The 60,948-nt window shown below is 31.2% G+C and overlaps 1 protein-coding gene, 1 long non-coding RNA gene and 2 other non-coding genes across 5 annotated transcripts; all 4 read right to left on the reverse strand.

Moving 5' to 3' along the window:
• Positions 1-18,544: 18,544 nt before the first annotated feature.
• On the reverse strand, positions 18,545-19,923 carry LOC129874513 (uncharacterized). Its single transcript, XR_008762910.1, has 2 exons — positions 19,765-19,923; positions 18,545-19,330 (listed from the first exon to the last, which is right to left on the reverse strand). It is a non-coding gene; the product is annotated as an uncharacterized LOC129874513 (long non-coding RNA).
• On the reverse strand, positions 19,223-19,302 carry LOC129881345 (small nucleolar RNA R160). Its single transcript, XR_008765569.1, has one exon. It is a non-coding gene; the product is annotated as a small nucleolar RNA R160 (small nucleolar RNA).
• On the reverse strand, positions 19,425-19,500 carry LOC129881344 (small nucleolar RNA R160). Its single transcript, XR_008765568.1, has one exon. It is a non-coding gene; the product is annotated as a small nucleolar RNA R160 (small nucleolar RNA).
• A 5,728-nt stretch (positions 19,924-25,651) lies between the features above and the next one.
• On the reverse strand, positions 25,652-48,868 carry LOC129880037 (WPP domain-interacting tail-anchored protein 2). Of its 2 annotated transcripts, XM_055953858.1 has the most exons (6): positions 48,547-48,868; positions 46,030-46,594; positions 44,798-45,930; positions 44,513-44,707; positions 43,548-43,684; positions 25,652-25,925 (listed from the first exon to the last, which is right to left on the reverse strand). In XM_055953858.1, exons 2-6 carry the CDS (start codon positions 46,568-46,570, stop codon positions 25,913-25,915), a joined length of 2,019 nt encoding a protein of 672 aa, XP_055809833.1. In that variant the 5' UTR covers positions 46,571-46,594; positions 48,547-48,868; the 3' UTR covers positions 25,652-25,912. The 2 variants fall into 2 exon arrangements, with proteins under 2 accessions (XP_055809833.1, XP_055809832.1); XM_055953857.1 differs by lacking the exon at positions 25,652-25,925 and having other exon boundaries at positions 43,273-43,684.
• Between the last annotated feature and the right edge of the window lie 12,080 nt (positions 48,869-60,948).

The following is a 60,948-nucleotide window of genomic DNA, read 5'->3' on the forward strand; positions in this document are numbered from 1 at the left end:
ATATTATCTTATATATTGATGCATCATAAAAAAATATTTAAAACCTCTGTATATGATGAATGGAGTATATATTGTTTTTTTCAAAAAATTAAATACATTCGCAAGTTCCTTCTACACAAGATAGCATCCCAACAAGACAAGTCATATGACAATCTGTGATCTTCTTACACGTCTTTTTTTCCTGTCATCACATTAATATGAAAGATCAGAAAATTTGCTAGTATACACAGATACATATTGAAGAATTTAATCATATAAATTATCAACATATATATAGCAAAAATAACTATTTAATTTTGTCGACTAATTAAATACATTCCTCTTATTATATGAATTGTTGCGTACCTTTATGATCAGTGGAGTATATCTTGGGGGTATTGATGAACATATACATATCCCATTAATTCAATATGGAGTTCCTGATGTGCAATTTACACAATCTGCGTCTTTTTTACACGTTTTTTGTTGTCCTAAAATTATATCTGAACATTATTAAAGTCGTTAGTATTAATATATTTTATATATTGATAAATTTTTGAAGATTGGCTAGCTAGTTATGTAAATTCCAACATAGAGAGAGATGGAGAGAGATATAATTACCACACGAAATGATCAAGAAGGTGAAGATAAAAATACAGTCCTTGAAGCCTTGTTCATATTGCCTAAGAGAAAGTCTTTTTGTTTTGTTTTTGTTTTTGTTATTCTAATGTGCTTCTTATTGCAACATTATATAGTATCTAATTCATAAATAACTTGCTAATTTTTTACCTATTAAGAGATTTAAATATTCATGTTATTTCTAATTTCTTTCCAAATCTGGTTGGTTGGTCAAAAAGAGTTTTTTGGTCTATAAAAGATGGTCATCAAAGAATAATGTAGGGGATAAGACATGGTAGCAATATCTCGATTATGAAAAAATTATTAATAACACACCTAATATACGGGATCTTATGTCCAAATTAGTATAGTGTCTTCATTCATGCTACAATTCATTCAACCAATAAGATCTTTTTATTATTATCTGGTTGGTTTATTACTTATTCATTCCAATTTATAACCAAAAAAAAAAAATCTTCCAATAAACACATTTTTTCACGAAGAGTCACAATATTTTAAGTAACACTATTTCATGAAGATAATATTTTTAAGGCACAAATATATGTAGGGGATAAGACATAGGAACATCATCGAAATTATGTGAGGTCTGATTACTTATTTTCTTGTATTTATCCCTTACTAATTGTCTTGTAAAAAAAAAGTTAAAACATATCATGTGCATAAATACGTCTATATTAGACGGAAGAAATTTTCGTGACTTGTTTTATTTAATTCTTTCAGATCTTGTCACGTCCAACCTATCGGGCTGTGCGAGAACCTACTCTAACATCTAAGTAGAGAACCCTCAATCCCCTAAATGGAAATAATAAGCGGAAATTTAACAAAATATAAATAACAGCCCTAAGAATCAGGAATACACCATAATTGAATTATCAAAACTCTAAGGTTTCTTCTCGAAATGTTGATTTGGTTGGCCCAATTGAATGTCTTTTAAATTCATCTTGAATCTTCCACTGGGTGATTGAATGTGTGATCGGACCAAGTGGTTCACTTGGGGACCAACAATGGTCTTCGAGTGCTAGGCAATTGCTCTTCGAATGCTGGCCACGCCTAAGATACCCTCTCGGAACGTGACAGTATAATAGATACGGGCTGAATTATCTCAAGGAATTTATTATTATTTTTTTTAAAAAAATGTCTCAATAACATACGCTATACGTGTTACAAATAAATATATATTTTGAACTCAATAAGTTGAATGAGGTTATTGTAGAAATCAAACTTAAACCTATAATGTTCGAATTTTGAATTCTCTCTTGTTGGATTTAATTCAGAATAATACAAAATTGTTACACAACTTATTTGGTTGAAATCAGACCTGCAACATGGGTACTATAACTAAAACAAAATCCCTTAAAAAGTGAGAATTTAATATTTTTTAATGATATAGTATATTCTGTTTTAAAATTTTGGATTAAAAATTTTAATATGATCAATGGTTAGAAATTTAAATACATCATTCTCATATTGTATTAACCGACTTTCCCTTATATTACGGGTATATTTCTTAAATATAAATTGCATTTTTTTTAAAAAATAGAGATTCATAAGAAAATGCATAAAATCTCGTTTCTTTGACTAACATTTCATAGTCCAAATAATTTCATTGACCCATCTACCAAATTTAAAAATTTGGCAAAAAAAATCAATGAAAAGTCTAAAATAAGACTATTGTAATAACTTTGTTTTTAGCAAGTTCTCAATGAGTATATACTATATAAGGTTGCATACAATAACAAATTAATTAGAAGCAGTAGCTCTAAAATTGTTATAAGTTTTATTTTACATAAAGATGGACAAGGCTTCGATTATTGCGGTTTTTGTAGTTGCTTTCTTGATCGTTTCTTGTGGTTAGTCTATTTCGTTTCCTCTTTATCATTTACTATGTCTGTATTATAAAATACTAATGAATTTTGTAATTTTCAGATGTGGCGACAGGCTTCAGAAAATGTAAGACAACAGAAGATTGTACGAGTCACGAAAATATGTTCCCAACATGTGTTTGTGTTGATGGAACATGTGTATGTAGTTCACTCAACACACACTTTAGTGGTTCAAATGGCAAGTATTAACCTTGAAAAAAAAATTCATATAGTTTATACATATGGTTGTTTTAGCATTATCAACTTTTTTTTGTCACAACAATATATTATAATTAAATCCTCTTAGAATTATATGATTACGACGCTAATGAGTTTTGTAATCTTCAAATATGGTGATAAATGAGTCCATGTGTTATACCTTATCAGACTGTCTTCATATGATATGTCATACTGGATATCCAATGTGTCTACGTGGTGTATGCAGATGTAATTCTAAAGGTTTCTCTTTCTCTCTTAATCACTTGTTTGACGCAAATTATATATATCACGTGTGGTTACACCTATTTTATTTTTTTTCCAATTATACCATATATGTGTACATATAAATTTAGACTATGTGTGTGTATAACTAAATCCTCTCAAAATGCTAACGAGTTTTGTAATTAATTTTCAGACGTGGTGGCAAGTGAGAAAGGACTACATCAAAATGTGTTGATGTAATATATATATATATATATATATAGTTGAGGATCCAATTTGTGTTGAAAGGGTATGCATATGTGGTGATTAATTCAAGACAATACTACATTTTCAAGAGTTGTCGTAGTTATTAAATATATGAAGTGCCTCATTGGCTGATGAATTTTATGTTTAATCCAATGATGTTTACTTATAAATTTGCATTACTTTGGTTGCATCTTGACCAAAATGTTTTATTTCTTTTATGTTTTAGATTTTAAGCATTCTTTATGAATATTTATTACTTCCTCTGATTTATATTAGGTGTTTACTTAGCTTTTTTATTTTGATTCTTTTTTTTGGCTTAAAAATGGGAGAATGTTATTTAATATTAAGATTTAAAAATTAATCATACAAAAAGGAACTGATCTAAGTGATGCAGTTTCCATGACATCTCTCGAATGCATTAGATACAAAAGGAGGAGATACTTTAAAAACGTATAATTGATTTAAGGTTATATTTATATCTTTTTGATAGTTGGTTTATTTTGATTCAAAATAAGTGTCCATTTACATGATAAAGAAAAAAATTAACTTTGTTTTTTCCTCTAGATTTGCCCTTATTCAAATTACTCTAACTTCCTATGATATCATTAATTAAGGATAATTTAGGCAAAATACCTATTTTTTTATGAGATAGTATTTTTTTAAGTGATGTGCTAAAGACCAAACGGACACTTATTTTGAATCAGAAGAAATTTCAAAATACCTATGTTTGAAAAAGAAAATTGATTTTTTTATAAATTAAAAATATCATCTCAATTGTTCGGGATGGTTATACATTTAAATAAAAATCCACGATTTTATTAAACAATAATATAAATCGATTCGGTACGATTAGATTCGGTCGGTTTCATAATCTTTTGACACCCTACTTTTCTCCCATGCTACTCTTAGTATTAAATAACTATATAAAGTAGTAATACACAATAGTCAAATTTAGAGTACAAATTATCATTGATAAAATTAGTTTAGTAAATTACGTCTCTAATCAAAACTTTCTTAAATGACGTATCAGGTCAATCTGACTAAGTAATATAAAATGGATAAAGCAATTCTGAACTCACATAATTCATTTTATGGCTTTAAGGAATTTAATATTCAAAATGATGGTATTCAATGTTAGTGATTCTTACATCGTGAGTAATCATGTAACGATCTCAATTTTTAACTATTGCATTATACGAGATTGGGAAAAAGATTTACCAAATCTCTATACAAAAATTTGTACTTAATTGACTAATTATTTTCCATAAACCAAAAAATTTCAATTCTAGAAATAACACAAGTAGCAAGATGGCTCTAGATAAAAAGAATATTTTATGAAGCAAAACGAGGTTTTGAAAAATCAAAAGAAGAACTATAGAAAAAAAATACAGAGTTATGAAAATTTATAATTAAATACAAATACAAACAATACAATTACTTAAAATATTAATTATTGGAAAAATTACATGTTATAATCCATGTTAAATGCTAATTGAGGTCTATTTTGTACAATTTAATATCAATAGTGTTCATTTTCCTTTTCAATAAGTGAAAAGGCCAGAATATTGTTTTTCAAAGCCAAAAAAGTAAAGGGGTAAAATAAAATTTACTCAATTATTACTATTTAATATTTTGGTAGTAAATGTTAATGATTCTTACACCATGAGTATCATGTAAAGATTTGATTACGAAAGATATTCCAAAAAATATCGCTTGTATTTATAGAAAGAAAAATAGATTTTAATGAACTTGCTATTATATATAATGTGGTAAACATAAGCACTTTTTAAAGTAAAAAAACAATTCTTTTATACAATATGGCTAAGACTTTGGTGACTTTGCTTTTGGTAGTCTCATTCTTGATTGTTTCACAAGGTTAGTATATGACTCTATGTTCCTCTCTTTTTTTCCATCTCTATATGTATTATACAATTACTTATATATACACAATTTATACATAAAGTATACCTTATTAAAGTTTAATTAAAATGTGATTTTGGGTAAAATTAAAAGTTTAAATAAGTTTCTTCCAAGTGATGATGATTTTTCCTCAAATAACGTGGTTGATCTAGGCTATAATAACATGTGTGGTCACATGTAATGACATATTATGTTGTTCATGTTACGACTCTTTTTCTTTTCATATATGTTTTACAATATTTTTTTAAAATATCATGTTTTTTTATTTTTTTCGTTTTGTTTTATTTAAATCGAGAGTTTTTCTAAAATATTTTTTTTTCATGTTTAGATGTGGTGACTGGACGAATGTGTGATTGTCAGACTAGTCAAGATTGTCATGCCTTGAAATGTCAAGACGCACTTGGAACTTGTGTTGGTGGGTTTTGTGTATGTTTAGAGCATTCAAACACATATTCCAGCAATCATGAAGGTCCCTCCTTTCTCTTACTCTTTTTTATCATAGCTTTTGTCTTGAAAAGCGTTTGCACTGCAGTGGTGAAATTATTTCGCTTTTATCTAAAGGTTTTGAGTTTGAATTTGGATATTTTGAAAATGTCACCCCTTTAATGAGATTTACAATACATGATTCAAATTTAATCGAAACTTCAATGCAGATTGCGAATCAAATGAAAAATCAAAAAAATTATAATTAACAATGGTGATACTTACTTAGTCTGAACCACAAATTGTTGAAAGTTTAGGCTACACTTTTCGAGTATAGTTAAAAGACATAAAATATTATACACACACTCTAATTAGTTGTGGTTTGTTGTACTTAGTAATGAACTATATATAGTGGTTTATTAATTAGTTCTATTTAAGGAGGTACTTGAAAAAAAACTTTTTTCTATTTCAATATATATGTATGATTCACTATTTCACTATTAAAATAAATAAGATTTAGCAGTGAATAAATTATGAAATCATAGTAAAATTCATTATTAATTCTAAATAATAATAAATTATTAAAAAAAGAAAAAAATAATTTTTCTTTTTGTAGGGATTGTTATTATTACTCATACCCTCTAGAACACTAGATCATGACATATATTAAACATGAATATAAATTTGAATATTTATACTCATTTTCAACACACATATTCGATTCGATCCGTCTATTTATCACTCCTAACTATATTCTTATGAATCTTTTCATCTTCAGAAGGAAGGATGCAGGAAACATGCACAAATTCATGCCAGAGTAGAGAAGATTGTAGTGATTTTTTGAAATGTGAAAGTGGTTTGCCAACTTGTGCTAGTGGAAGTTGTGTATGTTTATGAATGACTAATTACATGTTTATTTCATTCAAGAATAAGTTAAATGCAATTTTTAATTGCATTACTTGGTTGCATCAGGATCATTAACTTTTTTTTCTATTTTTAGAAGATCTTAAGTATTTGATGATTTTTTTTAATAGTGGAGGAGCAACCGTTGTTGAGTTCTTATATAATGTTGCAATAAAGAGGATTCCCAATTTAGATTTATAAAAGCTTTCTTTTACACAATATTTCAATGTGTGTATTCTCTAGAGTTATTTTTGAATTTTTGTGAGTAATTTAGAGTGAAGAATCACTTTATTTTTTAGTGAGTTAAATTTTGAAATTTTCTGAATTTTACTTTCAAACATGATTTATGTAGTGTACCTTTAAAAAACAAATCTCAAACAAATTGACTTAATTAACACAACATATATGCAAAAGGATAAAGATGACCAATTTTAAAACATAACATTCTATTATTCAATTTCTTACGTACGACATATATAAAATTCTCTCTGTAATAAACATAGGTATTTTGATGCAACTATTTGGGAAATATTAAAATATCTACATTGATTTTAAATTTTTAAATGTTTGTATATTAGATGTTGTGACCTATATTTTCGTATATATTCATAAATGGTGATCGATATATTGAAAAATGTGCACTATTATTTGTTCAATTCAGTTCATCTAATTAAAGTAAGTTTATTTATACTAAAGACCAAATTGTTTGATGATGAGAAATCTTGTTAAGTAAATAATACATAAGTAAATATAAAAAGCAAAACTTTATTGCCATTTATTTCATCAAGTAAATATTATCTTATATATTGATGCATCATAAAAAAAAATTCAAAACCTCCGTATATGATGAATGAAGTATATATTGTTTTTTCAAAAAATTAAATACATTCGCAAGTTCCTTCTACGCAAGATAGCACCCCAACAAGACAAGTTATATGACAATCTGTGATCTTCTTACACGTCTTTTTTTCCTGTCATCACATTAATATGAAAGATCAGAAAATTTGCTAGTATACACAGATACATATTGAAGAATTTAATCATATAAATTATCAACATATATATAGCAAAAATAACTATTAAATTTTGTCGACTAATTAAATACATTACTCTTATTATATGAATTTTGCGTACCTTCATGATCAGTGGAGTATATCTTGGGGGTATTGATGAACATATGCATATCTCATTAATACAATATGGAGTTCCTGATGCGCAATTTACACAATCTGCGTCTTTTTTACACGTTTCTTGTTGTCCTAATATCATATCTAAATATTATAAAAGTCGTTAGTATTTATATACTTTATATATTGATAATATTTTGAAGATTGGCTAGCTAGTTATGTAAATTCCAACATAAAGAGAGATGGAGAGAGATATAATTACCACACGAAATGATCAATAAAGTGAAGATAAAAAATACAGTCCTTGAAGCCTTGTTCATATTGCCTAAGAGAAAGTCTTTTTTTCTTGTTTTTGTTTTTGTTGTTCTAATGTGCTTCTTATTGCAACATTATATAGTATCTAATTCATAAATAACTTTCAATGTTTTTACTTATTAAGAGATTTAAATATTCATGTTATTTCTAATTTCTTTCCAAATCTGGCTGGTTGGTCAAAAAGGACTTTTTTGGTCTATAAAAGGTGGTCATCAAAGAATAATGTAGGGGATAAGACATAGTAGCAATATCTCGATTATGAAAAAATTATTAATTACACACCTAATATGTGGGATCTTATGTCCAAATTAGTATAGTGTCTTCATTCATGCTACAATTCATTCAACTTGTAAGATCTTTTTATTATTATCTGTTGGTTTATTACTTATTCATTCCAATTTACAGTTTTATAGTGCAAATCTCAAATACCATAGTCAACATAGTAGCATTTGGATATTCGATCCTTTCATATCAATTATTTCACATGATGGGCATGCTTTATTATATTTGGATCAGTTTTTCTATCAACATATATATAGTCAAGATCATTTCACATATGATAATCACACAATAGTTCTCTCATAGAACACATACCCAAACTGTTAGTGTATCGACGTGACACCTAATCTAATATTTAGTATGTATCGGAATATGACATCGATTCCATGGTTAGTATATGTCGGAATGTGACATCCAATCTAATATATGTGTCAGAATGTAACACCCGATTTAATATATGTGTCGGAACGTGACAATCGATCTAATATCACAATCACAAACACAATCATAATCCACAACGAATAGTTCACATATTTGTATAATCAAGTAATAGGTTCATTGCATGCAATTGTTCACCATAATTAGTTATTTTATTAGTTTCATTCTATCTTTTCCTTCATCAACAATATTTTTTATCAAGCCTTGTTTATTCAAGGCATCACTTTTTGTAGAGCAAGTTCAAGATTATGAATTTTACGGTTTTAGAATTGTAGACCAATCACAATAACTTGTAATTCACTCAACCACAATAATTAAATGCATAAAAAACTTTGCAACATTAGTCACTTACTATCAATCATTATTAAGAGTCTCTTTATGATATAGAGTAAACTATAACCTACAACCACAGGTAATCTAATAGGTGCATGATATGAAATTTATCAACACTAAGTCATTCACTGTAATATCCCCTAAAAACGTTGTATATGATGTTTCAATTTTTGCCTAAACATGATACAGCCTCTGTATTTTGGTCATAACTTTTCATAGAAATATCCAAATTGAGTGATTCAAATTTCTGAGTAACCACAAGATCATTACCTACAACTTTTATGAAGACCATAGTTTAAGATTCGGAGGTTAAGTAGGTCAAATAAATTAAGTTTTGTAATGTAGGATGCTGTTACGGAAATGAGTGTTTATAGAAGAAAAATCATATCTCACTGTAGGTTTATCTAAATTGGTTGATTCTTGAACGATATGAAACTAGACTTCCATATCTACAATTCTTATGAAGACACCAAATCCTAATAAGGAATTTATCTTATTCAAACGCAGCTCCCAAAAAGAGTATTCTGTCAAAGATAACTCATTTCATCTACCATAGAAAGATCTAGATATATTTGACATCACTCATGATATAAATTATCCTCCATTTAACATCATCCATGACATCAATATATTCCACTAAATTTTCAGATTTTTATTTATAATTATTTTATTTATTGTTAGGTCATCTTTCCCACCTATAAATACCCACCTTATTTCCTCATTTTATTCATCAAGCTTTCTCAAGCAAATCTTCTCTCTATACACATTCTCAAATATAGTTTTAGTTCTTAGTAGTGAAGAAATACTATTCCGGTGATTCATATATTCCAGGTAGTACACAAAACGTTCCGGCAAGGAGAGAAGCTAGGACTCAAGAGTGTTCATTAAGTCTTCCGGTACCAACTAAAGCTTCGGTTTCCAAGTATGTAAGGTTTCAATGAGAGTATTCCTTCCACTCTCATGTCTAAATTATTTTGATTATATGATAAATTATAGTTATTTTCTTTAAGCTTTACTCTAAGTTATGTTGGTGTTTATCCATGAGTTATTCCATTCATATAGTCCAAAAACTCTTTCAATTAAGTCTCTTGATCTCAAGTAATATTTTCTTATAGTAATTCTTATTTTTACTTATTAATATGAATTATGGTTAAATTAATGATTATTGATCTATTTTGATGCAACATAATTTCATATATATGAATTGATAGTTTGCAAGTAATTCCTCTATTTATCTATTTAAAGGTTCTTGAAATTCATGGTGGGTTGTTTAAAGCATGATTTTTAATTAATGAATTTTAAAGTATTTATATACATATTTGCAAGTTGAAGTAATTTGATCCCACCTAGTTTTACTATGTTTTTAATAAAGTTTGACTTGAAAGCTTTGACTCCAAATAAATGTTTATGAAAGCAATATCTATGATCAAAAAGGAAGTCTTATGAAATGAAAGAATGATGAAATGATATGAATGATGGATTCTTTATGCAATAAGGACAATTCTTGCATATTTGAATTATCTAATATTTTAATGAGCTATTCTACCAAATATGATGTTTGAATTATCAAGTTATATGCTATGAATATTTTGAAGTATTAAACTATTCCGTGGGATTGACTTAGCACCGAATGAGGCATTGAGGTGGGATTCGGTAAGGGAATCCTAGTAGCAACCCCTTGTCTCATTAACTATGTGCCAACATAGGAGCCCTTGTAGGTTTAGGCTAATGGATCCATAAATAGCCCTTAAAGTTAAAGTTAAAGAAATGAATGAAGTTGACGGAGTTCTACCTGGCAAGTAGTCTCCCCGGCCAACGTAGGGGGTTATGTTGGATTCCATGTAATAGCTCGCATGGTCTTAAATGTCGGTTATGGTTATTTTCCCACAAAATGAATGTTTTAAAGGATATCTATATGATTTATTATGCATGCATTACATTATGTTCCATATTACATAAATGTTATAATGTTTCCTCAATGTTCATGCATCCTTACATACTTAGTACATTCAAAGTACTAACGCATACTCTTTTGCCTACATGATATCACCATGTAGGGATCGGTGCTCCTCCTCGTTCTTCTCCACGTGGCTAGTTGATATTCCATTGAAGACTACTTTTGGTGAGTTCCCATGTTCCGGGAACAATACTCCTTTGTCTTTCTAGCTTATGATATGTTAAGATATTTTATTATGGCATTTCTTCTATTATGATTGAGGGTGAGCTAGGAACTTGTCTTAGCCCCATTAAATCTAATAGTTAGAGGTATTGTTGGACATATGTAAGTTGAAGATTTATTATTATGATTTCCGCTTGTCTATTTATCATCATTACCTATGAAAGGCTAAAAAAATGCTAAGAGGCTTGTTTGAGGTACTTTCGGGTTCCTCATTCGCCATGTCACGTCTAGGCCCTAGGCTTGGGTCGTGACATTCACATTCGCCCTTTATTTCATGATACGCTTCGCTCAAATGTTTCACAGGGAATGGCCAGGATGAACACACACAATTATTTGTATAAACACATCCCTCTTTATTTCATGATACGCTTCGCTCAAGTGTTTCACAGAGAATAGTCAGCATGAACACACACAATTATTTGTATAAACACATCCCTCTATATACAGCAATAGCCTATAACACAGAGTCTCAAGATCTCCTAGTAACCTAATAATTGTCTACATTTAATCCCGCATGGATCATTGGCCTTCTAAATTATTTTCACCAAGGTTAACATTCAAATATTGGACCTTTATCACTAGTCACATAATAATAATGCCACATAGCATACATTCTCACTCTAAACAATAACTGACAATCATTTAACCATCTAGACTCCGTGTCCAAAGGCGTAGGCATGAAAGCTCCCATCAATCTACATTATATTAAGCGATGGACACAAGTTTATAACTACTCAATTAAGAAAATGTTACATTCCGTATTTTTGCATTTTGGATTATTCGTAAGCTAACGATTATAAATTCAAGGATTTTTTAATTTTGAATTTTAAAAGGACATGATTTGTTGTAGATACCAAATTATATGAATAATTTATGTGTAGTAAAATACATCTCAAGAAGGACCCTTAAGCCAAATCAAAATAGAAACCATCAAATATGTTTTTCTTAAAGTCACGTTTCGGGTAAGCTGACTTTGGGAGGCCATAACCTCTTTATAATTTGGGAATTTGGGAAGACTATCAAAATGAAAGTTGTAGGTAATTGAAATATATTTCCAACCATAGGTTGTGGGATGAAATGTGATATCGGAGTAATAAGATATAGATGTTTTAAGTCTGACAGGCCAAACTAAATAGTGAATTCGGCCCAACCCAATTCTAATTCGGGTCAGGCCCAATACCCATGAAATTAATCTAATTTTTATCTCTTTCTTCATACTTTAGACTAAGAAAATATCCAGAAAAATTTCCAGAGAGAGAGAGGGGAAGTTCTTGAGAGAAAAACCAAATCCGACCAAAATTAAAGCCCCGAATCTCAAAGCTCTTGAAGAGAAAATTGTTGTACGTCGCATTGACTTCAATTTGAGCTAGATATCATCCAATAAGGAGAAGATTTTATGTGGTGCTGCAAATTTAAGGTAATATTAAAGTCTCTTTTTCATTGTTAACAAGTTTAGTTAGAGTTTTAACGGATTAGAACGGAGAAAATAGTGTTATAAACTAGTTTGGTGATTTGTTGAGATTTATAGGTTACAGGGTTGTTTTAGGTAGATTAAATGGATGGAATTAGCTTAGTGATGATGTATAATAATGGTTGATATTGTTTTGATGTTGTTGATGAGTTGTTGTTCTTGAATTTGGAGGAAAAAGGTGTATGAAGATTGTGAATGTTCAAACTCATTTTTGGAATTGAGTAGCTGGTAGTAATTCTGGAATATCTCATTGTGTAGACCTTCGATTTTAGATATTAAATATGTTTTGGAAAGATAATACACGTACCTACAACTCTTATGTTTATGTATTAGTCTATATCTGTTGTTATTATCTCGAAAACTGAGGATGAATCATAAGACAAATTCTGTCCAGATTCTGGATTGAAAAATCCTTCATTATAGCTGTTCGTATTTTGATGATATTTCTTTGTAGAAAATGATTTTTGAGTTGATTTCTTTTGCATTGGAAACTTAAGACAGAGATCTAAATGTTTCATGAAGGTCATAAAGTCCAGTTTTGCCGTTTTCATTTTCAAACTTTAGATACAACGTGAGGTACTTGACTTTCCGAATTTACTGCTTTGGTAACATGAGTCGGGTGGAAATATTCTAGGCTTATTGTCAATAATAAATCTTATTTTGTGTCAATATTTTGGATTGTTGATGTTGATTGATGATTATATGGCTGGTTTGAAAGTGAGAAAAGTGAGCGGTATAGGGGAGGTGCTGTCCAATTTTTTTTAGAAATAACCTACTAACGATAGACTACGTTTTATTCTTGTCAATAGCTTAACCATAGTGCTTAACGTTTTAATATAGGTTGAGACAATATTGGACAACATATACGTATAAACGCTAAAGGTATGTAAAGTTAACATTTTCTTCTTTTGGCATGATCCATATGAAACGAACGAATGACGTATGCTTAAATTCCAAAGAAACTCTTATTCGTAGATATACTCAGATGGCTACCGTTCTTGATTTTCAAAATTTATATTGTTATGTCTTGACTCATGTGTATGATTCCAGCCATCCTAGTTGGTATAACTCATGTTGTGGTATAATTCATATTTTAGTATAATCCATAATTGGTGTGATTCATAATGACTATTATCTTAGTTTTCAAATGATGGACTGTTTTGCTTATTCTATTAAGTCTCCGATAATGATCAAATTTCACAAGGTTGCTAATGATACCTTATTCGTGCATATTGTTATGGTATTATTCATCGAGTCCTACGATAGGCCGGGTATGTTATCATGTATGGATTCCACTACATTATTCACCGAGTCCCTTACTAGAGGGTCGGGTACGTGATATGATAATATGATATTATGATGATATGACGATATGATTATGGCACCGAGTCCCATAATGGGTCGGGTACGGTATCAGTGTACACTACTCTATTCACCGAGTCCCTTGCTAGAGGGTCGGGTATATATATATATATACATATGACGATATATTGATATAATTGTGACACTGAGTCCCATAACGGGCCAGGTACGATATATGATGATGATATGCATGTCTTCATTTTATAAGATACAGGTACAGTGATTTATTGATTATGATACTTGACTCCTGAATCTTTATTTCAGATGTGATCTCCTTTACGATATTTTATGTTTTATATACTCGGTACATATTTCGTACTGACCCCCTTCTTTGGGGGGCTACGTTTCGTGTCCGTAGGTACACATACTTATTTTGGAGAGCCGCCACCTTAGGATTCTACTCAACGGGTTGAAGTGCTCCATTGTCTCGGAGCCTAAACTTTTGGTACTAATCCTTATAATGTATATATTTGTGTATTTAGAAGTACGGCGGAGCCCTGTCCCGTCATATGCTATTGTTAATCCTCTTAGAGGTCTGTAGACACATGAGTGGGTTGTATATAGATATTGTCCGGTGTACTAGTATGACTTATGTTTTTGGACGTTTACATTCGGAGTGGAAGCCTTGTCGGTTTACATATTCTGTTATCTTATTTTTGACAATTAAGACTCCCCAAGAAATAGCTAATTTTGGTATATATATAAGTGACCGTTTGAGACGACGTGCTACCCATATAAATTCTATATCGTATTTAATTGTCGATTGATAATAGATAATATGTGTGTATACGAGTGTCCAATTCAAACACTATTCACGTCCAACGGGGCTAGGTCGTGACAGAAAATCTAGCCTACGCAGGCGACAAGCTGTTGTAGAAGGATTATAGCACGACTCCTAATTTTTGGAAGGAGAAACTAGGGAGACAGTTCTGAAATCCGTGGGTTGTAGCCTTCCTTGAGCTAGAATTTCCTTCTTCCCTTCTCTCCAAGTCTAGAGCAACTATTTGGGGGATTGTAGGGTAACCCTCATCTCTTTTGGCCTTTAAGAAAAGAAGAAGGTGACAAAAATACACCACTTTTTAATTCTGGCCCGTGGGATATTGCCACAGCAGCCTAATTTTCATCACGGCGGCCTCAGCACAGGCAGTGCCCAGTAAAATGGGAATAATGTTTTACTCGAAACTCCAAATAAGGAAACTCAGTGGCCTTTAAAAGAAGACTCATAGACCTTTAATTTGATAGGTCATGGGCTACCTAATTTATTATAGGCTGATAGTTATAGTCATTTGAAGTTGATCCTAATTTAAACTCAAGTCCGGAACTAAATCGGAAAAATAGTTTCACTTAACTTTGAGATAAGAGCATAGTACAGCCTTAATTAACAACTAATGTACTCACATATCAAGAAATTGAACCTAATCTTATGACGAATGAGATTCTTATATCTTTACCGCAAATATTTTTAATAACGACAGAATAAGTCCTTATAGATCTAAACCGACCAGATCTTATTATTTCTTTGCAAGTTTCAACCTTTTTATGGGTGATTTAATATTTTTACTATATTATATGTAGTATATACTTTAATGGAACATGAATTTTGATTTTCTTTTTATAACTGAAAATGTTCCTCTCATTTACTCTACACGAGTATCACGTGGTTATTACTCAGAATTTTGACTTTGTACTTCATTGTGTTTGAAATTTGAGAGACGATGAGGTTCAGTCAATTTGGGTTTGAAAGAATTTAAATAAGATATTATATCTCTTTTTTTAACCTAGTATAGATGCATATAATTGGACTCTTGCATAGTTTAGGTACGTAATTAACAATCTCATCATAATTTAAGTATATTATAAAAGATTTCTTTTATTGTTACGAATTTCATGTAGTTAAATTTAAAATTTTTGCTTTCATTTCAAGCAGGGGCATATTATAAGTTGGAAAAAAGCTTAAATAAACCATACTTTTATTATAAAAAGGATTTATTTATGCCATTATATTTTATTGATCAGGTTTGATGATTTGGCAAAATCATTTTTTCATGTGGCATCTTATTAGAGATGCACATCATCAAAATTAAGCAGATCAAAAATAATTTTAAATATATCGCCGAATTTTGAAAAAAGGCTATACGTATCTTCATGATTCATTTTAAAAATCATTATTTGCAATATAATTTTTTTCTGCAAAATTTAAATAATAGATTTTATTTTACATAAGTATTAACGTATGGATCAAATTGTACTTTTAAAAAAATCAAAATCATAATCTAAAATTCCAAATCTCACTTTTTAAAATTTGAAAGCATGATCTTGAATTGCAAGTCCAAACACCTATTTATTCACGCAATAATGATTTAATTATTTTCTCCAATTCAAAATAAGTGAATTTCTAACCCTTTTTATCCAAAATATATACATTTTTCATATAAAAAAAATAAAAAAAATACATTTTTCATAACTCAAAAGTTTATTAATTAATATTTTTCAAAATTACCCTTTCCTCTAATGAATTTTTCAAATCCTAACACTGACTGTTTCTTTTTATAAGAAATGGTTGAAAAACACAAAAGAATAATTTTATCATATGCAAATTTGATTGGTGTAATTAATTAACTTCCTTAAAGGTAAACACCAAAAATTCTCTAGATAGAGTTGCTAAACTAACTATTCACGCATTTAGGGGTTGTTTGGTTTAAGGGAAAAGGGGAGTTAATTCTGATATAAATTTTGAGTAATCTTTAATTTGCAATAAAATTTAGAATAACTTATTTCAAAATTAATAAGTAGTATTATTTCAACTTTTGGTGGAACAATAATCCCGATATAACTTTAGTCCAAAATAAAATAGATAAAATATCAAAGATATCTATTTAAACTCATTTTATAATAACATTCACAAATTTCACTACTCTTTATTTTTATGATAAATGCTTATATTTTTCTATTAAAAATTACAATATATAAATATAATTTATCTTTTATGAATTTATTTAACTAATTTTTATGTTAATTTATATATTGATTTTTCTACTATTAAATTACATATTTTTAAGAGATAACTTCAAATATATGCAATAAACTAATTAGTTTACAACAAATATAACCATGCTTTATTTAAATTGCTTATACATATGTTATACACTAAATATACAAAAACACTTAAAACTAAATAAAGATTGACTATATATAAAATATAAATTGATTATACATGCTTATAAAATAAATGATCATTTTTTCAATAATTACTTTTGTCAAATGACCATGTGGTATAACTATCCCTATTTTTAATTGTGTATTATTTTAGTCCCTTGAAAATTTAAATTTTCTATAGCAATTAAAATGAAAAAAACTTTAATATGTTACAATTTAAGAGTGATATGTTCTTAAATGAAATAATATAAATAATAAATTATTATTTACTTCAACAAACTTAAGATGAAAATTCTATTTTAAGCTAAATAAAATTAAAAAATTATTTTTAAATACATACGGTATGATCATAGATATACACAAAAAATTTAAGCCAAATAAAATAAAAATTATATTTTAAAGAATGAATAACTAAAACTTACAAAAAAAAAATCTAAAAAAACTAAATAAAGTAATTGGTACTTTTTAAAACAAACAAATTTATTTTTAAAATTTATGATTATTTTGAATACAAAAAACAAAACAATCAATAAAAAATATTCTAACATAATTTATTCCATTATAACTAATGTCATCATAAATTCTATTCAAACTAGTAAAAAATGCTTATCAACCTCATCCAACACAAAAATTAGGAGATATCATTTTGTAATCGTTTACGAAGTTATTTTTAGTTTTAACATTTTTTTCTATAAAAGATATTCATTTTTATACATTCATGAATGCACAAAAATTCTCAAACTCCACATATGAAATTTTAAGATTATTGATGTGTGTGCAAAAATACTACTAACATAAAAGATAAAATGTTTACTCGTCGAGAAATAGTGATAAAATTGGTTGGTTGCATCATGATTGAAATGTTTACCATTCAACTGGCCTTCTAACAAGAATGACAAGCAACAATGACATAAATTCAATAGTAATAAAAAGGTAAGTCTAACATGTTGATAGCTAAAAAAAATGCAATTGATGTTATTTCTTATTTTGAAAACATCCTTAGCCACCAACAGAAAATGAGACATCAAGTGACAATAGATAATAAGAAAAAACTTAATGTAGCAACATGCTCATATAGTCTGCGTATAAATACAACAGACCATGTATTTTGGTGCTCAAATCGTTTACATAGGTCAAATTAACTAATCAAACTTGAAGAAATTAGGCAAATGCAAAAGGACAAACAGTGATTAACACATAAAACTAAAGAACAAGATTGTCACTTAAAAATGTGATTGATGTATTTCTTATCATCAAAACATCTTTTGCCACTAATGTAACATGTAAAGTCAGTCAAGTAGCAACAGATAATAAGAAAAACCTTAATGTAGCACCATGCTCGTATAGTCTTACGATAGCATAAAACGACAGACCATGTATTTTGGTGCTCAATTCCAACAATCATCTTCAAGAGTAAAGCGCGCTAGCTACAATTCAAAAACAATGCTAACTAGAAATAGAAAGTGCTTCGAAAGGCGCAACCTCAAAGTATATATCACACTACTCAATGAAACCAACTAATGTCTCCCATTAGATAAACTGTATCAGATCAAAAGCTGAAAAATACCCAAAAGACCATAAGAAGAGAAGCATCTAAAGTTTATAGTAATGCCTAATTCATAATTTAAATTCTACTATTTTAAAGTAACGAACGACACACTTTATAACAACAACACCCTTCGGTAACGTAATAGTTTGGACTTGGGACTTTCATATCTCAAGTTTGAAATCTCTGGCCAGAGAAAAGGTTTGGCTTCTAGGTCGAAGGCCTCAAACTGGACTTGACTAGTGTGGGTTATTCTCCAGTGTGATTTGCGAGCTATCACACAGGAGGGGATTTTACGTGTGCACACCCAAAGGATGGCAACTGCGGGTTTCCCTTGTAGTAAAAGAAACAACAACCACATCATATGTAACAACACAAGTACAGTATGGAGAGAATAGAATGTATGTCATGTTATCCTACACTAGAAGGTAGAGAGGTTCCAACCTCGACACAATATAGAAAGCATAACAAAGCATTCTGAACCGTAATTACAACACAATAATACTATGATCAAAATATAATAAACAATAAATTTCCCAAACAGCTTCAACATTATTGCAAAGGCCAAAAAAACTCAATTCTTCTTCTTAGTCATCAAAGAAGCGCAATCAGAGAACTTTGAAGGCTTATGATATTTATCTTCAACAAATAAATTTCAGCAAACAGTTCCTCATCATTTTGATTTGCCACTTTTTGCAAGTACAATCCATTCTAAAATAATAAATAAACAAATAAGCCTTTCAACATATAATTCAGCTTAAATCCCGACACCTAACTACTATACTTTGAAATTTTAGATGAGCAATGCAATCAGAGAACTTTGAAGGCTAATTTATGAATTTCAACATATAATTCAGCTTAAATATTCTCATCATTTTGCTTGCCAGTCTTAAATTCAGTAAAAAATTAAAGAACTTCAAAAAAAATCTAAGAAGAAAAAAAACTTGTTTATTTTGGCAAAGTAAGCTGAATAAATGACTATATATTCAGCCAAAATTTTTGCCAAAACATATCAATTTTCCACCAGAAAAAAACCTTTATCTCGTGTTTTCTCTACAATAACAACTTTATATTGCAAAGGGCTATTTGGTGCAAAATATAAATTTCAAGATCTAACTATAAAAATAATAATAATATAGATGTACCTAGAAGTAGCAGCAATCCTTCGTCGAAAAAAGTTGATTTAACTCAAAAATATCAAACTTTGACATTGTTATTGCTAGAAGCCATGGCGGCGCTCTTACGGAGTTGAATTGTTAATGTTATTTATAGGGAAATATTAGGGTTTTGGTCGGGGTGACAAAATCCAGCCCATTATTTTGGTGGGTCAAAATATTAAGTTCACTGTTCAACTTATCACTAGGTGGACTGCGGGTTATGCGGCGCCAATCCATTTATTTTTAAAAAATATTATTTTTGTAATTTTTTAATTTAAATTTTAAAAATATTTATAAGATAATACTACATGGTGTAATATCTCAGATACAATCCTATAAGAAAATGATCTTTTTGGACACAATTTTTTGACATAATAACACTCAAATCAATAGAATATTAATAAGCAAAATAATCAGTTAATGAATAACAAATATAACTAATTAAATAAAAATATTATTTGTTATATTTATATATGAAGATTTAAGTAGACTTTGAATTTAAATTCTTCTTGATATTTTCTTACTTTTACTATTTTATTTGGCACACGGGCCGATCCAACCCATATTACTTAAGTTTCACAGGCTACAGACTTATTCGAACAGGGCTAAAAAGTCCTATTTTTAAATGGACTTCAAAACTCATAGCCAACTCTATGAATTTACTAATTGAGTTAAGTTGATCCTATGAGTCTAACCCATATTGACGGCTCAAGCCACTGAACTAGATGGGCATGTAGTCGTAGTAGTCGGCCCAGAATGCCTCTCTTCTTTACTAAAATACTATTTCGGATGAATGGAGAATTACGTCGCTCTTTGATAGTCTTATTTAAAAAATTCAGTCATAAACTAAGCGGACGTCATCAAGATTCTGAGTAATATGCACATTCCTCGTGTATATAAGAACATTTTTAGCTACAAAAAAAAACTAGAAACTTCACATTCCATTAAAATTATAAAGTAAAAATATTAAACACCAATAAAGGGGTTGGACTTGAGAAACAATGAGATCTGATCGATTTGGATCTAAAAGAATTAAATAAAATAAGTTATTAAAATCCCCTTTTTGGTCTAGTATAAATGTGTTTATGCACATGATATATTTTAACTTATTTTCTTAGAAGGTAATTGTGAAGAGGTAAATAATAGAAGAAAAAAAAAATGACCTGATATACCCCTCAACTTATTCCTCGTTACAAAAGCGACTCACATATGCACCTACCATTACATAAATGCCCAGATATACCCCCTTTATCTACGGAAGCGAAAAAATAATTTTAAATTTATTTTTGAATTTTTGAATTAAAAGTATAAAAATTATGTAGGTACATTTGATCCTTTCAAAAAGTTAAGGGGCATAGTTGATCCTTCTCACGCATGATTTTTTTTGTCTTTTTAAATTCAACGAATAATTTGACATTATTATCTTGATCATCAAATTTATTTTTTCACTCAATTTCTTATAAAATTTATCATAGATGTCCCAATATTATTTTACAGATACAAAAAATAAATTACAATCTAATCGATAAAAAAAATTCTTACATTTTTTTCATTCAAAATTCTTTCTTTTTATTTCTCATATTTTCGTACTGAAAATGAAATAAAAAAAATAATGATAAGTAAATAGATCTATAATGGAGATTTAAACTCAAAACTGTTGAATCAAAAAGTGGAAAAAAATCATGTGTGAGAAGTATCAAATATATCCATGAACTTACGAGAAGTATCTAATATACCCCATACATGGATTTCCTTTTAATAAAAAATCATTTAAAAAATTATTTAAAATTATTTTTTTCATATATCTGAGCTATTTTTGTAACATTAAGGATATATTTGAGTCATTTGTATAAAACTAAAAGTATATGCGAGTCACTTTTACAATGAGTAGTATTTGAACTCTAAATCGGAAAGTTAAAAAATATATGAGACTTTTTAAAAAAAAAAAAAATAAGTTATAGAACCCCACGCAATTTAAATGTATCCCTACATTATTCTATAGAGCATTGAATTCTTTTTGACCAACCAACCAAATTTCAAGATTACATGATTATATAAATCTCTGAATAACTAGAAAAATTAATGAACTAGATACTATATAATGCTGCACTAAGAAGCACATTAGAACAACAAAAACAAAAACAAAAACAAAACTCTCCAGAAAATATGGAGAAGACTTCAAGAACTATGTTTTTGGTAGTCATCTTCTTGATCATTTCATGTGGTAATTAGTATATCTCTCTCTCCGTCTCTCTCTCTATAAATATACAATATATGTATATGTCGTAACGAGTTTTATAATGTTCAGGTGTTGAGTTAGGACATGCATGTGGAAGTATATCGGATTGTCATTGTCCAAAATGGCTTCGTCCCGTTTGTGTTAGTAGGAATTGCATATGTTTACCACCTAATACATACTCCACTGTATGTAAAGGTACGTAATATATACACTGACGATTTATATAACTTCAACAATATATGTATTTGTACTAACAAGTTTTCTGATCTTTCTTGTAGATCATGTGATGGGACAAGTGCCATGTAAGAGCAACGATGATTGTTATGATTCATGTTTATCTGAGCAGCCATTGTGTTGCGGAGGGTTTTGCCAATGTAATTAGTTAAACAAGACATATATTGAGGTCTTGAATTATATTTTAAGGAGTATCATCAATGTACTAGATAATGTTGACTTGATCAAATGAGTGTCCAATAAAGATTAATTATTATTTTTGAGTATATTTTTACTTGATAACGTTTGAGCGATCAGATTAATTGTTATTTTTGCGTGTATTTTTACTTGATAAATTTTTTGTGATCAGATAATCTGAGCTACATATTTAACATAAATAAGTTTGTTTTTAAATGAACTGAATTGAGCTAATGAAAATGTTCTTCGACTCGATAATATTGATCATCATTTATGTGAATGTGTTCGAAGATGAAGGCCACAACATCTAATTCATTGCGTAAAATTAAACAAAGTACAAGCATTTAAAAATTTAAAATAATACGTAAGGATTAAGTGTTAACATCTAATCTGCCAATTAACATACATTAGTCTTTCTATCTGTTGGAAGACTTATACATAAAACATAATCAAATGAATGCTTATAGTGTATACCTGATAAAACGATCTTTTTTTGTTGCACCAAGATACTAATAGTTATAATAAAGAGAATTTTATATGTGTCTATGTAAGAATTGAATAATATAATCTTTACTATTGAATATACTCCACTGGGATTTTAAATAGATTATTCTTATTTTTTTTGTGAGACAAATATAGCTTGTCACTTATGTAAACATCTTTAAAAATGAATTTTGCAAAATTGTTTTTTCTATATGTATTTGTACGAACTTTTCTTATTGAAATAGTGGCTTGTCCACCTTTGCTCGTGGATATAAATGTCACGATCTAAAATTTGTATCATAATGGTAACTATTTCAAACTAATGATCCATAGGTAAAAAGTTATACTCCTTTTATTGGACACCCCGTACTAAGGCCATCGTGGCGGGATCCGACGGGCCAGAATTAAAAGTGCGGTATTTTTATTATCTCTTTTTTCCCTTAAGGGTCAAAATAGATGAGGGTTATCTTATAAACCCCCCAAAAGCAGCTCTAGTCTTGGAGAGAAGGGAAGAAGGAAATTCTAGCGCAAGAAAGGCTACAACCCACGAATTTTAGGCCCATCTCCATAGTTTCTCCTTTCGGAAGTCAGGGATCGTGCTATAATCATTTTACAACTGCTTGGCGCCCAGGTAGGCTAGGTTTTCTTAATTGAGTAGTTATAAATTTGTACCTATCACTTAATATAATGTTGATTGACGGGAGATTTCATGCCTAGGCCTTCGGACAGGGAGTCTGGATGGTTAAATGATTGTCAATTGTTGCTCAGAGTGAGAATGTATTATGTGGGTCATGGTTATTATGTGAATAGTGATAGAGGTCCAATCTTTGAATATTAACCTTGGTGAAAACTGTTTAGAAGACCAATGACACTTGTGGATTAAACATAGACAATTGCTGGGTTATTAGAAGAACTTGAGACTTATGGGTTATGGACTACTGATGTATGTGTTTATACAAATAATTGTGTGTGTTCATGCTGATTATTTCCTGTGAAATGCTTGAGCAATGCGTATCATTAAAATAAAGAATGAATGTGAACGATATAGTACTGATAAATCTCATGCCATGAACTTATTTGATTACATGTGGCTGTAGGTTATGGTTTAGTCTATATCATAAAAATCCTCTTAATAATGATTGATAGTGAGTGAGTAATGTTGCAAAGTTTTCTATGCATTTAATTATTTTGGTTGGGTGATAGCTCCGAACTATGAGAGTTTGCTTTTTATCTTTCTCAAAGCAGTCTGATCAAATAGGATTGGTCTACAATCTGATAATCATGAAATCCATAATCTGTAACTTCCTCTACTAAAAGTGATGTCTTGAATACAGAAGGCTTGATGAAAATTATTAATAAAGGGAAATATAAAATGAAACTAATGAAATGACTAATTGTGAACAATTGCATTCAATGAACATATTACTTGATTGTGCAACTATGTGAACTATTCATTATTGACTGTGATTGTGTTTGTGATTGTGATATTAGATCGGGTGTCATGTTCTGACACATATATTGAATCAGGTGTCATGTACATTTCTGACACATACTAACTATTTTATCGAATGTCATATTCTGACACATATATTGAGTCGAATGTCACATACGTTCCGACACATACTATCTATTTTATCGGATGTCAAGTTCCAACACATACTAACTATTGGATCGGGTGTCATTCCTACATACTAACAGTTTGGGTATGAGTTCCATGAGAAAATCATTGTGTGGCTATCATCTGTGAATTGATCTTGGTTATATGTGTGATGACAGAGAAACTAACCCACTTATAATTGATCATGGCCATCCTGTGTAATAATTGATATGAAAGGATCGAAGATCTAAGTGTTACAATGTTGACTTTTGTATTTGAGATTCACACTGTGAAACGTTATATTGTTGTAACACCCCTGATTTTTTTTGCTAAGATGAGTCATCCTTCATATGTGTATGGAGTTGTACCGGATAATTCATAATTGTGTGAATGTGTGGAGGTTAATTCTTTAGTTTTGAAGTGTATTAAATGTGGTTTAGGGTCATAAGGAATCTCTAACACCAAACCAAGTCCAAAGACTTTCTATTGGCTAAGCTTTAGTATGAGTCCATTTTTAGATTATTTGAGGGCAAGGATTGGAGAGGAGAAAGAGTTAGGGTTCAAGGTTTCAAGCCATCCCTTCAATGTCTTGATTGTTCCTTCGATTTTCAGGTATGTAAGGCTACCCATAACGTGGATTGAGTTCATCCACATTCCCTACATCTAAAACTCTTATTGATGAGTTTGAGTTGAGGTTTAACCTAGTTCCTTTAGTCCTATTGAATTGGTCCTTCTATTGAGTTTCATATGACGATGTGTCGCGAGTATCATTATTTTTATCTCTTAAACTATTGGAACTGTTGTTCATGGCTACTTTCCATAAACACTAATTGAGTTGATGATCACAATTTTACTATGCTTTATTTTGAATGGTAATTGATGGTTTTCATCCATTGAGCAAGGTATGGTTTTTAACTGATTTAAAGCATAATTTATTAAGTTTTAAATAAGATTTTGTGAATATTTTGAAAGAGAATGAGTGTTACGCCCCGAAAGGATATCCTAGGCATGGCCGACAATTGAAAACCATTGTTGGTCCTCAAATGAACCACTTCGTCAAATTACATATTCATTCAATCATTCATGCTCGCAGCGTAAGATTTAATACAAATTTAAAAGACATTCGGATGGCTAACCAACTCAATAATTCAAAAAAGCATAATGCACTTTAAAACCAATCTCAATTCAAAGGATAGTTTGAAAACCAAACAAATGACTCAACATCATCACCATCCATCGATGAAGCCTCTATCACTATTCAGAAGGTGTCAATGACAAGTCCATGGTTATCCAAAAGAGAATACTCAAAGTAAAGGTGAAATAATATGATCCCTCCGAAAAAGCAAGGATGCCTTACCACTCTAAGAAAAGATGTAAATCTTCAATGGAGCACCTATTGATGATCTCTAGCACTTGTATCTGCATCATGAAATAATGCAGGCCAAAAGGCGTCAGTACATGAAATGTACAAGTATGTAAAATGGCAGGAAGGAGAAACAGTCAACAACACTTACCTTAATCTCATCAATCAACTTAAAGGATATGCAAGATTTTAGAATTTAGCAAGGACTTTTCAAATCGATTCAACCAGCTACAATTTCTATCAAACAATCCTATCATGCAAGATCATATACTAATTGTGAATTTCTCTAATCGACAATCATCACCTATGAGCCAGTGATGTACAACGAAGCGGTGTCGTTGCCACACCCCATCCAATACTTTGTTAGGGTAAGGGACGAATCACTATCATTGAATCCACAATCAACCAAAGTCCATCGTTTTAAAATTTAAGAGGTTTAACCCTCCATCCTACGTTGTCTAGGTAGTTCATGGGATTTGAGTTGTAACTATACTCTTACCTAAATTGGTGCTCAATACTCCTCCCAAGACTCAATGCTCATAAAACTCTATCCAATCAGTTAAATCTATTCATTTCAACAAGTCTCATTTGGACCCTTATCAATTTATTAATTCTATCACAATCAAACCTCTCAACCAATTATTCTATCCAATCAATCTCAATCACATTTTTCAAGAGTAGTTAGATATAATTTTATGACAACAATCAGTTATGTTCAATCATTTGGGTTCAATTTATGGAGACCCAAAGGACATTCTAGCTCCACTAAGGTTTCGTTCCTATTTTATGCCATTCACATTCATAGCTATCCCAATTCATGTTTTTTATTCCAATCAATACATATACATAATCATTTACAGCCAATATATAGCTACAGTTTGTGAAATAAAATATGAAAAGTAATTGTTCAAGAACTCAAGGCATGAAGATCATCAATCAATTAGTAGTATGTCAAAATATTCTATAGTTTAGGAAAATTCAAGAAAACAGTCATGGAAGGTTAAAGTCTTTCACAATTTCCATCCAACACATCTATGGGGCATATGGAAGAACTCAATCCATATTTTAGGTTAGCTTTACATACCTTATATGCTTCTAATTCTTGAGAAAGATAAAATCTTTGGAGGAAGAGATGACAAAATCAATTTCTTGAACCTTAGAGGTGTATATCCTTGAAAACCTATAGATCCATGGGTAGAAGATACTAATGGGTGTTAAGATGAAGAAATTATGAAATTTCATGGTCAAATCTTACCTTGGATGATGAATGGTCCTTGGGGAAGGTTGGTTTTCTTGAAGTTCTTGAGAGAAGAAATTTTGGGAGTGAATAAAAGGGTTAGATGATGAAGAATCTAATTTTTCTTAGTATTTAAGATTATTTATATAACTCCCCAAAGGGTTTAGGACTAAAATACCGCCTTAGAAACTAAAAATTGGCCACAATCACCGTTCTGCCGTCATCTGGGAACGGAACATCGCTTAGGTGATGGAACGTCACCCAGACCATCATAATTGGCCATAAAATCGACCATTCTACCTAAACATGACGTCTAAGGCTGACAGGCCATCACAGGTCTGTTGATCGTTACTTTTTCTATTGGCCACGACAGTGTCACACCCCGGAAGGGTACCCTAGACGTAACCGGCACTCAGAAACCATTTCTGGCTCCCAAGCGAACCACATAGCCTGATTACACATCCGTTCATTCATTCGATCAGCGGAAGACAAAAGAATAAAGAGAATATTCAGTGGGCAACTCAAACCTCAGTCTAACTCAAATAATAAAGGCCATGGGCCAACAAATTCGACTCTAATATTTGTCATTATAAATAGTTTGACAAGAATAACTCGATCGACTCATCACTATTTAGTCTATGAAGCCTCTATCACTACTATCTAATTGGTGCCAATGACATGTTCATGGCTACCTCAAATCAAAATGAAAAGGGCTAACTCGATGCAAGAATACACAGACGGTGTCCTCCGAATGTAGGGGAGGACTCACCAACACGCTGAGTGCGAATAGATCCCCAATGATGCTCCTATTGACGATCTCTCAAACCTGTCTCTGCATCATGAAACGATGCAGGCCAAATGGCGTCAGTACGTGGAATGTACTGGTATGTAAAATGGCAGAATGAAACAGACCTCAAGGAAGAATAGCAGCGGTCCAAATATCTCAAATTAAAAAGATAAGAGAGACTCAACAAGGCATCATAAGTCTAAAGTAATAATACATTTTTAGACAAAGATCAATCATATACCATACAGTCCAATCCAATCATACACAATACCGTTCAATCAACTCATTTACAATTCGATCCCTTTCAATCATGTGCAATCCGATTATATACACTCAACTCAACAATTAACTCAATAATCAAATCCAATCTAGTCACATACCATTCCATTCATTCCAATCACAATTCATCTACTCCAATCCGACCGTATACAATCTACTCAACATTCAACTCAACAATCAGCTCAAAGGACTCAACTCAGTAAATATGCAAATTAAATTATGCAACGTTTTACAATTCAACTCAAAGGACTCAACTCAATAAATATGTAACAACCCACTCAAGTGTCCTAAGTCTAACAAGAAATAGTGTAGACCGGACTAACTCATAAGCATATAGCAACTCACTCAACTCAACTGACTCAGAGTACTATCAAGACCTAAATGGGAGTTTTTCTTAACCGACAACCAACACTTATGAGCCAGTGAAGGTACAACGAAGCGACGTCGTTGCCACGCCCGTTCATACCTTACTAGGGCATGAACGACGAACCTCATGGATCCAATCCAACCAAGTCCTATAATGTCAGGACAAATCTCTCGGGGAAGCATCCGACTTAACGGTTCAATCCCCCCTACGTTTGGCAACACAGGTATTGGGTTCGAGTATGGACTGTACTCTTGCTCAATTCGATGCTCGATACTCCTCCCATGACTCCATGCTCATAAAACTCGTTCAATCATCTCAAACAAACCCTCACGGCTAGTTTCATGTGGAACATTGCCACCTCATCAACTCTGTTCTCATTTCAACTCAATTAACTCATAATGACAAGTCTCATTGGACCTTCTTTCAAATCGACTCATCTCAAATCATCAAACTCTTCTCTTTAAAAATTTATACAATCTCGACTCAATGAATGTAGAAAATGTTATGTACATCAAAATATAATTTCAACTCCTCAACTCAAACTCAAAATAAATACTTTAATGTAAAGATACTCAACTCATTTAAAGGCTCTTCATACTCAACTCATACTTAAACTCCTTTCTAAATCAAAGATGAAACTAATAATTTTTTAGACTCAAAATAGTGTATAAATAGGTTATGTAAAAAGGTTCACAAATACTTTATTTAAAGCTCCTCCTCAAGAGATAATTTATTTTTAAAATATTCCTAAGACTCCAATCAACTCAAATTATGCACATCATATACCACAAAATCACATTAGACTCCAATCCACTTCATCACATAACATCCTCATCAATATACCTCTTCATCAATCATTCTATACATATTAAATAAGCACCATTCACGTCATCCCTCACATCGTCATCAAAACATCATCATCACATCATCATCATATATTATCATTTACATCATCATCAAACATTTACTCTAAAATCCTTATTTTTTGTCCTATGTTCATTTTATAGAAGCAAAGGGACATTCTTAACTAACCAATTCATTCTTTTCATTCCAATCAATACATATATACACACAACTATCCATCTCAACCTCAAGACATTTATAACAAGAAATTTCATCTTGGGTTCATGTGAATGAAACATGAACCCATACTCTCAACAAAACTCAACTCAAGAGATTCGTCAATACCTATAAATCTATTGCAAAGATACATTTGTAGTCAATAATATGAAAATTAACTATTTAGTAACTCAAGTCATTAAAAACATCAAACAACTAATAGTACTTAAAAACATTCTATAGTTTAGGAAAACTTTCAAGAAAACCTTCTTAGAAGGTTCAACTCTTTCACAACTCCTATCCAACACATATATGGGCATATGGAAGAACTAAATCCATATTTTAGGTTAGCCTTACATACCTTGTTTGAAGACTTTGAAGGAACTTGATGTTAGGTCTTCAATGGAAGACTTGAATCCTTGAAACTCTTGAAGGCACCCTTTGTTGGAGATGGATTTGGGGAAGAAGAAGAAGAGAGAGAGAGAAGCTCCTAGGGCTTTTAGAGAGAGAGTGGGGGATGAAAAATGGTCCCAAAATGTTCAAGGATAGGGTATATGTAATTAGGGAAAAAGTCCAATTTGTCCCTCTTCAAAAATCTGAAAAATGGGCAAAAATCTTGTTGGCGCTATAGTGGCGCGTCACGCCACTGCAGCGCCAAGCCAAAATAGGCTTAAAAACCTGCACATCTAATAGTGGCGCATCGCGCCAAGCCCCAAACTACTGAGGCTATTTTCTGGCGCTATAGTGGCGTGGGGCGCCACTGGAGCACCAAGCCCAAATTTCGCCCAGGCTTGAAATTCCTGCAGTACTAGTCTGTAGTAAAATGGCCATAACTTTTGACTCCGAACTCCAAAAATTGCAATCTTGGTGGCGTTGGAAAGAAGACTCAAAGACCTTTCATTTGGTAGGTCGTGGTCCACCCAGTTCTTTATATCCTAGGAGATATGGTCATTTGAAGTTGACACTTATACTAACTCGTCCGAAAACTTAATCGATTGGAGTTCTTTGGACTCGACTTGGTGTTAGAGATCCCTTATGACCCCTAAACACATCTAACACACTTCAAATACTTAGGAATTAATCCTAACTCATATGTAGAATTACAAGTCCTCCGGTCCGAGTCTACCCACACGTGAAGAAATTTTTGATTCTTTGCGAAAAAAATTCTAGGGTGTCACAGACAACTTTGAGATAAAGTTTTAAGGCGATTTGATAGAGTTTGAAAGCATGTTTTTAAATGAAAAAGCATGATGATTAGAGATGAAATTGAGTTTTGAAAAGGGTCCAATGAGATCAGATGAGATGATTTAAATATTTTATCTGATAGATATGAGCATCACATATTTTGAGAGTAGTATTGAGAACCAATTTGGGTAAGAGTTTACATAACTCAAACCCCATAAACTACGTAACTAAATTAGGATAGAGGTTTAAACCTCTTAAGTCCCAAAATGATGGACTTTGATTGATTATGGATCCAATGATAGTGATTCATCCCTCACCTTAGCAAAGTATTGGACGAGTGTGGCAACAACACCGCTTTGTTGTACATCACTCGCTCATATGGTAATGGTTGTCGGTTAGAGAAACTCCCTAATAATGATACAAAATGAATGATTTGATTTAATTGAGATTTCATACAATTGAGTCAATTTGAAAAATTATGATGGAGTAGATTGAAAGACATTGTATATTTTTGAACTTGCATCTTTATTGAGTTATGCCATTTTTAAAGTTGAGTCCTATGAGTTGAGTTGAGTATATATGAATAGCTATTTTACATACTCGTACATTTTATGTACTGACACCATTTGGCCTGCATCGTTTCATGATGTTGATACAGGTATTAGAGATCCTCGACAGGTGCTTTGTGGAAGATCCTTTCTACTCTTAGTTTTTTGTGAGTCCTCATTGCATCCGGAGGCACTCTTGAGTTAATATTATTTATTTTGAGTATTTTCTTTAGTGTAGCCATGAGCTTGTGATTGACACTTTCTTGATAGTGATAGAGGCTTCATAGACAGATTGATGACAGTGTCGAGTAGATGTTTTGGTTTTCAAAACTATCCTTATGATATGGAGTTGATTTGAGATTTGTTTTAAATACATTATTCTTCTCGAAATGTTGATTTGGTTAGCCCACTTTAATGTCTTTTAAATTAGTCTTGAGTCTTCCGCTGAGTGATTAAATGTGTGATCGGACCAAGTGGTTGGCTTGGGGACTAGCAATGGTTTTCGAGTGCTGGACACGCCTAGGATACCCTCTCGGAGCATGAAAATTGCTCTTAAAATAATAAATTGATAATATGCTTATGTATATGCCTGTTCGGATTATGTTAAGGTTGCTAGATACGTCTGTATCATATGTATGAGACCGTAGATAAACAAGTAGAGAATAGTTGATGTGTGGTTTATAAGATTAGTGACTTAGAGTCAGATATTGATGTAGTCCTATTGGTATATATGAAAAATGGGGGATTCAAAGAGAATTCAGAGATTCTTTCTCCGGACATGTCGCTTTGGCGATGAGGCCGCCAGAGCAGATTAGGTCTTGCCATGGCGGGCAGTGCGGTTAGAAGATGAGCTTTAGTCCACATAAATGTTTCCCTCTTTCAAGTGAGATGCTAATTATTCTAGAACTAGGTGTTGGTGTGAGAGATAAATATAGTAGACTAGTTAGACAGAGTTAGTGGTGGCCCATAGTTCGAAAACTCTTCTATGTGATAGAAGGGCTAAAGCCTTGATCTGTATCATAGTTGGTAGCGGGCCAACTAGAAGGGATGAGAGTTAGGCTTGAACGACTTTAATAAGGTTAATGAGAATGATAAGAGTTTGTGTATAAAGGTTTGACGAGTGTATTTCCTTAAGTGCATGTTTTCTTTTTGTTGATTTCTTTATATTATGCGGTGGGTATTGGATTGACCGATGATACCTACCAGTACATGTTTTTTGTACTGATACTATTCTTGATATACCAATTGGCATAGTCTGGTTGCAGGATCGATGATGTTTTTTAGGTGAAGACGAAGATGATTCTCCAACAGCTTCTACTCTTTCTTTCTCGTGGTGGGAGATCTGCCATTATTCTATTTATATTATGTATTTTTAGAGGCTCTTATACCTATTTAGACTAGTATTCTTGGAGTGTTAGAATGTTTATTGTAATAAACCTTAGAGTTTTGATAATTAAATTATGGTGTATTCCTGACTCTTAGGGTTGTTATTTGTATTTTATTAAACTTTCACATGTTATTTCCATGTATGGAATTGAGGATTCTCCTACTTAAGTGTAAGAGTAGGTGCCCGCATGGCTCGGTGGATGGGGCATGTGATTAGATCTGAAAGAATTAAATAAAAGAAATCACAAAAATTTCTATTTTGTGTCTAGTATAGGCGTGTTTATGCACGTGGTATGTTTTAACTTATTTTTTTACAAGAAAATTAGTAAGGGATAAATACAAGAAAATAAGTAACAAGACCCCACATAATTTCGATGATGTTCATATGTCTTATCCCCTACATATATTTGTGCCTAAAAAATATTATCTTCATGAAATAGTGTTACTTAAATTACTGTGACTCTTCATGAAAAAATGTGTTTATTGGAAGATTTTTTTTTTCTGGGTATAAACTGAAATGAATAAGCAATAAACCAATAAATAACAATAAAAAGATCATATAAGTTGAATTAATTGTAGCATGAGTATTGACGCTATAATAATTTGGACACAAGATTCCACATATTAGGTGTATAATTAACAATTTTTCCATAATCGAAATATTGCTACTATGTCTTATCCCCTACATTATTCTTTGATGACCATCTTTCGTAGACCAATAAATTCTTTTTGACCAACCAAAATTGAAAAGATTTGAAAAGAAATTAGAAATAACACAAATATTTAAATCTTTCAATAAGTAGAAAAATTAGCAAGTCATTTATGAATTAGATACTATATAATGTTGCAATAAGAAGCACATTAGAACAACAAAAACAAAAACAAAAAAAAGACCTTCTCTTAGGCAATATGAACAAGGCTTCAAGGACTCTATTTTTGATCTTCACCTTCTTGATCATTTCATGTGGTAATTATATCTCTCTCCATCTCTCTCTATGTTGGAATTTACATAACTAGCTAGCCAATCTTCAAAAATTTATCAATATATAAAGTATATAAATACTAACGACTTTTGTAGTATTTAGATATGATATTAGGACAACAAGAAACGTTGTAAAAAAGACGCAGATTGTGTAAATTGTGCATCAAGAACTCCATATTATATTAATGGGATATGCATATGTTCATCAATACCCCCAAGATATACTCCACAGATCATGAAGGTATGCAACAATTCATATAGTAAGAGGAGTGTATTTAATTACTCGACAAAATTAAATAGTTATTTTTGCTATATATATGTTGACAATTTATATGACTAAATTCTTCAATATGTATCTGTGTATACTATCAAATTTTCTGATCTTTCATATTAATGTGATGACAGAAAAAAAGACGTGTAAGAAGATCGCAGATTGTCATATAACTTGTCTTGTTGGTCTTGTGAATGTATTTAATTTTTAAATAAAACACATATATACTCCATTCATCATGTACGAAGGTCTTGGATTTTTTTTTATGGAGCATCAATATATAAGATGATATTTACTTGATGAAATAAATGGCAATAAAGTTTTACTTTTTATATTTGCTTATGTATTATTTACTTGACAAGATTTAGTCAACATATTTAGTATGAATAAACTTACTTTAATTAGATGAACTAAATTGAACAAATAATAGTGCACATTTTTCAATATGTCGATTGCCATTTATGAACGTATACGAAAATAGAAATCACAACATCTAGTTTACAATGTAAATTCGAATATAGTATGTACAAACATTTAAAAATTTAAAATCAATGTATAGTTTAATATACTACCAATTAATATTTCCCAATTAGCTGCATCAAAATACCTATGGTCATTACATATATAATTTTATATATGTTGTACGTAAGAAATTGAATAATGTAATCTTATGTTTTAAAATGGATCATCTTTATTTTTTTTGTATATATGTTGTGTCTATTAAGTTAATTTGTATGAGAATTAAGTGAGAAGGAGAGAGGACGATATGATTGAACGAAACAATAATTAAGTGATTGTTTGACCTTGAATATTTTGTTTTTGGAGTTGCATTACATAAATCATGTTTAACTGTAAAATTCAGAAAATTTTAAAAATAAAATTATTTTTATTATCCACTCTAAATCACTCACCAAAATTCAAAAATAACTCCAGAGAATACACACATTGAAATTTGTGTAAAAGAAAGCTTTTATAAATTTAAATTGGGAATCCTCTTTATTGCAACATTATATAAGAACTAGTGAATCATATGTTGTTTGAAAAAAATAGTTGTGTTTACATAGGTCTAATTACTTCCAAAATCTATCTCCTTAAAATACTTCCTCTGTTTTAAAATATTTATCGTCCTTATTAAAAATATATATTTTAAGACGAAAGGAATATAATTCTAAAACTTTATAAAGATATTCGTACTTTGTAGAAAATTAATATACATGACTCCTAATAAACAACTACTCTCTTCTAATCAAACTTACAATGTGCCCTGCTTTAAATGAAAGCATAATTTTAATTTAATTACATGAAGTTCATATCGAAGATGCAAGAAATCTCGATATAAAGGTAATGTTGTATGTGTTGTTCATTTTTGGGATAAGATAATAAAATATGTTTAAATATAATAAATTTGTCAATTACACATATAAATTATACGAGAGTCTTATAACTTTCATAAATTATTTTTTTGTATTATTTATCATCCACCCCCTCATATTATGCGAGAGTACTATCTTCTTCTGAACTTAATTTGTTTTTAATACATGATTTAGCTTAAGTCATCTTTAGCCCCTTAAAATTGTTTGCATTATTCACTTAGACACCTCAACTCGATTTTGTACCTATTGAACATCTGTACCCTCCTGAATTTGAACTATTTAAACATTTTTTGCCTAAATGACACATTGTTTGTGATTCACATTTATTAGGCGCGTGAGGATATTAAATTAGGCGTTTTTCATTTTAAAACAATATTTCTTCTTCCTCACCTCTTTGCCATTACTTCCTCCACCACACCACAAATTTGCCGCCGCCGCCGTCGTACACGATTCTTCTTCCTCTTTTTTCTCAGTATACTTCACTTCCTTATTTCTGTCATAGCTTTTTTTTGGCCCCATTACCATTTATATTAGGATTGTCAGCAACGTCATAATCGTTCTTGTTTTTGCCACCACCGTCATTTGATTGTCCTCTGCCTTTTTTGCTATTGAAATGAACACTGTATAGTTAGTTACATTGTACAGTTAGTTAGGCCTGTACATAATTAGCTACTCAATACTGTTAGTTGAGTTTGTTAAGTCTGTTACAATATGTTAGATTGAGTCTAATTAACATTAGTTTGTTACAGATCACATGTATTAATAGGACCTCACTGTGAATCAATGATTAAGTCGGTAAATACAATTTCTACTGTTTCACTCATTTCTTCTTTTCTCTCTCAATCATTTCATCCTAGTTAGGTTGTTTACTTTCAATATGGTATCAGATCTTTAGGCAACAATGGAGATCTAGCTGGAGAATGAAGCACCTTGAGACAATTTCACTTCCACAGAATTAAGAAGCTCGAAAAAGCAGTAGAGTGCCGACCTTGATTTTTATCAGAAAAATTTGAGAGACATCAAATCGATTCATTTAGGAAATGGAGAATGCAGCTAACGCATCAGCACCTTGAGTCATAAACAACAAGCTCCAGCTCGATATCCAATCGATAGATTACAGACATTCATCCCAAAAATTCCATATATCTGCATCCATCTCACACTTCAGGTAGTATTTTAATCTCTCAGCAACTTACTGGAATTGAAAACTATACTGGATGGAGTAATTCTATGAGAGTAGCATTATTAGCAAAGAATAAAATTGACTTCATTGATGGACAATGCCATAAGGATCATTACAAAGGAGATATAGAACATGAGTGGGAGAGACGCAATGCTTTTGTGTTGTCATGGATTACTAATTCAGTTTCAAAGGAATTGACAAATTGATTAATGTTTTCTTCAAATGCACATAACGTATGGAAGGATTTAAAGGAGAGATTTGATAAAAGAAATTTAACTAGGATATATCAAATCCACCGAGAAATCAGTACAATGATCCAGGGTACTTTTACTGTATCTGAGTATTATTCAAAATTGAGAAACCTTTGGGATGAATATGCATCACTAGTTCCTTTGCCTGTTTGTGAATGCGATAAGTATAGCACATGGAGAGACAGAAGCTCATACAATTTTTAATGGGACTCAATGATAATTTCACTCAATCGAGGAGTCAAATTCTCATGACAGTGCTAGTACCAAGTTTAAATCAAGCATACAACATGATAATGCAAGATGAAAGCCAGAGGATGCAATTCAGTGTTATATCTAATTGTGTGTTACCTTTACAAAAACTCAACCTTACTGATCATACTGCATTAGCCTCAGTATAGAACAACAAAGTCCAGCAAAACATAAATAACACAGATTTATATTATGATCACTGTCATCTAAGAAATCACACAAGGGCTAATTGTTACAGGTTGATTGGATATCCTCAAAACTATAAATTTACAAAGAAAAAAGATATTGATGATAGGAACAACAAGGGGAAGCATTATGAAAATGCCAGGTCACAAAACTTTGGAGGAAATAGAAGAACTCAAGTTAATCACGTGAATCATGTTGAAGGATTTGAAGTAGGAAAATTCAATATTCCTAATATATCATCTTTTCAACCTATGCCAACTTTTACTCCTAATTAGTACAATCATCTGCTGAAAATGATAGATAAGGAGACTGTTGTATCTCAGGAAGCTATTGTCAACATGACAGGTATACATTATAACTTTTCCTTTACTCAAAAGACACTTGATGTTTGGCTACCTGCATGTAATGATACATCTCCTTGGATTGTGGACACTAGTACTACTGATCATATGATGTCTAGCTTGGATACATTAATAAATTCAACTCATGTTCCTCTCAATTCTAGCAATGTACATTTACCAAATGGCCAAACTACTGCTATTACTCATACTGGCTCCATTTCACTCTTTGACAACACTGACATTCAACATGTTCTTTATATTCCTAATTTTGCTTATAACCTTTTATTCCAAACTTACTAAAGAGCTAAATTGTTGTTCTTCATTCTATCCTCATTTCTGTCTTTTTCAAGACCTTTATAATGGCAAGGGGTGAGGAATTGATAAAGAAGAAGGAGGTTTCTATATACTTTCATCTTCCAAGAAGCCATCAATTGCCACTGAACTTCATTCAACAACCTCTTCTACATCAAATTCATCACTTCAACTTCAAACTGAATCTTTCATTTGGCATCTCAGACTTGGCCATGCTCCTGCTGCTATCATTCAAAAGATTGATTCATTAAAGTTTTTGTTATATTTGCAGAATAAAGCTTTTTATTCATGTCATGTTTGTCCCCTTGCAGGACAAACTAAGTTGCCTTTTCCAACTAGTGTCACACAATCTGTAACTCCTTTTGAACTTTTACACATGGATGTACGGGGACCTTATAAACAATACACTTATAATGGTCATAAGTACTTTTTTACTATTGTTGATGACTATTCAAGAATGACCTAGATATTTTTGATGAGATATAAAAGTGAAGTAATCAACTTTATCTCAGCTTTCTTTACTCTTGTTAAAACTCAATTGTTAAAATTGTTAGATCAGATAATGGTCTTGAATTTTACAACAATCAATGTTACAATCTTTTTTCTTCACTTGGCATTATTCATCAAAGCACCTGTGTACATACACCTCAGCAAAATGGCATTGCTGAGAAAAAACACAGGCATCTACTTGAAATGGCAAGAGCTCTTCGATTTCAAACCCATATTCCCTTAAAGTTTTGGGGTGAATGTGTTCTTACAGCCACATTTCTTATAAACAGATTACTTTCTTCTGTCCAAGAGGGTAAGTCTCCTTATGAAGTCTTTCATAAACATCCTCATAATCTCAGTTCCCTCAAAGTGTTTGGTTGTCTATGTTATGCAAGCAACACATCCCTCACTGATAAACTTGCCCCTAAAGTCATCCCTTCTGTTTTCATGGGCTATTCTAATACTCATAAAGGTTACAAAATATACAATATTGCTACTGGCACTTTCTTTGTGAGCAGGGATATTTCCTTTAGAGAATCTATATTTCCTTTCACCTATCCTAAACATACTTTCCTAGAATCTCTTCCTCTATCCCATACCTCTTCTTTTCATCTTATACCACCTTCTTTCCCTTATACCGTTGAAGATATTTTCCCTCAACCTTCATGCCACCTCTTCACCCTCCTCTATTCCACATTCTCCCTTTCCATCTTTTCCTACTTCAGATTCTCCTGCTACACTTTTCTCAAAGAAAGAGGAAAGGTTGGCAGTTCAGGCTTCAGATGGAATTCTACCTCTCTTTCATGTTCTATTTCATTTGTCCTTCTTATGCCTCAGAGAAAATCTACCAAAACCATTAAACCTCCCATATGGCACATTGATTATGTCACAACTCCTAAAATACTCCATCATATCTCTAATTCTATGATTTATGCCCATGTTACTCCTTCTTATAAATCCTATCTCTCCACCTTCTCATCCACTATATCTGACCCATATTCTTTTGAACAAGCTTCTAAGGATAGTGATTAGATCCAACATATGGACCAAAAGATTCAGGCATTAAGTGACTATCATACCTAGGAGATTGTGGATTTACCCTCAAGAAAGACTCTCATTGGGTGTAGGTGGGTATATAAAGTTAAAAACAAGGCTGATGGCAGTGTTGAGAGGTACAAAGCTAGACATGTGGCCAAGGGGTTAACTCAATAGGAAGGCTTAGATTATCATGATACCTTCTCCCCTGTGGTCAAAATATTGACTGTAAGGTGTGTTGTTGCTTTAGCTGCTCAATCCTGTTGGCCTATCTTTCAAATGGATGTGTATAATGCCTTTCTTTAAGGAGATTTACTAGAGGAGGTTTACATGACACTGCCACCTGGATTTGGTAGTCGGGGGAGACAAAAGTTTGTAGACTACTCAAATCTATATATGGATTGAAACAAGCCAGCAAATAGTGGAATTTGAAACTAACTATTGCTCTCACACACTCAGGCTTTACTCAAACCAAGTAAGATTATTCATTATTCACCAAAACAGACACTATTGGTGGTATTGTGATCATACTTGTGTATATAGATGATCTTCTAATCACTGGAAATAGTGATTCATTGATTCAGCAAGCTAAGGACATTATGCATCACAACTTCAAAATGAAAGACCTAGGGGAGTTAAGATACTTCCTAGGAATTGAATTCGCAAGATCCAAGAAAGGAATACTGATGAATCAAAGGAAATATGCCTTAGAGTTAATATCAGAATATGGCTTGGCTGGAGGGAAAACAAATACAACACCATTTGAGCAAAATCAGAAGCTTACAAGTATAGAGTATGATAATCAATTCAATATCACAGGTGATGTTAAATTAGAAGATAGAAGAACATATCAAAGGTTGATTGAGAGATTACTGTACTTAGCTATGACAAGACCAGATATTTTTTTTGATGTCCAACACCTAAGTCAGTTTATGCATGCACCTAAGAAATCACATTATGATGCAACATTACATGTAGTAAGGTACATTAAAAAACAATCTAGATTGGGATTAATAATGAGTAGCAAAAAGTCAATGAAGATAAATGCCTTTTGTGATGCTGATTGGGCATCATGCTTGTTATCCAGAAAATCTGTGACAGGTTTTGGAATAAAGTTTGGGGATTCTTTGGTTTCGTAGAAGTCGAAAAAACAAAGCACTATTTCCAGAAGTTCAGCAGAAGCTTAATATAGGAGTATGCTACCATTGTTGCAGAGCTAGTTTGGTTGCAAGTATTGTTACAAGAAACTAGAGCTCAAGTTGAATTACCTATGAACTTGCACTGTGATAACAAAGCAGCAATGTAAATAGCCTCAAATTCAATGTATCATGACGTACAAAGCACATAGAAATAGATTGTCCTTTCATTAGGGAAAGACTACAAGAAGGCATGATCAAGACTGAATACATAGCAAGTAGGGAACAAATGGCAGATGTATTTACCAAGGCTTTAGGGAAACAACTTCACAGTGACATGTTGTGCAAGCTAGGAATGCTGGACATATTCCACCACCCAACTTGAGGGGGAGTATTGAAATGAACATTGTATAGTTAGTTACATTGTATAGTTAGTTAGGTCTGTACATAGTTGGTTACTCAATACTGTTAGTTGAGTTTGTTAAGTCTGTTAGAATTTGTTAGAGTGAGTCTAATTAACATTAGTTAGTTACAGATCACATATATAAATAAGACCTCACTATGAATCAATGATTAAGTCGGTAAATACAATTTCTACTGTTTCACTCATTTTTTCTTTTTCTCTCAATCATTCTTTCCTAGTTAGGTTGTTTACTTTCAACACTTGCCACCCTTTTGAGTGGATCTTTGCCTTGACTTTGATTTCTCCATTAAATTGATGTACATTTCTGTTAATTTTGTGGAAAAAATTTTATGTTCATTTTTTGCTTTGCTCAAATTTTGTAATAGTGTTTTGATTGTTATGAATATATTGTTTTGACTTTAAATTGATCTTTATTTGTGGAAGGATTTTCATGTATATATTTGATTGTTGTGCATACAAGCGCTTTTACTAGGTCCAAAACTGAGGATTTTAATGATTTACTTCCTTTATTTCAACATAAATAAACTCCTGACACTTTTTTACGATTTGATGAATGAATTTTTTTAAGTCTAAAAATTTGTAAAAAAAAATTTCCTCCAAAATTACTCTTCGTTTTAATGGGTTTTATTGACTATCTCTAGTTTTAAGGAAAGTTTGGGAAGAAGCAAAATGGTGATATTGACAAATTATCATTAATTAATGTCTTTAATTAACCTTCTTAAGACATGTGTCACATTACAAAATTTTGTTTATTTTAAAATGGAGAGAATATTTAATTTGATTCTTTCAAAACTAAGCCGATAAGACCTCATTGTTTCTCATATCTCAAACACAACAAAGTACAAAATTCAAATTTTGAGTAATATTTCATGCCCCTAGGGTATATTAGATGCAAATAACATATTTTTCAGTTGTAAAAAGGACCAAAAAAATCATGTTTCATTAAAATATATACTACAGAAAATAAAATGAAAATATGCATCCGCTTATAAAGGGGTTGAGAGTTGAGAGACAATGAAGCTTGATCAATTTGGATTAAAAGAATTAAATGAAAAAAGACATTAAAATTTCCACTATTTTTTATGTAGTATAGACGTATTTATGCATATAATATATTTTAACTTGTTTTCTTGCCAGATAATAAAGAGGTAAATAATATTTTAAAAAATAGGCTCATGATAATGATAGGACCCTCATAATTTAAGTGCAATTAATAATTTCACCCTAATTTGGATGTATTAATTCTATGCCTTTACATTTTCTTTGACTAACCTTCCATTGACCAAAAAATCCTTTTTGACCAACTAAACAAATTTCAAGATTTGGAAAGAAATTGCAAATAACATGATTATATAAAATCTCTTAATAAATAGAAAAATAAGCATGCTATTAATGAATTCAATACTATATAATGTTGCAATAGGAAGCACACTAAAATAATAATAAAAAAGGCTTTCTCTTAGGCAATATGGACAAAGCTTCAAGGACTCAAGTGTTTTTGGTAGTCACCTTATTGATCATTTCATGTGGTTCGTATATTTCTCTATTCTCTCTCTCCAAAAATTTATCGAGGAATTAAGATTTTTTTGCCATTTACAAAATGAATTTTAAAAAATGACATTTGTGGATCTCTTATATGTAAAATTGAAAATCTCTCATAAAAATGACATAAATTTTTTTAAAAATAATATGTAAGTGACCTACAAAACTAATTCTCTCAAATTTATCGATATACTAATGAGCTCGATCATATTTTTTAGGTGAGGTGATAGGACAACATTGTATTATTAGAACAGATTGTAATTATTTGACATGCGATAAGGGGTTGCCAACTTGTATTGAAGGGACTTGCCTATGTTTAAAACTCAATACCATTTATAAAGGTACGTAACAATTTAAGATAATATTTTTTGCTTACGTATCCAACATGTTTTATATATTTGTGCAAGATATTAACAAGCTAATTTTTGTGATCTAACAGGACAGAGGTGTAAGAAAGTAGAAGACTGTCATATAAATTGCAAGGGTGGGGATCCATTTTGTGTAGAAGGGACTTGTGTATGTACTTGATTAAAACAAGGCATATATATATATTATAATATATATACTCCATTGATCATATATGGAAGTCTTGAGTTATATTTTAAGGAACAATATTGTATAAGATAATGTTTACTTAAATGGCAATAAAGTTTATGCTCTATATTGGATCGATCTCGAGTTATTTATGAATATGATTTTTGGAGGTGTCAAATAAACAAATTGCGCGCTAAATTTGAATGTTTTAAGGTTAGCTTTGTTAAGAATTGTACAACAACAACAATAACAATAATACTCATTCCATTAAAACACAATTGCTTATACAAATGGCTCTATCTTGAGTTTGCAATAATCATTCCACCAAAACACAATTTACTTAAAAGAATTGTTCTATCTTAAGAGATCACAACACAAAAACAATCAAAGAATCTGTACAATGTATTCCAACACAAGTACTATAATCTAACCAACAACAACTCGAGGATGTCGTTTCTTTTGTCAAAAAAATATAATCCTAATGTTGAAAGTAATAAGACGAGGATTGCCATGACAATGTACCTGTGTTGGTGTTGCTTTGCTTGTAGCTGAACCTCCGTCTCTTCTGAATTGAGAACTATATTAGTCTCTTCATTTGTCAAAACGGAAGACTTACTGCTTTGATCAGTCGGTTTATCAGGAGGTAATTCGTTGATCACCTGAATCGGAGTACCAAAATCCTCTATTAGGATTATAGAATGAAGTCAACGTCTTTATGAAGCAAACACAAACATGATCACAATTGGAACAAGCAGATTACGGTCATTAAAGATCAATTATAAGTTGAAGGAACTTTACTCCTTTATTAACAAGTTTCCGTTAAAGAGAAGACACCGAAGAAAACACTAGTATTAAAATATGTAACATGTTTATATTGTTTGAACATTAGATAGAATGTGAACCATCAATAAAGAAAGCAAATATTCAAGATTTAGCTTTTACAGATTAGATGACATAGAGCAAGGTCACTAATCTTCAGAACCATAATCTATTACATGCTGCTAGTTTCTGAGGTTCGTGAGGTCAGTCTCAGGCATAATGAGCATTTTTAGACTACTCTTTTTAATAACCGATAGATCCTAGAGGGCCAGTGGCACGTGGTTTGAAACTCGGTGGATAGTGTGACCGCCACTCCACCCTTCACTTACATACCAGGTTTTGGTCTCATGCAGGGTTCGAACCTGTGACACACATTCACAATCCACACATCATAAGTTGTGCTCTCACTCTTACCAGTAGAACAAAGCCTTGGGGCTATCTTTGGTATAATTTCTATCAGTGGCTATAGTCATAAGACCCTTTTTTAAAGTGGAAATGAGGGAGGGGATTACAAGGTGGGGAATCGAACCCTCACCAACAAGACTAAAAAACAAGGCTTTTAATTCTAAGGCTAAGACTAAAAATCATATCATGCTATTGTCTTTAAGTGGCATACATTGTAACATACATATTTAGGAAGTTCTGAATGACTAAAAGAAAATAAATACCTGGGAGCTTTTCAGTGAGGATTCTGTTTGCAGTTCACGAGAACTGTCTGTAGCGGCAGCGATTGTTGAGGCAACTCTAGTAGATGACAACCTAGTATCATCACCTCCATTCTCAAGTACATTTATGGACGGTTGCTCATTCGTTGACTCCAACTTCCTGATCAATGATTTGTTTTCCTTGGCCAAACAAAAAATCTGCCACGGAAAAAACAAAAAATTGTTTACAATCGCTTCTAACTTTTGAATTTCCACTCAGAAAGCAACAGAATAAGATAACTAAAGCACCTGTTTTTGTACTCGCTCTCTTTCGATAGCCAGTTGCATGACCAAATCCATTATAAAGCTGGTTTTGATGTTAATGTCTTTCGCACTAGCAAGTTTCTCAACACTAACTTGATTCAAAGAAGTCTCCAATCCTTCGACTCTTGATCTTAGAAACTCTACTTCTTGGGTAAGTTCTAAATTAGCTTCCGACAAAATAAGGCACTGTTCCTCTGCATGTTCAGTCTTGCTTTCGGCTTTTAAGACCGTTTGTTTTAGCTCATCGATTAAGGTTTCCATATCCCAAATGGCAGAATATAGCATATTCTGTTGTTCTTGACCTGCTTCGGACGATGTCTTAGCATTTTGTAGCTGAAGTTCTAATTCCCTGACCTGCTTCTCGAGAATGCTAACTCTTTTAGCATTACTTTCATTACTACTCTTGAGAAAATCCAACTCTTCGTGCAGTTCCAAGTTTGTTTCTGTCAAATGTGCAACCTTTTCCTCTGCACTTTCAGCCTTATGTTCTGCAATATCGATGTCTTCTTTCTGAGATTCTACGATACATTCCAGTTCTTTAAGCCGCTCTTCGCTTACTTCATTCAGTTCATTTGCTTTCAGTAATTTAGACTCGGATTCTTTCAACTTATCTTCTGAAAGTTTTAGCCTGTCCCTTAAAGAGGTTACTTCGGTATTTTCAGCAGCAAGTTGTTTGTTGCAGCTATTAAGGTTTTGTATGGTAATATCTTTGGCATTTATCTGTCCTATGCAATTATCGATCTTCGATGTGAAATCATTCTCTCGTTGAAGTGAACCGTTCAAATTGAAGTTAACAATCTGTAATCGGCCCACCATCTCTCTGGAAATTCCCATTAGTACCTCTGCTGCATTTTCTGACTCTAAGAACCTACCCCATATAACCTCTGCACCCTCTTCCATGCACAGAGCTACTTGCTCAGTTAACCGGAGTTTCAGCTTTAGATCATCTTCATTTTGTTTAAGTAGAGTCAACTTCTTCTCGAGGTCTAGCTCTCTTTCGAGTGATTTTTCCAGCATTCTTAATATACGTCTTTGCTCAACTGTCTGCGCGTGTGGCTTCAATTGTCTTGCTGAAAAATTATTAATTTCTGATAAATCCAAACTCATCCTATATCTCCCTGGTAATACATGAACCAGAAAAAGATGTAATGTCTTTGACATGTTAGTAAAGAAAGGAAGAAAACGTGCTCGTGAACCTAATAAGTTTCACAACTTACATTCATTTTGGTCGAAAGCTAATGAGGTCATCTGCAATTTGGCAAGCTGCATCTTCATTTCTAGGACACGTTCCTTCGATTGTCTCAATAACTCTTCAGTATCATGAAATTTATTCTCCATTATCACATGTAACTCACTAAATTCTCTGCGTGTAGGTATCTTTTGCCTCGCTTCAACGACCAGGTCTTGAAGAGTGCCTAAGAAATTGTCCAGTTGTCTTATCTCAGAGTTTAAAATTGCTGATAAGTGATCCAACGTCAGTACTTTCTCGATTGAGTCAGGAGAAATCTCATCATTCTCTAAAGAAATTGCTTCAACTTCATTTTCGCAGGCCTTAACACGCATCAAAAGATTGTCAAGATTCGTCAACTTCTCATCAGAATACACAAGGTCCAAATCTATTCTACTCAATATTTCCATGGAACTCCTCATCTCTTCCATGTCCTTGGCTTCACTTGAGTGATTTTCAATCAACAAGGTTTCCATTACTTGTGGATCGATAATATCAGTAGTACGGACAGCCAATTCTTCAATTGCCATTGATCAGCACTTCTGAAAGGGCAGCTGCAAATGGGAAGGGAAGCATCACGAGATGAAAATGCAGGCGCATACAGCATACTTATTAAAGAGAACAGTCCAAATGAATATGTAGGAAGCTAAGAAGAAAAAGAGAACTTGTAGGGATGTATAGAAAAGCTGAGGTATATATATAAGCTTATATTCGTTAAATTGCACCTTCTGTATATGTCTGGTACTCTAATACGTGCCAAGGCAATTGGTTAGCTATAGATAGTTTTGAGTAATTTAACAGAAACACCTTTCTTTTATAATAGTACAGTGTTAAAATATACACAAGTCAACTTTTGATACGAAGAGAATAACCTAAAAGAAAGATAAAAAGATTTTGAGAGGATGAAAGGTAAGCAGGACGTTAAAACAAAAGAGATCATCTCCACGCTTACACGGATGTACAAATGCTTGAAAATTTTACACCATGAGCCTTTTTTACAGCAAAAATGATATCTCCAAGCATTTCAGATTTCTAAGAGATATAAGAAACATAACATGTTCTGAGCCCTCAAGTTTGTCTAGAATAAAGGTGTGTTACATTATTGTATCGTCCAACCCCATAACATCTTTGATCCAACCGATGGAACTAATCAGTCGATTATTTACAGATAATCAATCTGAATTTTTCACTCATGCTTCAGCCATACCTTCATGACTTTATTAGGACTTCCTCATTGTTCAATTCCTTTCTTTCCTTCACACAATCTTTTCACTTTCTCCTCACAATTAAACAGAACAGGTGCAAAACTGAATATTGAACGAGATTGTGCAACAGTCTGTTAGCTCTGTGTTCTTCGAGAAAATATCGAAATAGCTAGATAACCATGAAGAAGATTCAAATCTCAAACTTGGGATTAGAGAAAAAAGGCGCCTAATTAGCTAAAGTGATAACAAGGACTATTGAAAAAGTTCATCTACCTACAGTACATTAAAGTTGTATCCAAGTATTTATAGACATCAAATTGCTTATGTTTGTTGAGAATTCGACCACACAACTTCCGTTCTATATATCTACTAAACAAGAAATCATACAAAATGTCAACACAAGCTATTTTAGTTTGTTGTGAGGTGGAACTTTCACTAACGGAATTCACTATACAAAGAAGTAGACACACGAAGAAGGCAAGGGGATTCAACATATACTATATGAACTTAAAAATAATTTTGATCTTATATATACAACGTAATCTAACAGTTAAGGGGGCCCTAGCTCCGCCTATGTCTGCACTTAGTAACTTCATCTTTATATTTCACACGAGAAACCTAATGTAGAACATGGAGCTTCTAAGTACTTATAGCCTCATATTAACAGTGGCAACATGTAAATGTTAAGAGAGAATCCTATTTAACTTTCTCCATGCTCAAAACACAGAAATTGTTGTTCCCATCTCTTGTTTTAGTGAAAGTTGAAGGCTTTTCCACAAGAAATTTATGTACAAACACTAAACAAGAAAACTTCCCGCCCTTTTTTATTTCTCTTAGTGACTCGAACTTACCGCCTTAGGGTTAAAGTCCAAAGAGTGTTTACCATCCGAGCAACCCTGCTTGTCCTTAAACATTATATCAACCAAAACACTATAATTACACAAAAGTAAGTAATTCTCAAATACTTCTCCAATCTATGAAAAACAAGTCCAAACATAACTTTCATAAACTATTGCAATGTCTTAAAGAACCAATAAAGCTTCAATTTTTCAAGGAAAACAGAACAAGATTTAACTTCCTCCATGCTCAAAACACAGAAATTGTTGTGCCCCTCTCTTGTTTTAGTGAAAGCTCAAGGCTTTTCCACAATAAATTATGTACAAATATTAAATTATATCAACCAAAACGCTACAATTACACAAAAGTAAGTAAGATTCTCAAACACTTCTCTAAATTATGAAACAAGTCAAATAAAGCTTCAATTTTTATTTTTTTTCAAGAACAAGATTTTCACTACATACCTTATTGTGAATATAAAAATGGCTCTCTCTCATTCAATTAGCTTTCCTTTTTTTTTTTTCCATAACTTGAATAGAGTGGCAAAGAATTTTATGATCTACAAAGGGGTCAACTTTAAGATATTTTGGCTCATGAGGGTTGGTGGTTAAAGTGTTACTAACGTGGGTCCCACAACATTCAGACCAACCAATCACATATCTCCACGTCAGCAACAAGAGAAAAAAGAGACAAATATCAGATGATGACCTTCATTAATTCTTGGTCACAAGAAAGAAACCATTTTTTTGACAGAAGAAACTTTAATGTTCATCTTCTGCAATTGGGATTTCTTGATTTTCTGAAAGAATTTTTAAAAAAATTATATATAAAAATTCAAGGAAAGTAAAGAAAAAAGGAGAAAAATTTGAGTGGAAAAGGAAATGATTATTGGAGGAGCGCACGTTGAGTAGTGGTGGTGGGGATATAGGTGTTTTAGTACCAAAAATTAATAATTGAGGTCCAAACAATAATACGTACAAAATAATGCTAAAATCAAGGCTAAGATGGTTTTTTTTTTGTCTCATCTCGCGTCTAATATTTGGTTTGGAATTTGATTAATTTAGATTCGTACAAAAAAATAAATAGTCTTTTTATTAAAAATAATTTCATATTCAGAATACAAACTCCAAATAGCTGATTAAAAAAGGAGTAGTATTTGCCACTCTAATTTTCATCACAACTTTTGATGGTGACTCAAATATTGTCAATTACTTCTAATTATTAGGACTCATTTATCTTGCAATTAAGAGCATAATAATGAAATTATTTAGTCGCTATACTTTTTTATTTGTAGATATTTGATTCATTGAATTAAAAGTAAATTATATGGGAGTATAATATAAAATATGTGTTCGATTTTATAATAAGTGAACTTAAATAAATCTTTTGTTTTTAATTTAATCATTTTCTAAAAACAAGAATTTTTTGGGTTAGATTAATTCAGAAAATTCTACTTTTTAGAGTAAAGAGTTTTGCTGTCAAAACCAACTCTATATTGGCAACTTATACTCAAAATATGTAATTAAAAATAAAAAAATATTTATCGTTCCATCATAATTCACATTGGAGGGTGGCTCCAATGTTGTTGATTACTTTTAAGTTTTGACTAGTAGGGCTTGTTTGGCTTGCAACTAAGTTACCCGGGCATTGTAAGAATATAACAATATTAAAATTAAATAATAACAGAATAATTTAGCAACTATGCTTTTTTGGGCAAATATTTGATTCATTGCATTAAAAATATATGAAGGATAATATTGAATACTTGTTTGATTTTACAATAAGTAAATTTAGATAAATTCTTATTTCCAGTTTTAACTTTCATCTCTTTAAATAAGTAAATTCAGATAATAAAAAAATTCAAATTGATCAAATTTCATAAGAAAAAATAATTTTATTTTATTTTATTTTATTTAAAAATTTACTCCCAAATTTATCAAACAAATTACATATCACATGAAACAAGGCAAAGAGATCGAGTAATTAAAATAAAAATTAATTGTAAGATGATAGGTGATTTGTCGGGATTTGTTGTCTCTTTATTTTGTCTGTTTTGCATAATTTCTCAATTAATTAACCATTAAAAATGAAATGAAATTAAATAAATATATTTTTACAGAAATATAACTTGAGATTAAATATAGCAAATAATGATCCTTCTCCAAAATTGAACATTTCCAATTGAACCTTAAATATGGAATTGATTGTTCCTTTTCAAGTTTCAAGAGAAGTGAAATTACACAACATATTCCGTCTCAAATTATATGTAGTAATTTTTTATATATATATTCTTTAAGAAATATTAATTAAAAGAAGATTTTAATTATTTTATTTTTTATTAATATTTGAACAATTATAATATTACCTTAGAATAAAGGTATGAACAATAACTAATAAGGATGAACTGGAAATAAATAGATAATTAATTGTCTTAAAATTATAAACTGATAAATAATTTGAGATAACTATTTTTAGAAATAATAATAAATAATTTGAGACGGAGGAAAGAGTACATAATGAAAATATTAACTATACCTTTTGGTTATATATATTAACACAATAAGTACATGACATATATCTTTATGTAAATGGTTACTCCATCCATCTCATTCAAATTAAATCGTCCCAAATAAATATCACCTTAGATTAAGACTAACATTGACAGTTATTTCTAAATATATATCCTTAATATTAAAAAATAATTATTTTTAAAAAAATAGTCATATAGTCACCCTCATTTTCCAATGGGCCTTGACATGGAAGTGGTTAATGGTCCATAAAATTGGACATAGCCTGCCAAGAAACAGATGTGCTGCTTGTTCTTAATTAGTGTTTGATACATGGATTTGTTAAGGGCTTTTTCATTTTCCACGAAAGTCCATCCCAACAATTGTTGCAGAAAATATAAATATGAATATGAAAAAAAAAAATCTAACCGCCTGAAGAGTCATTTTTTGTTTTAAAATGGAATGTTCATTATCATAATAAATAGTCGATTAGGAGAACTGCAATCTCACTACAAAGTATGCTCTTCCTCATCTTTCATTATTCATCTTTTATGTCACATAGATATTCTAGATGCCCCCTTCTATTATGAATCACAAAGTCTTCCTACTTCTCCATTGTTACAATCAAATTCAAAAAATGAGAAATCAATCAAGATGAACGGGCTACAATATCATTGAATTCAATGACGCCCATATCATGTGAATATGTGATATGCCTTAGTTATAAAGTTCTTCATGCTTTTCCTCCTTCCGTTTTAGTGTGTGATTGTTTAAAGGTCCACACACCTTTTCTTTAAAAAAAAATCGCTCAAAAATATATCAGTCTTTCTCTTCGATTCACCCTGTTGACCAACCCTCCTTCTTGGGCATCACAACCACATCCAATCATTATCATAATAAGTAGTCGATTAGGAGAACTGCTATCTCACTACAGAGTATACTCTTCCTCATCTTTCATTATTCATCTTTTATGTCCGTCCTGGCTTGGGACATAGATATTCTAGATACCTCCTTCTATTATGAATTGTCAAAGTCTTCCTGTTTCTCCATTATTACAATTAGATTCGAAAAATGGGAAATCAATCAAGATGACCAACTACAATATCATTGAATTCAATTATGCACATATCATGTGAATGTGTGATATGCCTTAGTTATAAAGTTCTTCATGGTTTTTCTTTTTTCGTTTTAGTGTGTGATTATTTTAAGGTACATGCATCCCTTCTTTAGAAGTTTTTCATCTAAAAATATATCAGTCTTTCTCTTCGTTCACCCTGTTGACCAACCCTCCTTCTTGGGCATCACAACCACATCCAATTGGGTGCATGGCTCCTATATTTGGGGGGAGGGGGGGACCAATTAAACTTTGTGGGCATCACAACCACATCCAATTGGGTGCATGGCTCCCATTTTTTTGGGGGGGTGGGGGGTGGGGGCAATTAAACTCACAAAGTTTTGAAAGAAAAAAATAAAAGAATTTTCGAAAAAACATCTTTTTCATTGAGTAAAAGGAATACAATCATAAAACAATATCAATCATGTTTGTGTCATAATTTTTGCATTGAATTCATCATCAACAACAATTAATTAAAAAGAAAAAAGGTGTAGGATAAAGTCATTTCCTCCATGTAACATCACAAATTCTTCCCCCTTGCTCCACAAGATTTTTTCTATTTTAATTTCTATTTGAGCATCAAATTTTTATTATGAAATTCTGATTAATTCAAATTCAAGTAATAAGATTCATTAATGTGAGAAACACTCACTATTAGGATTTTTTTAAATTCTTAACACTCAAACTCAAAAGTCTTTTAATAAAGAATGAAATTATCCAATATGCACCACAATTCTCAATGGTCTTTTCCTTCAAAATTTATTATCGCAATACTAGTTAGTATCAGAAAGGGAATTCTTGATGTAACTGATAAAATTGTTGTCATTTAATCAGAAGGTTACGGATTCAAACTATGAAAACAACCTCTTGCAGTATCAAACAAAATAAAATTGCGTATAATAGATGTTTACGATTCAATTTTTTCCCAAATTTTGTATATAGTAAGAGTTTAGTACACTACGTTGCCTTTCTTTTAGTCAGTATCATAATCTCGTGGTTTTCTTTTTCTGAGGGACACCCATTTTTTTTGTCAGACCAGCTAATTTCAAGATCTTATTCAACTTTCCCTCACAGATTTCATATTAATTACCTATGTCTCTAATTTAATAATAAGTTAAAAATTGCTTTGCAAAGAACAATTTGTAAGGAAAAACATTGACCATTAGCTGTTATATAGTCGGTTTGACCATTAAAAAGTACAATATATAATGTTGTGTTCATACACAATTAACTATAACTAGTACGGATTATTTAAGTTTTATAATAAGCTCAATGTTCTATACCTTTTCTTTAACTTTGCATAATTAGTGGCATAATTAATTCAAACACTCTAGACGTGCAACCTTTAATTGATTAAAGTTAAGACCAGGTTCACTTTAATTACATTGCTTCAAAATTTATAATTTTGAGTCAGCTAGTTCAGAATGATATGTGTGTATTTATATTATCAATTTTGTGTCTTGAATTTTGATGAATATAAATTACTATTCGACTCGAAAAACTTACGGTGCGACCAAAATCGAAAAACTTACGGTGCGATCAAAATTGGATAGAAGAAAATGTGAAACTTTTGTTGATAGCGTCCGAAGGTTGAAGAGCAATATAGTAAAAATAAAATTTCATGTATTTATTCTAGAACGTAGACTTCGCCGAACCTTGTTAAATCATGTAGTAAAGGATATCTCGAACCCCTAACTCCAATTCCATGTTTGTTTTGGAGGGATTTGTTCTTTAATTTTTCCTTTATATATTATGTTTATCATAAGATTTTTGTTTGCTTCATTATGTTTGCTTTTTCCCATTCCCAAAAGAAGAGCCATTCCAACCTCAACTCTTATACATAGTTTATTAATTATTAGTATTTGTAAAATTGCTTACAATTTTTCACAGTATTGCACGTGTCAGTACATCATTGGTTGTATACCCATCTTTCTAGGTTTTGTAAAAATAGGAGAAAGATTATTAAGGAATCTTAATATATATATTGTAATGAGTTTTCATCTAACTTCCTTAATTGGACTATTCTTTGATGGGATTTTGTTCTTGGGTTGTTGCATGTGTATATGTTATATAATATTTATTTTTGAATTAAAAAATTATTTATTTAATGTGTGTATATAATATAGTATATATATATACACACTTGGCCACTTGATAACACCGAGTAAAACCAATCCAATCAATACAAATCATTTTCACCTCTTACATTGTCCTTTTTATTAATTTTAAAATTTAATGTTACTCTCCTAGATTAAACATAGAAGTATTATTATAGCAATTTTATAAAGCAAAGTGTGAAAGAGATTCATTCCATTATTCTAATATATACTAATGTTTTAGGTCTCTGTGATTTCAAGTCCCAAGGCCAACTAATAATAATGACATAAGAAAAAGAAAGAGGGACCAGTCCATCAACAGTGTAGCCTATATTAAAACAAACATAAAAGTAATCATTAGAATAGTGACAATTATATTTAAAAAACAAAAAAAATCAATTGTATATATTGACGATATAAAAATAATAACAACAATGAAATCCCATTAATAGAATTTGGAAAAAAAAAATGCTTGCCAATTTTATATTTATTTGTATAGATAAAAAGACTATTTTCATTACACTTTCAATTGGAAAGAATTATGACCAATTCATAATTATAAGAAAAATAGAACTGTAAAATAGCAAAATATAGAATAAGTACAATAATATATAGGAATAAAAAATTACGCGATACTAAATATAATTAAAAATAAAAAAGAGAAAGAACATCATGTATTTATTACATAGCGTATTTATATTTTGAATTTTGTAGCAAATACTTAATACACACTTACTGATACAATATGCATCTATATATCTCTTTCGCATGTTTTCATCTAACATAATTAATAGGGAAACTTACATAAATATACAATATTAAGAAAATATTTACCATTTATAGCAATAAAAAAATAATTTCACTGAACACTTATAATACATTTATAATACAGTTTTAATACATATTGCAGAGAACTATTTATAAAACATATATAATACAAGTTTTATAAATGAATAATACATTTATCACATTTTTTAATAGATTTATAATACATTATGTTAGTTTCTTACTACACAAACATAATATATATTTTAAAACACTTATAATACATTTATATTGTATGCATAATTCACTTTTAATACAAGTATAGATTTATCATAATATTGCTATATATTGCTATATATTGCTATAAATGATAATAAATAAAAAATATCGCTAAAATCAGTAATTAATTTTTAAAAAGCACTCAATCAAGTAATTTTTCCTAATTAATATTCGTCTAATTCAGCTGAAACCCGCCAACTGAATATAATTCTTTCATTGATACACAACTGATACCCGATCAATATAAGTCATAGTCTCACATGATATAACAACTTGTTGCATTTCATAAATATGTAAGTTATAACTACATTTTATAATTACATTTTAAACTATAGCTATTTATAAAATTTAATTTTCTCATTTATTAATAAGGGGAATTGATTAAGAATTTTAAATATGAGTCAACTCTGGTGAAGTAATAAGATTGAAGATCTAATTCATTAATTAGATGACCTTTTCTTGAATATGTTACCAATCCTACCTGCAAAAAGCTTAAGAGATTTCACTTTGAGTCAAAAACAATATAAAGAATCAAAGTGCTAAAGTGAAATTATCTGCCTAGTTTGACCATTTGCTACTATATATCTACAACCCCCTAGCTAGCTATATTGAATCAATCAATGTCTTTTTTGGAATTTTCTTTCAATTTTTAAGTTTGATTTGTATTTGGCCATGTGATACAAAATTAGTATTTTAAATCAATATTTTGTACATCTGATTTGAAATTTAAATCATAATTTAAGAAAATTTGATGTAAAATTTAACATATAAATTTATATTTTATTTTTAAAAAATCCCATCATTTTATATTTTGCCCCAAAAAATCATGTTAAGTATGAAGAGATTGTTCGTACCATATAAAAAGATTATATTGAAAAATAACTAGTTATTAGTATTATTGACTAATGAATTTTTATAAAATTACGTGTGTTTGAAACTTTGTAATCACAAGTATTTATTTATTAAAAAAATATGAAAATATGTGATTTATCAATGTAACGTCTTAAGATATTTCGATATATTCTACAGACTCTTTTTTGTTTGAGCTGCTCCCAGACACGCAAACCGAAGATCTCACCTGTCCAACTTGTGAGAGTTTCATGTTTATGAAAAGAAATTACTTAAAAAATCTAAATTGCATGTCTAAACAAAATTTTAACTTTATGTCATTTAAATATTTATTAACTGTATTATTTTAAGTTATGTCATTTTAAATCAATATTCTATAAAAATAAAAATAATGAGAAAATGCATTTTTTATATTTTTACTAACAGATAAATATCCAAAAAAACTAAACCGTTCCAAGAAATGCAAAAGGCATATAATTAATTACAGTAAGACTAATACATATTCTCAACAAATAAGTGTGTGTCTCTATATATACCCTTAGTTTCTACTCTTTCTCTACTCCATAAGAAAAAATTGAAAAAAGGAAAAAAAGCCAATAGAACTTCTTGTTCGAGTAGAAATATTTTGTTTTTTCTCGTTCCTTCTCTTCGATAAGAATAGGAATTTGAAATGATACAAATTCCTTTTCATTTTGTTGTGCATGAACTGGGGGGGGGGGGGGGGGTCGTCAGAGCAAATGCAACACGATAGCATATTGATTACTCTTCTTTGAAGGTGAAGCCCGTTTAAAGGCTTTTTTTGAATTTTATCGTGCCTATCTATGTAGCTCCCGACTCTAGTTCTATCATTTGATTATCAATCTGCCTAGACGCCTTTTCCTAATATTTTTGCTAATTTTTATCGACATAAATATCTAATCGCGCGCGTTGTCCTCTCATTCAAATTTTGATAGCTAAATGACACCTTGGAGTCCTTATAAATTCTAACATGATAAATTAACTTGCTAGTCTTAAATTCATATAACCTTAAAAAATTGATGCTAAAATAATCAAGAGGTGGCCTAGTAAAATGGGAAAATGAAAAATTTTAAAATGGAACTTTTAAGGTAAGAGTTAACGTAACGAATGTATTGTACTTTGTCTCAGAGAATATTGAAAGCAAATTGAAGTGCATCATATCTCAAGATTATCAACCTATAATTATTTTAAAAAACGCCCACTAGTACGTATATATTACTTAATTCGTATTTATTTTCATTTATTTTTAAGGACGGGTTGTCTAATGATAAAATTTACTCGTACTCAGTATTTATATTATTTTGATACGATACATATTAATCTACACCATTATTGCTAAATTACATTTAATTAATTAACATATGCTAGCGATATTTTTTTATTTGAATGATGGTAAAATAGTATGATTTGATGTACATATTTGGTAAATGAAATCATTCGATAATGCACTTAATCAGAAAGTTTTTTCTATTTCTCATTTAGTATTTAATAATTATATTGAGATCTTAATTAATTTAGATATACATGGCGTAAGCAACGTAAAAAGAAGAATCGCTCCTTAATTTTTTATTTTGCATCAATTTACATTTATGTTAGCTTGAAGCGTTGATAAGTTGGATAAATTATCCAAATTAAAAAGATGAAAGACCTAGCGTAGGTACAACTCTAGAAGAAATTCAAGTGGCCATAAAAGTGTGTGAAAATAAGCTAGTCTAAACATAGGTGTTTTGACCAAACAAATTTAATTAATCAAGATTATATTATAAGCTCTTCCTCCTAGGTATAGAAAAGGGAGGACAATTATCAGATAACATATAATTAAACTGACTGTCAAGAGTTGGCAATGTCAGTTGCTGGCTTATTAAGTCCCCATTATTTATTTATTTTTTATAAATTATCTATTTCAAATTTACTATCTTGATGTCACGACCCAAATACGGATGTGATGACACTCATCTCCACCCACCGAGATGAGTCAGCCTAATAACCAACAGAAAGTAAATGCGAAAGTAATTGAGATAAAGCAAGGTTTAACTTAGTCAAAAATAAATAAATAATCTCACAATCCCCCAAGACTGGTTGTCACGTGTACAAGCCACTAATACATTACCAAAGTACGAAAGAGAATACAGTCACAATGTCTTTGTCTCTAGAATAGGACTAAAACATAATAAAAGAGTAAGAGGTGTCCGCTAGATGGATGTAACAGCTACCTCAACACTCGAAATGATAGCCTCAGATGTGGTGGAAACACTAGGAGATCCAACAAGTCCGGCCTCACAACCTACACAAGTGTGGAAGCAAGGGGTGAGTACCAAACAACACGGTACTCAGCAAGTGGATAACTAAAACTAAGCAAAGCTTAATAGATACAAGTACTCCTGTCCTCCCAACCGAACCTCCTTAACTACAACCTGCATAAAATCAGCCTAACTCTACACTTGTGCGATAACAACAGTAATACAGTCCACAAATTCTCATCAATGAATCATACCAAGTCAAGTTCAACATACACAGAGCAATATAGGGGTAAACACAAATTCACAAATGTCAGAAAGGTGCAATGCAATGCAATGAAATGATGCATGTCTGTCCTATCGATACACATCCGCTGAATCACAGTCCGGAACCCATAGGGGACATTTCTGTCCATGTAACCTGCCACGGAACGTGTGAACCGTCCCCTCAACATATATATCTTGCCACGGAGCGTGTGGTCCGACCCCTTTATTTCATAATACCTGCCACGGAGCGTGTGGCCCGACCCCTTTGTTTCATATACCTGCCACGGAGCGTGTGGCCCGACCCCTTTTGTTTCATATCATTTTCAGTCTCAACACAATATGTCAGAACCAATGCAATCAATTCATGTTCATATAATTCACGATAATAACATGACAACAACAATAATTTTTCCTATCTCACATCAACATAGTCATTTCACATGCCCAAAATCACAACATATCAATTCCACCAATACATGTCATTAGATCACCATTTTATACCCCTCGTCTCCATTTTTTAAGGTCGATCATACAGTCAATAATCCAGTCCAATTCTCATTACTTCCTAGTATATATGACACGGAGATACAAGTATCTATAAGCTTAAACTGAGGTTTAGAAATTCACTTGCCTTAATTAATCAAGCAATTACTCTGGTGCTTGAGCCTTTCCTTTTCGTTGGGCCTCCAAATAAGTATAATCTAATCAAATAAATAACCACAATAAGATTTTGAAACTAACAACACACATATTATTATATGTCTAGCCTAGACCCAAAACCTAACCAAATCTATAATCAAGTTCTTAATGTTGACGTCAAATAACATGTCAACTCTCATATTTCCAAATTTTAAGCCTAGGGTTAGGTTCTAATTTCCCCAATATTATAAATTTAATGTAATTCATAAAATATAATATACCTAATATTTAATTATCTATTTTAATATATCAAAATTCAGGAACTAACTCATTCTATGTCATTGAAGTCAAATCTGAAATTTTCTTTCTGATTATGTTCACTCATGATAAAATAAACTCACATGTCAAATTTCAGCTAAAACGGATCGTTATTCGACCCCCAAATCAAGATTTTATATGAAGAACCCTAGGGTCATATTTTCTTATTTCAACATTGTTTCTCCACCAATATACCCTAAAAATATGTTCATAATCACATGAAAATTTAATGGAAAAGATGAGAATAATTACCTTGACGCTTTAGAATGAAAATCCCTATTTTTCTCTTCTCCTTTATTTTTCTTTTCTCCCTTTCTTTTCTTTCTTTCTCCGTATTTTATTTTCCCCAGTTTTTCTTCTTCTTCTTTTTTTCGCTGCGCCGCTGTTCTGTCTTTTTGTTTTCGTTATATCTGATGGCATTAGGCCATCAGATTATATATATAAAAAAATCTTTTCTTTTATTATTTTTTTTTCCTTTTCCAAACTAATTATGTATTAAAATTTACAAACCCTACTAACCTATTTTAATAAATATAAGAAAAGTGGTATAGGATATTAAATAAATTAATACTTTAGCCCATCAATTAAATTAATTATTTAAAATCACCATCAATTAATTAAACAAAGTTACCGAATAGTCCAAATAACCCATTAAAATTTTACGGGAAGGGTCTCATATGAAAGGAGGAGGACTCATTCTCAAAATGACCTAATGGGTCATTACATTATCCACCACTAAAAATCATGTTCGTCCTCGAACATAAAGAAGGAGAAAGGAGAATAACCAACGTTACCAAAAGCCTGAGTTATAATCTTCAAAAGTCAGTTTTCATTCCTTCAAGTGAGCTCCTCATTAAGACTATTCCATCAAGATCAACTTCTAAGAACTGAACTTTCGAATCAAATTTGGCAAATCTATAAATTAGGAATAATTTAGACGTCACAGATTAACCCATTAACCAAACCTTAACCGAAACCATCTAAACCCCATCATAACCATCAGGACAATCTTTCATCACATAACCACGAGAAAATTCTAAATTAATACCGGCTACAACCAGAAGTGAAACTGAATCAATCACCACATTCATAATGCACAGACTATCAGAGATCTTGTTAAGATTTCATTCTCACTACCCAAGCTTCCCACGAGCTTAAGCTATACAAATCTGATCTTTAGACATTAGGTACTTATTACTGGAGAATATAATTTATCTAACCCCAAAAAAATGAAATGATTGAATACCCTCTTAGCGAGCGATACACCCAAGCATACAAAACTTCTAATAACACTATCGAAAATCGTAGATCAGTAGTTGTGATTGTAAACAATCCTTAAGAGAGGTAACACTAGACCCAATGGCCCCCACTTTCAATTATACATAGCCGAAGCGTGATCTTGATGAAGAGATGAATCTTAAGACTCTCAGACAACTGTAAGTATTCGTGGTGGCTCATTTATGAATTCTCATAAGCAAAGCTATGCATGTAGAACTACTGACATACTTCAACTATCCCAACAACACAAAATCTGCCACAACTAAAATAACCAAGTTTGCAAAAGTATCCTACCATACCAAAAGAACATCGTAGGATCGGTACACCGATCAACCACTAGGGATCCATCCACTGAAGTAGAAACACGTGTAGGCATAGGCAGCGAATCATACTTCAAATCATGTCCAAAACAAAATAGGTAGTTACATAAGAATATACGAAATCAAGATCGAATAACACAAGATACTTCTCCCATAGTGCTTATATCAAACATTTTCAT

Source organism: Solanum dulcamara, chromosome 2 (assembly GCF_947179165.1).
Source record: "Solanum dulcamara chromosome 2, daSolDulc1.2, whole genome shotgun sequence".
NCBI classification, from domain to species: Eukaryota; Viridiplantae; Streptophyta; class Magnoliopsida; order Solanales; family Solanaceae; genus Solanum; species Solanum dulcamara.

Coding starts and splice junctions, on each gene's coding strand:
- LOC129880037 (XM_055953857.1), bottom strand. CDS start 46,570: ATGGCAATTGAAGAATTGGCTGTCCGTACTACTGATATTATCGATCCA. Junction 45,931..46,029: donor AGCTTTCGACCAAAATGAAT/GTAAGTTGTGAA, acceptor ATGTATTACCAG/GGAGATATAGGATGAGTTTG. Junction 43,685..44,512: donor CCTCACTGAAAAGCTCCCAG/GTATTTATTTTC, acceptor ACTCCGATTCAG/GTGATCAACGAATTACCTCC.